Genomic DNA, 69,342 nt, shown 5'->3' on the forward strand with positions numbered 1-69,342 from the left:
GTAGGTGGTTTCAGGTGGTTGTAGATGGTTTCAGGTGGTTTCAGTTGGTTGTAGGTGGTTTCAGGTGATTCTGGATGGTTTAAGGTGGTTTTAGGTGGTTTCAGGTGGTTGTAGATGGTTTCAGATGGTTGTAGATGGCTTAGGGTGGTTGTAGGTGGTTTAAGGTGGTTGTAGGTGGTTGTAGATGTTTTAAGGTTTAGATGGTTTCAGATGGTTTTAGATGGCTTAAGGTGGTTGTAGGTGGTTTAAGGTGGTTGTAGGTGGTTGTAGATGTTTTAAGGTGGTTGTAGGTGGTTGTAGGTGGTTGTAGGCGGTTGTAGATGGTTTAAGGTGGTTGTAGATGGATTCAGGTTGTTGTAGGTGGTTTCAGGTGGTTGTAGGTGGTTTCAGGTGGTTGTAGGTTGTTTCAGGTGGTTATAGATGGTTTCAGGTGGTTGTAGGTGGTTTCAGGTAATTGTCGATGGTTTAAGGTGGTTTTAGGTGGTTTCAGGTGGTTGTAGATGGTTTCAGATGGTTGTAGATGGCTTAAGGTGGTTGTAGATGGTTTAAGGTTGTGGTAGGTTGTTTCAGGTGGTTGTAGGTGGTTTCAGGTGGTTGTAGATGGTTTCAGGTGGTTTCAGGTGGTTGTAGGTGGTTTCAGGTGATTGTGGATGGTTTAAGGTGGTTTTAGGTGGTTTCAGGTGGTTGTAGATGGTTTCAGGTGATTGTGGATGGTTTAAGCTGGTTCCAGGTGGCTGTAGATGGTTTAGGTGGTTGCAGATGGCTGTAGATGGTTTAGGTGGTTGCAGATGGATTCAGGTGGTTGAAGATGGTTTAAGGTGGTTGTAGGTGGTTTCAGGTGGTTGTAGATGGTTTCAGGTGGTTTCAGGTGGTTGTAGGTGAATTCAGGTAGTTGTAGATGGTTTTAGGTGATTGTAGGTGGTTTCAGGTGATTGTAGGTTGATTCAGGTGGTTGTATATGGTTTAAGGTGGTTGTAGGTGGTTTCAGGTGGTTGCAGGTGGTTGTAGATGGTTTCAGGTGGTTTTAGATGTTTTAAGGTGGTTATAGGTGGCTGTACATGGTTTAAGGTGGTTGTAGGTGGTTGTAGATGGTTTAAGGTAGTTGCAGGTGAATTCAGGTGGTTGTAGGTGGATTCAGTTGGTTCTAGATGGTTTAAGGTGGTTGTAGGTGGCTGCAGGTGGTTGTACATGGTTTCAGGTGGTTGTAGGTGGTTTAAGGTGGTTGTAGGAGAATTCAGGTAGTTGTAGATGGTTTAAGGTGGTTGTATATGGTTTAAGGTGGTTATAGATGTTTGTAGATAGTTTCAGGAGGTTTAAGGTGGTTGTAGGTGGATTCAGGAGGTTTTAGATGGTTTAAGGTTGTGGTAGGTGGTTTCAGGTGGTTGTAGGTGAATTCAGGTAGTTGTAGATGGTTTCAGGTGGTTGTAGGTGGTTTCATGTGATTGTAGGTTGATTCAGGTGGTTGTATATGGTTTAAGGTGGTTGTAGGTGGTTTCAGGTGGTTGCAGGTGGTTGTAGATGGTTTCAGGTGGTTGTAGATGTTTTAAGGTGGTTATAGGTGGCTGTAGATGGTTTAAGGTGGTTGTAGGTGGTTGTAGATGGTTTAAGGTAGTTGCAGGTGAATTCAGGTGGTTGTAGGTGGATTCAGTTGGTTCTAGATGGTTTAAGGTGGTTGTAGGTGGTTTCAGGTGGTTGTAGTTGGTTTCAGGTGGTTGTAGATGGTTTAAGTTGGTTGTAGATGGCTTTAGGTGGTTGTAGGTGGTTTCGGGTGGTTGCAGGTGGTTGTACATGGTTTCAGGTGGTTGTAGGTGGTTCAAGGTGGTTGTAGGTGGATTCAGGTATTTGTAGATGGTTTAAGGTGGTTGTAGATGTTTTAAGGTGGTTGTAGATGGTTTCAGGTAATTGTAGGTTGACTCAGGTGGTTGTATATGGTTTAAGGTGGTTGTAGGTGGTTTTAGGTGGTTGCAGGTGGTTGTAGATGGTTTCAGGTGGTTGTAGATGTTTTAAGGTGGTTATAGGTGGATTCAGTTGGTTCTAGATGGTTTAAGGTGGTTGTAGGTGGTTGCAGGTGGTTGTACATGGTTTCAGGTGGTTGTAGGTGGTTTAAGGTGGTTGTAGGTGGATTCAGGCAGTTGTAGATGGTTTAAGGTGGTTGTAGATGTTTTAAGGTGGTTGTTGATGGTTTCATGTAATTGTAGGTTGATTCAGGTGGTTGTATATGGTTTAAGGTGGTTGTAGATGGCTTTAGGTGGTTGTAGGTGGTTTCCGGTGGTTGCAGGTGGTTGTACATGGTTTCAGGTGGTTGTAGGTGGTTTAAGGTGGTTGTAGGTGGATTCAGGTAGTTGTGGATGGTTTAAGGTGGTTGTAGATGTTTTAAGGTGGTTGTAGATGGTTTCATGTAATTGTAGGTTGATTCAGGTGGTTGTATATGGTTTAAGGTGGTTGTAGGTGGTTTCAGGTGGTTGCAGGTGGTTGTAGATGGTTTCAGGTGGTTGTAGATGTTTTAAGGTGGTTATAGGTGGTTGTAGATGGTTTAAGGTGGTTGTAGGTGGTTTAAGGTAGTTGCAGGTGAATTCAGGTGGTTGTAGGTGGATTCAGTTGGTTCTAGATTGTTTAAGGTGGTTGTAGGTGGTTTCAGGTGGTTGTAGTTGGTTTCAGGTGGTTGTAGATCGTTTGAGTTGGTTGTAGATGGCTTTAGGTGGTTTCAGGTGGTTGTAGTTGGTTTCAGGTGGTTGTAGATGGTTTAAGTTGGTTGTAGATGGCTTTAGGTGGTTGTAGGTGGTTTTGGGTGGTTGCAGGTGGTTGTACATGTTTTCAGGTCGTTGTAGGTGGTTTAAGGTGGTTGTAGGTGGATTCAGGTAGTTGTAGATGGTTTAAGGTGGTTGTAGATGTTTTAAGGTGGTTGTAGATGGTTTCATGTAATTGTAGGTTGATTCAGGTGGTTGTATATGGTTTAAGGTGGTTGTAGGTGGTTTCAGGTGGTTGCAGGTGGTTGTAGATGGTTTCAGATGGTTCTAGATGTTTTAAGGTGGTTATAGGTGGTTGTAGATGGTTTAAGGTGGTTGTAGGTGGTTTAAGGTAGTTGCAGGTGAATTCAGGTGGTTGTAGGTGGATTCAGTTGGTTCTAGATGGTTTAAGGTGGTTGTAGGTGGTTTCAGGTGGTTGTAGTTGGTTTCAGGTGGTTGTAGATCGTTTGAGTTGGTTGTAGATGGCTTTAGGTGGTTTCAGGTGGTTGTAGGTGGTTTCATGTGGTTGTAGTTGGTTTCAGGTGGTTGTAGATCGTTTGAGTTGGTTGTAGATGGCTTTAGGTGGTTTCAGGTGGTTCTAGGTGGTTTCAGGTGGTTGTAGTGGTTTTCAGGTGGTTGTAGATCGTTTGAGTTGGTTGTAGATGGCTTTAGGTGGTTTCAGGTGGTTGTAGGTGGTTTCAGGTGGTTGAAGGTGGTTTCAGGTGATTGTGGATGGTTTAAGGTGGTTTTAGGTGGTTTCAGGTGGTTGTAGATGTTTTCAGATGGTTGTAGATGGCTTAAGGTGGTTGTAGGTGGTTTCATGTGGTTGTAGATGGTTTAAGGTGGTTGTAGATGTTTTAAGGTGGTTATAGATGGTTTCACGTGATTGTAGGTGGATTCAGGTGGTTGTATATGGTTTAAGGTGGTTGTAGATGGTTTCAGGTGGTTGCAGGTGGTTTAAGGTGGTTGTAGATGTTCTAAGGTGGTTGTAGATGGTTTCATGTAATTGTAGGTTGATTCAGGTGGTTGTATATGGCTTAAGGTGGTTGTAGGTGGTTTCAGGTGGTTGCAGGTGGTTGTAGATGGTTTCAGGTGGTTGTAGATGTTTTAAGGTGGTTATAGGTGGTTGTAGATGGTTTAAGGTGGTTGTAGGTGGTTGTTGATGGTATCAGGTGGTTGTAAATATTTAAGGTGGTTGTAGATGGTTTAAGGTAGTTGCAGGTGAATTCAGGTGGTTGTAGGTGGAGTCAGTTGGTTCTAGATGGTTTAAGGTGGTTGTAGGTGGTTTCAGGTGGTTGTAGTTGGTTTCAGGTGGTTGTAGATGGTTTAAGTTGGTTGTAGATGGCTTTAGGTGGTTGTAGGTGGTTTCGGGTGGTTGCAGAAGGTTGTACATGTTTTCAGGTCGTTGTAGGTGGTTTAAGGTGGTTGTAGGTGGATTCAGGTAGTTGTAGATGGTTTAAGGTGGTTGTAGATGTTTTAAGGTGGTTGTAGATGGTTTCATGTAATTGTAGGTTGATTCAGGTGGTTGTATATGGTTTAAGGTGGTTGTAGGTGGTTTCAGGTGGTTGCAGGTGGTTGTAGATGGTTTCAGATGGTTCTAGATGTTTTAAGGTGGTTATAGGTGGTTGTAGATGGTTTAAGGTGGTTGTAGGTGGTTTAAGGTAGTTGCAGGTGAATTCAGGTGGTTGTAGGTGGATTCAGTTGGTTCTAGATGGTTTAAGGTGGTTGTAGGTGGTTTCAGGTGGTTGTAGTTGGTTTCAGGTGGTTGTAGATCGTTTGAGTTGGTTGTAGATGGCTGTAGGTGGTTTCAGGTGGTTGTAGGTGGTTTCAGGTGGTTGTAGTTGGTTTCAGGTGGTTGTAGATCGTTTGAGTTGGTTGTAGATGGCTTTAGGTGGTTTCAGGTGGTTCTAGGTGGTTTCAGGTGGTTGTAGTAGTTTTCAGGTGGTTGTAGATCGTTTGAGTTGGTTGTAGATGGCTTTAGGTGGTTTCAGGTGGTTGTAGGTGGTTTCAGGTGGTTCAAGGTGGTTTCAGGTGATTGTGGATGGTTTAAGGTGGTTTTAGGTGGTTTCAGGTGGTTGTAGATGTTTTCAGATGGTTGTAGATGGCTTAAGGTGGTTCTAGGTGGTTTCATGTGGTTGTAGATGGTTTAAGGTGGTTGTAGATGTTTTAAGGTGGTTATAGATGGTTTCAGGTGATTGTAGGTGGATTCAGGTGGTTGTATATGGTTTAAGGTGGTTGTAGATGGTTTCAGGTGGTTGCAGGTGGTTGTAGATGATTGTAGGTGGTTTCCGGTTGTTCGTAGATGGTTTAAGGTGGTTTTAAATGGTTTAAGGTGGTTGTAGGTGGTTTCAGGTGGTTGTAGGTGGTTTCAGGTGGTTGTAGGTGGTTTGAGGTGGTTGTAGATGGTTTCAGGTGGTTATAGATGTTTTATGGTGGTTATAGGTGGTTTTAAGGTGGTTGTAGGTGGTTTTAAGTGGTTGCAGGTGAATTCAGGAGGTTGTAGGTGGATTCAGGTGGTTGTAGTTGGTTTCAGGTGGTTGTAGATGGTTTAAGTTGGTTGTAGATGGCTTTAGGTGGTTGTAGGTGGTTTCAGGTGGTTGCAGGTGGTTGTACATGGTTTCAGGTGGTTGTAGATGGTTTCAGGTGGTTGTAGTTGGTTTCAGGTGGTTGTAGATGGTTTAAGTTGGTTGTAGATGGCTTTAGGTGGTTGTAGGTGGTTTCAGGTGGTTGCAGGTGGTTGTACATGGTTTCAGGTGGTTGTAGATGGTTTCAGGTGGTTGTAGGTGGTTGTTGATGGTATCAGGTGGTTGTAAATGTTTTAAGGTGGTTGTAGATGGTTTCAGGTGATTGTGGATGGTTTAAGGTGGTTTTAGGTGGTTTCAGGTGGTTCTAGATGGTTTCAGATGGTTGTAGATGGCTTAAGGTGGTTGTAGATGGTTTCAGGTGGTTGTAGATGGTTTAAGGTAGTTGAAGATGTTTTAAGGTGGTTATAGGTGGTTGTAGATGGTTTCAGGTGGTTTAAGGTGGTTGTAGGTAGATTCAGGTGGTTGTAGATGGTTTGAGGTTGTGGTAGGTGGATTCAGGTGGTTGTAGATGGTTTAAGGTGGTTCCAGGTGGCTGTAGATGGTTTAAGGTGGTTGCAGATGGCTGTAGATGGTTTAAGGTGGTTGTAGATGGCTTTTGGTGGTTGTAGGTGGTTTCAGGTGGTTGCAGGTGGTTTAAGGTGGTTGTAGGTGGATTCAGGTAGTTGTAGATGGTTTAAGGTGGTTGTATATGGTTTAAGGTGGTTATAGATGGTTGTAGATGGTTTCAGGTGGTTTAAGGTGGTTGTAGGTTGATTCAGGTGGTTTTAGCTGGTTTTAGGTTGTGGTAGGTGGTTTCAGGTGGTTGTAGGTGAATTCAGGTAGTTGTAGATGGTTTCAGGTGATTGTAGGTGGTTTCAGGTGATTGTAGGTTGATTCAGGTGGTTGTATATGGTTTAAGGTGGTTGTAGGTGGTTTCAGGTGGTTGCAGGTGGTTGTAGATGGTTTCAGGTGGTTTTAGATGTTTTAAGGTGGTTATAGGTGGCTGTACATGGTTTAAGGTGGTTGTAGGTGGTTGTAGATTGTTTAAGGTAGTTGCAGGTGAATTCAGGTGGTTGTAGGTGGATTCAGTTGGTTCTAGATGGTTTAAGGTGGTTGTAGGTGGTTGCAGGTGGTTGTAGGTGAATTCAGGTAGTTGTAGATGGTTTAAGGTGGTTGTAGATGTTTTAAGGTGGTTGTAGATGGTTTCAGGTGATTATAGGTGGATTCAGGTAGTTGTATATGGTTTAAGGTGGTTGTAGATGGTTTCAGGTGGTTGCAGGTGGTTGTAGATGGTTTCAGGTGGTTTAAGGTGGTTGTAGGTGGATTCAGGTGGTTGTAGATGGTTTAAGGTTGTGGTAGGTGGTTTCAGGTGGTTGTAGGTAGTTTCAGGTGGTTGTAGATTGTTTCAGGTGGTTTCAGGTGGTTGAAGGTGGTTTCAGGTGGTTGTAGATGGTTTAAGGTGGTTGAAGATGTTTTAAGGTGCTTATAGGTGGTTGTAGGTGGATGAAGATGGTTTAAGGTGGTTGTAGGTTGATTCAGGTGGTTGTAGATGGTTTGAGGTGGTTGTAGGTGGTTTCAGGTGGTTGTAGGTGGTTGTAGGTGGTTTCAGGTGGTTGTAGATGGTTTCAGGTGGTTGTAGGTGGTTTCAGGTGATTGTGGATGGTTTAAGGTGGTTTTAGGTGGTTTCAGGTGGTTGCAGATAGTTTCAGATGGTTGTAGATGGCTTAAGGTGGTTGTAGGTGGTTTCAGGTGGTTGTAGATGGTTTAAGGTGGTTGAAGATGTTTTAAGGTTGTTATAGGTGGTTTCAGGTGGTTTTAGATGTTTTAAGGTGATTATAGGTGGCTGTACATGGTTTAAGGTGGTTGTAGGTGGTTGTAGATTGTTTAAGGTAGTTGCAGGTGAATTCAGGTGGTTGTAGGTGGATTCAGTTGGTTCTAGATGGTTTAAGGTGGTTGTAGGTGGTTGCAGGTGGTTGTACATGGTTTCAGGTGGTTGTAGGTGGTTTAAAGTGGTTGTAGGTGGATTCAGGTAGTTGTAGATGGTTTAAGGTGGTTGTATATGGTTTAAGGTGGTTATAGATGTTTGTAGATGGTTTCAGGTGGTTTAAGGTGGTTGTAGGTTAATTCAGGTGGTTGTATATGGTTTAAGGTGGTTGCAAGTGGTTTTAGATGGTTTCAGGTGGTTGTAGATGTTTTAAGGTGGTTATAGGTGGCTGTAGATGGTTTAAGGTGGTTGTAGGTGGTTGTAGATGGTTTAAGGTAGTTGCAGATGAATTCAGGTGGTTGTAGGTGGATTCAGTTGGTTCTAGATGGTTTAAGGTGGTTGTAGGTGTTTGTAGATGTTTTAAGGTGGTTGAGGTGGTTGTAGGTGGTTGTAGATGGTTTCAGGTGGTTGTAGATGGTTTAAGGTGGTTGAAGATGTTTTAAGGAGGTTCTAGATGGTTTCAGGTGGTTGTAGATGGTTTAAGGTGGTTGTAGGTGGATTCAGGTGGTTGTAGATGGTTTAAGGTGGTTCCAGGTGGCTGTAGATGGTTTAAGGTGGCTGCAGATGGCTGTAGATGGTTTAAGGTGGTTGTAGATGGCTTTTGGTGGTTGTAGGTGGTTTCAGGTGGTTGCAGGTGGTTTAAGGTGGTTGTAGGTGGATTCAGGTAGTTGTAGATGGTTTAAGGTGGTTGTATATGGTTTAAGGTGGTTATAGATGGTGGTAGATGGTTTCAGGTGGTTTAAGGTGGTTGTAGGTTGTGGTAGGTGGTTTCAGGTGGTTGTAGGTGAATTCAGGTAGTTGTAGATGGTTTCAGGTGATTGTAGGTGGTTTCAGGTGATTGTAGGTTGATTCAGGTGGTTGTATATGGTTTAAGGTGGTTGTAGGTGGTTTCAGGTGGTTGTAGGTGGTTGTAGATGGTTTCAGGTGGTTGTAGATGTTTTAAGGTGGTTATAGGTGGCTGGACATGGTTTCAGGTGGTTGTAGGTGGTTGTAGATGGTTTAAGGTAGTTGCAGGTGAATTCAGGTGGTTGTAGGTGGATTCAGTTGGTTCTAGATGGTTTAAGGTGGTTGTAGGTGGTTGCAGGTGGTTGTACATGGTTTCAGGTGGTTGTAGGTGGTTTAAGGTGGTTGTAGGTGGATTCAGGTAGTTGTAGATGGTTTAAGGTGGTTGTATATGGTTTAAGGTGGTTATAGATGTTTGTAGATGGTTTCAGGTGGTTTAAGGTGGTTGTAGGTGGATTCAGGTGCTTTTAGATGGTTTAAGGTTGTGGTAGGTGGTTTCAGGTGGTTGTAGGTGAATTCAGGTATTTGTAGATGGTTTCAGGTGATTGTAGGTGGTTTCAGGTGATTGTAGGTTGATTCAGGTGGTTGTATATGGTTTAAGGTGGTTGTAGGTGGTTTCAGGTGGTTGCAGGTGGTTGTAGATGGTTTCAGGTGGTTTTACATGTTTTAAGGTGGTTATAGGTGGCTGGACATGGTTTAAGGTGGTTGTAGGTGGTTGTAGATGGTTTAAGGTAGTTGCAGGTGAATTCAGGTGGTTGTAGGTGGATTCAGTTGGTTCTAGATGGTTTAAGGTGGTTGTAGGTGGTTGCAGGTGGTTGTACATGGTTTCAGGTGGTTGTAGGTGGTTTAAGGTGGTTGTAGGTGGATTCAGGTAGTTGTAGATGGTTTAAGGTGGTTGTATATGGTTTAAGGTGGTTATAGATGTTTGTAGATGGTTTCAGGTGGTTTAAGGTGGTTGTAGGTGGATTCAGGTGCTTTTAGATGGTTTAAGGTTGTGGTAGGTGGTTTCAGGTGGTTGTAGGTGAATTCAGGTAGTTGTAGATGGTTTCAGGTGGTTGTAGATGGCTTAAGGTGGTTGTAGGTGGTTTAAGGTGGTTGTAGGTGGTTGTAGATGTTTTAAGGTGGTTGAGGTGGTTGTAGGTGGTTGTAGATGGTTTATGGTGGTTGTAGGTGGATTCAGGCGGTTGAAGATGGTTTAAGGTGGTTGTAGGTGGTTTCAGGTGGTTGTAGGTGGTTTCAGGTGGTTGTAGGTTGTTTCAGGTGGTTATAGATGGTTTCAGGTGGTTGTAGGTGGTTTCAGGTGATTGTGGATGGTTTAAGGTGGTTTTAGGTGGTTTCAGGTGGTTGTAGATGGTTTCAGATGGTTGTAGATGGCTTAAGGTGGTTGTAGATGGTTTCAGGTGGTTGTAGATGGTTTAAGGTAGTTGAAGATGTTTTAAGGTGGTTGTAGGTAGATTCAGGTGGTTGTAGATGGTTTAAGGTTGTGGTAGGTGGTTTCAGGTGGTTGTAGGTGGTTTCAGGTGGTTGTAGATGGTTTCAGGTGGTTTCAGGTGGTTGTAGGTGGTTTCAGGTGATTGTGGATGGTTTAAGGTGGTTTTAGGTGGTTTCAGGTGGTTGTAGATGGTTTCAGGTGATTGTGGATGGTTTGAGGTGGTTATAGATGGTTGTAGATGGTTTCAGGTGGTTTAAGGTGGTTGTATATGGTTTGAGGTGGTTATAGATGGTTGTAGATGGTTTCAGGTGGTTTAAGGTGGTTGTAGGTGGATTCAGGTGGTTTTAGATGGTTTTAGGTTGTGGTAGGTGGTTTCAGGTGGTTGTAGGTGAATTCGGGTAGTTGTAGATGGTTTCAGGTGATTGTAGGTGGTTTCAGGTGATTGTAGGTTGATTCAGGTGGTTGTATATGGTTTAAGGTGGTTGTAGGTGGTTTCAGGTGGTTGCAGGTGGTTGTAGATGGTTTCAGGTGGTTTTAGATGTTTTAAGGTGGTTATAGGTGGCTGTACATGGTTTAAGGTGGTTGTAGGTGGTTGTAGATGGTTTAAGGTAGTTGCAGGTGAATGCAGGTGGTTGTAGGTGGATTCAGTTGGTTCTAGATGGTTTAAGGTGGTTGTAGGTGGTTGCAGGTGGTTGTACATGGTTTCAGGTGGTTGTAGGTGGTTTAAGGTGGTTGTAGGTGGATTCAGGTAGTTGTAGATGGTTTAAGGTGGTTGTATATGGTTTAAGGTGGTTATAGATGTTTGTAGATGGTTTCAGGTGGTTTTACATGTTTTAAGGTGGTTATAGGTGGCTGGACATGGTTTAAGGTGGTTGTAGGTGGTTGTAGATGGTTTAAGGTAGTTGCAGGTGAATTCAGGTGGTTGTAGGTGGATTCAGTTGGTTCTAGATGGTTTAAGGTGGTTGTAGGTGGTTGCAGGTGGTTGTACATGGTTTCAGGTGGTTGTAGGTGGTTTAAGGTGGTTGTAGGTGGATTCAGGTAGTTGTAGATGGTTTAAGGTGGTTGTATATGGTTTAAGGTGGTTATAGATGTTTGTAGATGGTTTCAGGTGGTTTAAGGTGGTTGTAGGTGGATTCAGGTGCTTTTAGATGGTTTAAGGTTGTGGTAGGTGGTTTCAGGTGGTTGTAGGTGAATTCAGGTAGTTGTAGATGGTTTCAGGTGATTGTAGGTGGATTCAGGTGGTTGTATGTGCTTTAAGGTGGTTGTAGATGGTTTAAGGTGGATATAGGTGGTTGTAGATGGTTTCATGTGGTTTAAGGTGGTTGTAGGTGAATTCAGGTGGTTGTAGGTGGATTCAGTTGGTTCTAGATGGTTTAAGGTGGTTGTAGGTGGTTGCAGGTGGTTGTACATGGTTTCAGGTGGTTGTAGGTGGTTTAAGGTGGTTGTAGGTGGATTCAGGTAGTTGTAGATGGTTTAAGGTGGTTGTATATGGTTTAAGGTGGTTATAGATGTTTGTAGATGGTTTCAGGAGGTTTAAGGTGGTTGTAGGTGGTTGTAGATGGTTTAAGGTAGTTGCAGGTGAATTCAGGTGGTTGTAGGTGGATTCAGTTGGTTCTAGATGGTTTAAGGTGGTTGTAGGTGGTTGCAGGTGGTTGTACATGGTTTCAGGTGGTTGTAGGTGGTTTAAGGTGGTTGTAGGTGGATTCAGGTAGTTGTAGATGGTTTAAGGTGGTTGTATATGGTTTAAGGTGGTTATAGATGTTTGTAGATGGTTTCAGGTGGTTTAAGGTGGTTGTAGGTGGATTCAGGTGCTTTTAGATGGTTTAAGGTTGTGGTAGGTGGTTTCAGGTGGTTGTAGGTGAATTCAGGTAGTTGTAGATGGTTTCAGGTGATTGTAGGTGGATTCAGGTGGTTGTATGTGCTTTAAGGTGGTTGTAGATGGTTTAAGGTGGATATAGGTGGTTGTAGATGGTTTCATGTGGTTTAAGGTGGTTGTAGGTGAATTCAGGTGGTTGTTGGTGGATTCAGTTGGTTCTAGATGGTTTAAGGTGGTTGTAGGTGGTTGCAGGTGGTTGTACATGGTTTCAGGTGGTTGTAGGTGGTTTAAGGTGGTTGTAGGTGGATTCAGGTAGTTGTAGATGGTTTAAGGTGGTTGTATATGGTTTAAGGTGGTTATAGATGTTTGTAGATGGTTTCAGGAGGTTTAAGGTGGTTGTAGGTGGATTCAGGTGGTTTTAGATGGTTTAAGGTTGTGGTAGGTGGCTTCAGGTGGTTGTAGGTGAATGCAGGTAGTTGTAGATGGTTTCAGGTGGTTGTAGGTGGTTTCAGGTGATTGTAGGTTGATTCAGGTGGTTGTATATGGTTTAAGGTGGTTGTAGGTAGTTTCAGGTGGTTGCAGGTGGTTGTAGATGGTTTCAGGTGGTTGTAGATGTTTTAAGGTGGTTATAGGTGGCTGTAGATGGTTTAAGGTGGTTGTAGGTGGTTGTAGATGGTTTAAGGTAGTTGCAGGTGAATTCAGGTGGTTGTAGGTGGATTCAGTTGGTTCTAGATGGTTTAAGGTGGTTATAGGTGGTTTCAGGTGGTTGTAGTTGGTTTCAGGTGGTTGTAGATGGTTTAAGTTGGTTGTAGATGGCTTTAGGTGGTTGTAGGTGGTTTCGGGTGGTTGCAGGTGGTTGTACATGGTTTCAGGTGGTTGTAGGTGGTTTAAGGTGGTTGTAGGTGGTTTCAGGTGGTTGTTAATGGTTTCAGCTGGTTGTAGGTGGTTTCAGGTGGTTGTAGATGGTTTCAGGTGGTTTCAGTTGGTTGTAGGTGGTTTCAGGTGATTCTGGATGGTTTAAGGTGGTTTTAGGTGGTTTCAGGTGGTTGTAGATGGTTTCAGATGGTTGTAGATGGCTTAGAGTGGTTGTAGGTGGTTTCAGGTGGTTGTAGATGGTTTAAGGTGGTTGTAGATGTTTTAAGGTTTAGATGGTTTCAGATGGTTTTAGATGGCTTAAGGTGGTTGTAGGTGGTTTAAGGTGGTTGTAGGTGGTTGTAGATGCTTTAAGGTGGTTGTATGTGGTTGTAGGTGGTTGTAGGTGGTTGTAGATGGTTTAAGGTGGTTGTAGATGGATTCAGGTGGTTGTAGATGGTTTAAGGTGGTTGTAGGTGGTTTCACGTATTTGTAGGTGGTTTCAGGTGGTTGTAGGTGGTTTCAGGTGGTTGTAGATGGTTTCAGGTGGTTGTAGGTGGTTTCAGGTGACTGTGGATGGTTTAAGGTGGTTATAGATGGTTGTAGATGGTTTCAGGTGGTTTAAGGTGGTTGTAGGTGGATTCAGGTGCTTTTAGATGGTTTAAGGTTGTGGTAGGTGGTTTCAGGTGGTTGTAGCTGAATTCAGGTAGTTGTAGATGGTTTCAGGTGGTTGTAGGTGGTTTCAGGTGGTTGTATGTGCTTTAAGGTGGTTGTAGATGGTTTAAGGTGGATATAGGTGGTTGTAGATGGTTTCATGTGGTTTAAGGTGGTTGTAGGTGAATTCAGGTGGTTGTAGGTGGATTCAGTTGGTTCTAGATGGTTTAAGGTGGTTGTAGGTGGTTGCAGGTGGTTGTACATGGTTTCAGGTGGTTGTAGGTGGTTTAAGGTGGTTGTAGGTGGATTCAGGTAGTTGTAGATGGTTTAAGGTGGTTGTATATGGTTTAAGGTGGTTATAGATGTTTGTAGATGGTTTCAGGAGGTTTAAGGTGGTTGTAGGTGGTTGTAGATGGTTTAAGGTAGTTGCAGGTGAATTCAGGTGGTTGTAGGTGGATTCAGTTGGTTCTAGATGGTTTAAGGTGGTTGTAGGTGGTTGCAGGTGGTTGTACATGGTTTCAGGTGGTTGTAGGTGGTTTAAGGTGGTTGTAGGTGGATTCAGGTAGTTGTAGATGGTTTAAGGTGGTTGTATATGGTTTAAGGTGGTTATAGATGTTTGTAGATGGTTTCAGGTGGTTTAAGGTGGTTGTAGGTGGATTCAGGTGCTTTTAGATGGTTTAAGGTTGTGGTAGGTGGTTTCAGGTGGTTGTAGGTGAATTCAGGTAGTTGTAGATGGTTTCAGGTGATTGTAGGTGGATTCAGGTGGTTGTATGTGCTTTAAGGTGGTTGTAGATGGTTTAAGGTGGATATAGGTGGTTGTAGATGGTTTCATGTGGTTTAAGGTGGTTGTAGGTGAATTCAGGTGGTTGTAGGTGGATTCAGTTGGTTCTAGATGGTTTAAGGTGGTTGTAGGTGGTTGCAGGTGGTTGTACATGGTTTCAGGTGGTTGTAGGTGGTTTAAGGTGGTTGTAGGTGGATTCAGGTAGTTGTAGATGGTTTAAGGTGGTTGTATATGGTTTAAGGTGGTTATAGATGTTTGTAGATGGTTTCAGGAGGTTTAAGGTGGTTGTAGGTGGATTCAGGTGGTTTTAGATGGTTTAAGGTTGTGGTAGGTGGCTTCAGGTGGTTGTAGGTGAATGCAGGTAGTTGTAGATGGTTTCAGGTGGTTGTAGGTGGTTTCAGGTGATTGTAGGTTGATTCAGGTGGTTGTATATGGTTTAAGGTGGTTGTAGGTAGTTTCAGGTGGTTGCAGGTGGTTGTAGATGGTTTCAGGTGGTTGTAGATGTTTTAAGGTGGTTATAGGTGGCTGTAGATGGTTTAAGGTGGTTGTAGGTGGTTGTAGATGGTTTCAGGTGGTTTTAGATGGTTTAAGTTGGTTGTAGATGGCTTTAGGTGGTTGTAGGTGGTTTCGGGTGGTTGCAGGTGGTTGTACATGGTTTCAGGTGGTTGTAGGTGGTTTAAGGTGGTTGTAGGTGGTTTCAGGTGGTTGTTAATGGTTTCAGCTGGTTGTAGGTGGTTTCAGGTGGTTGTAGATGGTTTCAGGTGGTTTCAGTTGGTTGTAGGTGGTTTCAGGTGATTCTGGATGGTTTAAGGTGGTTTTAGGTGGTTTCAGGTGGTTGTAGATGGTTTCAGATGGTTGTAGATGGCTTAGAGTGGTTGTAGGTGGTTTCAGGTGGTTGTAGATGGTTTAAGGTGGTTGTAGATGTTTTAAGGTTTAGATGGTTTCAGATGGTTTTAGATGGCTTAAGGTGGTTGTAGGTGGTTTAAGGTGGTTTCAGGTGGTTGTAGGTGAATTCAGGTAGTTGTAGATGGTTTCAGGTGATTGTAGGTGGATTCAGGTGGTTGTATGTGCTTTAAGGTGGTTGTAGATGGTTTAAGGTGGATATAGGTGGTTGTAGATGGTTTCATGTGGTTTAAGGTGGTTGTAGGTGAATTCAGGTGGTTGTAGGTGGATTCAGTTGGTTCTAGATGGTTTAAGGTGGTTGTAGGTGGTTGCAGGTGGTTGTACATGGTTTCAGGTGGTTGTAGGTGGTTTAAGGTGGTTGTAGGTGGATTCAGGTAGTTGTAGATGGTTTAAGGTGGTTGTATATGGTTTAAGGTGGTTATAGATGTTTGTAGATGGTTTCAGGAGGTTTAAGGTGGTTGTAGGTGGATTCAGGTGGTTTTAGATGGTTTAAGGTTGTGGTAGGTGGCTTCAGGTGGTTGTAGGTGAATGCAGGTAGTTGTAGATGGTTTCAGGTGGTTGTAGGTGGTTTCAGGTGATTGTAGGTTGATTCAGGTGGTTGTATATGGTTTAAGGTGGTTGTAGGTAGTTTCAGGTGGTTGCAGGTGGTTGTAGATGGTTTCAGGTGGTTGTAGATGTTTTAAGGTGGTTATAGGTGGCTGTAGATGGTTTAAGGTGGTTGTAGGTGGTTGTAGATGGTTTAAGGTAGTTGCAGGTGAATTCAGGTGGTTGTAGGTGGATTCAGTTGGTTCTAGATGGTTTAAGGTGGTTATAGGTGGTTTCAGGTGGTTGTAGTTGGTTTCAGGTGGTTGTAGATGGTTTAAGTTGGTTGTAGATGGCTTTAGGTGGTTGTAGGTGGTTTCGGGTGGTTGCAGGTGGTTGTACATGGTTTCAGGTGGTTGTAGGTGGTTTAAGGTGGTTGTAGGTGGTTTCAGGTGGTTGTTAATGGTTTCAGCTGGTTGTAGGTGGTTTCAGGTGGTTGTAGATGGTTTCAGGTGGTTTCAGTTGGTTGTAGGTGGTTTCAGGTGATTCTGGATGGTTTAAGGTGGTTTTAGGTGGTTTCAGGTGGTTGTAGATGGTTTCAGATGGTTGTAGATGGCTTAGAGTGGTTGTAGGTGGTTTCAGGTGGTTGTAGATGGTTTAAGGTGGTTGTAGATGTTTTAAGGTTTAGATGGTTTCAGATGGTTTTAGATGGCTTAAGGTGGTTGTAGGTGGTTTAAGGTGGTTGTAGGTGGTTGTAGATGCTTTAAGGTGGTTGTAGGTGGTTGTAGGTGGTTGTAGGTGGTTGTAGATGGTTTAAGGTGGTTGTAGATGGATTCAGGTGGTTGTAGATGGTTTAAGGTGGTTGTAGGTGGTTTCACGTATTTGTAGGTGGTTTCAGGTGGTTGTAGGTGGTTTCAGGTGGTTGTAGATGGTTTCAGGTGGTTGTAGGTGGTTTCAGGTGACTGTGGATGGTTTAAGGTGGTTATAGATGGTTGTAGATGGTTTCAGGTGGTTTAAGGTGGTTGTAGGTGGATTCAGGTGCTTTTAGATGGTTTAAGGTTGTGGTAGGTGGTTTCAGGTGGTTGTAGCTGAATTCAGGTAGTTGTAGATGGTTTCAGGTGGTTGTAGGTGGTTTCAGGTGATTGTAGGTTGATTCAGGTGGTTGTATATGGTTTAAGGTGGTTGCAGGTGGTTGTAGATGGTTTCAGGTGGTTGTAGATGTTTTAAGGTGGTTATAGGTGGCTGTAGATGGTTTAAGGTGGTTGTAGGTGGTTGTAGATTGTTTAAGGTAGTTGCAGGTGAATTCAGGTGGTTGTAGGTGGATTCAGTTGGTTCTAGATGGTTTAAGGTGGTTGTAGGTGGTTTTAGGTGGTTGTAGTTGGTTTAAGGTGGTTGCAGGTGGCTGTAGATGGTTTTAGGTGGTTTCAGGTGGTTGTAGATGGTTTCAGATGGTTGTAGACGTTTTAAGGTTTCGATGGTTTCAGATAGTTGTAGATGGCTTAAGGTGATTGTAGGTGGTTGTAGATGTTTTAAGGTGGTTTAGGTGGTTGTAGGTGGTTGTAGATGGTTTATGGTGGTTGTAGGTGGATTCAGGTGGTTGAAGATGGTTTAAGGTGGTTGTAGGTGGTTTCAGGTGGTTGTAGGTGGTTTCAGGTGGTTGTAGGTGGTTTCAGGTGGTTATAGATGGTTTCAGGTGGTTGTAGGTGGTTTCAGGTGATTGTGGATGGTTTAAGGTGGTTTTAGGTGGTTTCAGGTGGTTGTAGATGGTTTCAGATGGTTGTAGATGGCTTAAGGTGGTTGTAGATGGTTTCAGGTGGTTGTAGATGGTTTAAGGTAGTTGAAGATGTTTTAAGGTGGTTATAGGTGGTTGTAGATGGTTTCAGGTGGTTTAAGGCGGTTGTAGGTAGATTCAGGTGGTTGTAGATGGTTTAAGGTTGTGGTAGGTGGTTTCAGGTGCTTGTAGGTGGTTTCAGGTGGTTGTAGATGGTTTCAGGTGGTTTCAGGTGGTTGTAGGTGGTTTCAGGTGATTGTGGATGGTTTAAGGTGGTTTTAGGTGGTTTCAGGTGGTTGTAGATGGTTTCAGGTGATTGTGGATGGTTTAAGCTGGTTTTAGGTGGTTTCAGGTGGTTGTAGATGGTTTCAGATGGTTGTAGATGGCTTAAGGTGGTTGTAGGTGGTTCCAGGTGGTTGGAGATGGTTTAAGGTGGTTGAAGATGTTTTAAGGAGGTTCTAGATGGTTTCAGGTGGTTGTAGATGGTTTAAGGTGGTTGTAGGTGGATTCAGGTGGTTGTAGATGGTTTAGGGTGGTTCCAGGTGGCTGTAGATGGTTTAGGTGGTTGCAGATGGCTGTAGATGGTTTAAGGTGGTTGTAGATGGCTTTTGGTGGTTGTAGGTGGTTTCAGGTGGTTGCAGGTGGTTTAAGGTGGTTGTAGGTGGATTCAGGTAGTTGTAGATGGTTTAAGGTGGTTGTATATGGTTTAAGGTGGTTATAGATGGTTGTAGATGGTTTCAGGTGGTTTAAGGTGGTTGTAGGTGGATTCAGGTGGTTTTAGATGGTTTTAGGTTGTGGTAGGTGGTTTCAGGTGGTTGTAGGTGAATTCAGGTAGTTGTAGATGGTTTCAGGTGATTGTAGGTGGTTTCAGGTGATTGTAGGTTGATTCAGGTGGTTGTATATGGTTTAAGGTGGTTGTAGGTGGTTTCAGGTGGTTGTAGATGGTTTCAGGTGGTTTTAGATGTTTTAAGGTGGTTATAGGTGGCTGTTCATGGTTTAAGGTGGTTGTAGGTGGTTGTAGATGGTTTAAGGTAGTTGCAGGTGAATTCAGGTGGTTCTAGGTGGATTCAGTTGGTTCTAGATGGTTTAAGGTGGTTGTAGGTGGTTGCAGGTGGTTGTACATGGTTTCAGGTGGTTGGAGATGGTTTAAGGTGGTTGAAGATGTTTTAAGGAGGTTCTAGATGGTTTCAGGTGGTTGTAGATGGTTTAAGGTGGTTGTAGGTGGATTCAGGTGGTTGTAGATGGTTTAGGGTGGTTCCAGGTGGCTGTAGATGGTTTAGGTGGTTGCAGATGGCTGTAGATGGTTTAAGGTGGTTGTAGATGGCTTTTGGTGGTTGTAGGTGGTTTCAGGTGGTTGCAGGTGGTTTAAGGTGGTTGTAGGTGGATTCAGGTAGTTGTAGATGGTTTAAGGTGGTTGTATATGGTTTAAGGTGGTTATAGATGGTTGTAGATGGTTTCAGGTGGTTTAAGGTGGTTGTAGGTGGATTCAGGTGGTTTTAGATGGTTTTAGGTTGTGGTAGGTGGTTTCAGGTGGTTGTAGGTGAATTCAGGTAGTTGTAGATGGTTTCAGGTGATTGTAGGTGGTTTCAGGTGATTGTAGGTGGTTTCAGGTGGTTGTAGATGGTTTCAGGTGGTTTTAGATGTTTTAAGGTGGTTATAGGTGGCTGTTCATGGTTTAAGGTGGTTGTAGGTGGTTGTAGATGGTTTAAGGTAGTTGCAGGTGAATTCAGGTGGTTCTAGGTGGATTCAGTTGGTTCTAGATGGTTTAAGGTGGTTGTAGGTGGTTGCAGGTGGTTGTACATGGTTTCAGGTGGTTGTAGGTGGTTTAAGGTGGTTGTAGGTGGAATCAGGTAGTTGTAGATGGTTTAAGGTGAATGTATATGGTTTAAGGTGGTTATAGATGTTTGTAGATGGTTTCAGGAGGTTTAAGGTGGTTGTAGGTGGATTCAGGTGGTTTTAGATGGTTTAAGGTTGTGGTAGGTGGTTTCAGGTGGTTGTAGGTGAATTCAGGTAGTTGTAGATGGTTTCAGGTGGTTGTAGGTGGTTTCAGGTGATTGCAGGTTGATTCAGGTGGTTGTATATGGTTTAAGGTGGTTGTAGGTGGTTTCAGGTGGTTGCAGGTGGTTGTAGACGGTTTCAGGTGGTTGTAGATGTTTTAAGGTGGTTATAGGTAGCTGTAGATGGTTTAAGGTGGTTGTAGGTGGTTGTAGATGGTTTCAGGTGGTTTAAGGCGGTTGTAGGTAGATTCAGGTGGTTGTAGAAGGTTTAAGGTTGTGGTAGGTGGTTTCAGGTGGTTGTAGGTGGTTTCAGGTGGTTGTAGATGGTTTCAGGTGGTTGTAGGTGGTTTCAGGTGGTTGCAGGTGGTTGTAGACGGTTTCAGGTGGTTGTAGATGTTTTAAGGTGGTTATAGGTGGCTGTAGATGGTTTAAGGTGGTTGTAGGTGGTTGTAGATGGTTTCAGGTGGTTTAAGGCGGTTGTAGGTGGTTTCAGGTGGTTGTAGATGGTTTCAGATGGTTGTAGATGGCTTAAGGTGGTTGTAGGTGGTTTCAGGTGGTTGGAGATGGTTTAAGGTGGTTGAAGATGTTTTAAGGAGGTTTTAGATGGTTTCAGGTGGTTGTAGATGGTTTAAGGTGGTTGTAGGTGGATTCAGGTGGTTGTAGATGGTTTAAGGTGGTTCCAGGTGGCTGTAGCTGGTTTAGGTGGTTGCAGATGGCTGTAGATGGTTTAAGGTGGTTGTAGATGGCTTTTGGTGGTTGTAGGTGGTTTCAGGTGGTTGCAGGTGAATTCAGGTGGTTCTAGGTGGATTCAGTTGGTTCTAGATGGTTTAAGGTGGTTGTAGGTGGTTGCAGGTGGTTGTACATGGTTTCAGGTGGTTGTAGGTGGTTTAAGGTGGTTGTAGGTGGAATCAGGTAGTTGTATATGGTTTAAGGTGAATGTATATGGTTTAAGGTGGTTATAGATGTTTGTAGATGGTTTCAGGAGGTTTAAGGTGGTTGTAGGTGGATTCAGGTGGTTGTAGATGGTTTAAGGTTGTGGTAGGTGGTTTCAGGTGGTTGTAGGTGGTTTCAGGTGGTTGTAGATGGTTTCAGGTGGTTTCAGGTGGTTGTAGGTGGTTTCAGGTGATTGTGGATGGTTTAAGGTGGTTTTAGGTGGTTTCAGGTGGTTGTAGATGGTTTCAGGTGATTGTGGATGGTTTAAGCTGGTTTTAGGTGGTTTCAGGTGGTTGTAGATGGTTTCAGATGGTTGTAGATGGCTTAAGGTGGTTGTAGGTGGTTTCAGGTGGTTGGAGATGGTTTAAGGTGGTTGAAGATGTTTTAAGGAGGTTTTAGATGGTTTCAGGTGGTTGTAGATGGTTTAAGGTGGTTGTAGGTGGATTCAGGTGGTTGTAGATGGTTTAAGGTGGTTCCAGGTGGCTGTAGCTGGTTTAGGTGGTTGCAGATGGCTGTAGATGGTTTAAGGTGGTTGTAGATGGCTTTTGGTGGTTGTAGGTGGTTTCAGGTGGTTGCAGGTGGTTTAAGGTGGTTATAGGTGGATTCAGGTAGTTGTAGATGGTTTAAGGTGGTTGTATATGGTTTAAGGTGGTTATAGATGGTTGTAGATGGTTTCAGGTGGTTTAAGGTGGTTGTAGGTGGACTCAGGTGGTTTTAGATGGTTTTAGGTTGTGGTAGGTGGTTTCAGGTGGTTGTAGGTGAATTCAGGTAGTTGTAGATGGTTTCAGGTGATTGTAGGTGGTTTCAGGTGATTGTAGGTTGATTCAGGTGGTTGTATATGGTTTAAGGTGGTTGTAGGTGGTTTCAGGTGGTTGCAGGTGGTTGTAGATGGTTTCAGGTGGTTGTAGATGTTTTAAGGTGGTTTTAGGTGGTTGTAGATGGTTTAAGGTGGTTGTAGGTGGTTTAAGGTAGTTGCAGGTGAATTCTGGTGGTTGTAGGTGGATTCAGTTGGTTCTAGATGGTTTAAGGTGGTTGTAGGTGGTTTCAGGTGGTTGTAGTTGGTTTCAGGTGGTTGTAGATCGTTTGAGTTGGTTCTAGATGGCTTTAGGTGGTTTCAGGTGGTTGTAGGTGGTTTCAGGTGGTTGTAGTTGGTTTCAGGTGGTTGTAGATCGTTTGAGTTGGTTGTAGATGGCTTTAGGTGGTTTCAGGTGGTTCTAGATGGTTTCAGGTGGTTGTAGTTGGTTTCAGGTGGTTGTAGATCGTTTGAGTTGGTTGTAGATTGCTTTAGGTGGTTGTAGGTGGTTGAAGGTGGTTTCAGGTGATTGTGGATGGTTTAAGGTGGTTTTAGGTGGTTTCAGGTGGTTGTAGATGTTTTCAGATGGTTGTAGATGGCTTAAGGTGGTTGTAGGTGGTTTCATGTGGTTGTAGATGGTTTCAGGTGGTTGTAGATGGTTTAAGTTGGTTGTAGATGGCTTTAGGTGGTTGTAGGTGGTTTCAGGTGGTTGCAGGTGGTTGTACATAGTTTCAGGTGGTTGTAGATGGTTTCAGGTGGTTGTAGGTGGTTGTTGATGGTATCAGGTGGTTGTAAATGTTTTAAGGTGGTTGTAGATGGTTTCAGGTGATTGTGGATGGTTTAAGGTGGTTTTAGGTGGTTGTAGATGGTTTAAGGTGGTTGTAGGTGGTTTAAGGTAGTTGCAGGTGAATTCAGGTGGTTGTAGGTGGATTCAGTTGGTTCTAGATGGTTTAAGGTGGTTGTAGGTGGTTTCAGGTGGTTGTAGTTGGTTTCAGGTGGTTGTAGATCGTTTGAGTTGGTTGTAGATGGCTTTAGGTGGTTTCAGGTGGTTGTAGGTGGTTTCAGGTGGTTGTAGTTGGTTTCAGGTGGTTGTAGATCGTTTGAGTTGGTTGTAGATGGCTTTAGGTGGTTTCAGGTGGCTCTAGGTGGTTTCAGGTGGTTGTAGTTGGTTTCAGGTGGTTGTAGATTGTTTGAGTTGGTTGTAGATGGCTTTAGGTGGTTGTAGGTGGTTTCAGGTGGTTGAAGGTGGTTTCAGGTGATTGTGGATGGTTTAAGGTGGTTTTAGGTGGTTTCAGGTGGTTGTAGATGTTTTCAGATGGTTGTAGATGGCTTAAGGTGGTTGTAGGTGGTTTCATGTGGTTGTAGATGGTTTCAGGTGGTTGTAGATGGTTTAAGTTGGTTGTAGATGGCTTTAGGTGGTTGAAGGTGGTTGTTGTTGGTATCAGGTGGTTGTAAATGTTTTAAGGTGGTTGTAGATGGTTTCAGGTGATTGTGGATGGTTTAAGGTGGTTTTAGGTGATTTCAGGTGGTTGTAGATGGTTTCAGGTGGTTGTAGATGGTTTAAGGTGGTTGAAGATGTTTTAAGGAGGTTCTAGATGGTTTCAGGTGGTTGTAGATGGTTTAAGGTGGTTGTAGGTGGATTCAGGTGGTTGTAGATGGTTTAAGGTGGTTCCAGGTGGCTGTAGATGGTTTAAGGTGGTTGCAGATGGCTGTAGATGGTTTAAGGTGGTTGTAGATGGCTTTTGGTGGTTGTAGGTGGTTTCAGGTGGTTGCAGGTGGTTTAAGGTGGTTGTAGGTGGATTCAGGTAGTTGTAGATGTTTTAAGGTGGTTATAGGTGGCTGTAGATGGTTTAAGGTGGTTGTAGGTGGTTGTAGATGGTTTAAGGTAGTTGCAGGTGAATTCAGGTGGTTGTAGGTGGATTCAGTTGGTTCTAGATGGTTTAAGGTGGTTGTAGGTGGTTTCAGGTGGTTGTAGTTGGTTTAAGGTGGTTGCAGGTGGCTGTAGATGGTTTTAGGTGGTCTCAGGTGGTTGTAGATGGTTTCAGATGGTTGTAGATGTTTTAAGGTTTAGATGGTTTCAGATAGTTGTAGATGGCTAAAGGTGGTTGTAGGTGGTTTAAGGTGGTTGTAGGTGGTTGTAGATGTTTTAAGGTGGTTGAGGTGGTTGTAGGTGGTTGTAGATGGTTTAAGGTGGTTGTAGATGGCTTTTGGTGGTTGTAGGTGGTTTCAGGTGGTTGCAGGTGGTTTAAGGTGGTTGTAGGTGGATTCAGGTAGTTGTAGATGGTTTAAGGTGGTTGTATATGGTTTAAGGTGGTTATAGATGGTTGTAGATGGTTTCAGGTGGTTTAAGGTGGTTGTAGGTGGATTCAGGTGGTTTTAGATGGTTTTAGGTTGTGGTAGGTGGCTTCAGGTGGTTGTAGGTGAATTCAGGTAGTTGTAGATGGTTTCAGGTTATTGTAGGTGGTTTCAGGTGATTGTAGGTTGATTCAGGTGGTTGTATATGGTTTTAGGTGGTTGTAGGTGGTTTCAGGTGGTTGCAGGTGGTTGTAGATGGTTTCAGGTGGTTTTAGATGTTTTAAGGTGGTTATAGGTGGCTGTACATGGTTTAAGGTGGTTGTAGGTGGTTTTAGATGGTTTAAGGTAGTTGCAGGTGAATTCAGGTGGTTGTAGGTGGATTCAGTTGGTTCTAGATGGTTTAAGCTGGTTGTAGGTGGTTGCAGGTGGTTGTACATGGTTTCAGGTGGTTGTAGGTGGTTTAAGGTGGTTGTAGGTGGATTCAGGTAGTTGTAGATGGTTTAAGGTGGTTGTATAGGGTTTAAGGTGGTTATAGATGTTTGTAGATGGTTTCAGGTGGTTGTAGGTGAATTCAGGTAGTTGTAGATGGTTTCAGGTGGTTGTAGGTGGTTTCAGGTGATTGTAGGTTGATTCAGGTGGTTGTATATGGTTTAAGGTGGTTGCAAGTGGTTGTAGATGGTTTCAGGTGGTTGTAGATGTTTTAAGGTGGTTATAGGTGGCTGTAGGTGGTTTCAGGTGGTTGCAGGTGGTTTTAGATGGTTTCAGGTGGTTGTAGATGTTTTAAGGTGGTTATAGGTGGATTCAGGTAGTTGTAGATGGTTTAAGGTGGTTGTATATGGTTTAAGGTGGTTATAGTTGTTTGTAGATGGTTTCAGGTGGTTTAAGGTGGTTGTAGGTGGATTCAGGTGGTTTTAGATGGTTTAAGGTTGTGGTTGGTGGTTTCAGGTGGTTGTAGGTGAATTCAGGTAGTTGTAGATGGTTTAAGGTGGTTGTATATGGTTTAAGGTGGTTATAGATGTTTGTAGATGGTTTCAGGTGGTTTAAGCTGGTTGTAGGTGGATTCAGGTGGTTTTAGATGGTTTAAGGTTGTGGTAGGTGGTTTCAGGTGGTTGTAGGTGAATGCAGGTAGTTGTAGATGGTTTCAGGTGGTTGTAGGTGGTTTCAGGTGATTGTAGGTTGATTCAGGTGGTTGTATATGGTTTAAGGTGGTTGTAGGTGGTTTCAGGTGATTGCAGGTGGTTGTAGATGGTTTCAGGTGGTTGTAGATGTTTTAAGGTGGTTATAGGTGGCTGTAGATGGTTTAAGGTGGTTGTAGGTGGTTGTAGATGGTTTAAGGTAGTTGCAGGTGAGTTCAGGTGGTTGTAGGTGGATTCAGTTGGTTCTAGATGGTTTAAGGTGGTTGTAGGTGGTTTCAGGTGGTTGTAGTTGGTTTCAGGTGGTTGTAGATGGTTTAAGTTGGTTGTAGATGGCTTTAGGTGGTTGTAGGTGGTTTCGGGTGGTTGCAGGTGGTTGTACATGGTTTCAGGTGGTTGTAGGTGGTTTAAGGTGGTTGTAGGTGGATTCAGGTAGTTGTAGATGGTTTAAGGTGGTTGTAGATGTTTTAAGGTGGTTGTAGATGGTTTCAGGTAATTGTAGGTTGATTCAGGTGGTTGTATATGGTTTAAGGTGGTTGTAGGTGGTTTTAGGTGGTTGCAGGTGGTTGTAGATGGTTTCAGGTGATTGTAGATGTTTTAAGGTGGTTATAGGTGGATTCAGTTGGTTCTAGATGGTTTAAGGTGGTTGTAGGTGGTTGCAGGTGGTTGTACATGGTTTCAGGTGGTTGTAGGTGGTTTAAGGTGGTTGTAGGTGGATTCAGGTAGTTGTAGATGGTTTAAGGTGGTTGTATATGGTTTAAGGTGGTTGTAGGTGGTTTTAGGTGGTTGCAGGTGGTTGTAGATGGTTTCAGGTGATTGTAGATGTTTTAAGGTGGTTATAGGTGGATTCAGTTGGTTCTAGATGGTTTAAGGTGGTTGTAGGTGGTTGCAGGTGGTTGTACATGGTTTCAGGTGGTTGTAGGTGGTTTAAGGTGGTTGTAGGTGGATTCAGGTAGTTGTAGATGGTTTAAGGTGGTTGTAGATGTTTTAAGGTGGTTATAGATGGTTTCAGGTGATTGTAGGTGGATTCAGGTGGTTGTATATGGTTTAAGGTGGTTGTAGATGGTTTCAGGTGGTTGCAGGTGGTTGTAGATGATTGTAGGTGGTTTCCGGTTGTTCGTAGATGGTTTAAGGTGGTTGTAGATGTTTTAAGGTGGTTATAGGTGGTTTCAGGTGGTTGTAGGTGGTTTCAGGTGGTTGTAGGTGAATTCAGGTGGTTTGAAATGGTTTAAGGTGGTTGTAAGTGGTTTCAGGTGGTTGTAGGTGGTTTCAGGTGGTTGTAAGTGGTTTAAGGTGGTTGTAGATGGTTTAAGGTGGTTTCAGGTGGTTGTAGATGGTTTCAGATGGTTGTAGATGGCTTAAGGTGTTTGTAGGTGGTTTAAGGTGGTTGTAGATGTTTTAAGGTGGTTGTAGGTGGTTTCAGGTGGCTGTAGATGGTTTAAGGTGGTTGTAGGTGGATTCAGGTGGTTGTAGATGGTTTAAGGTGGTTGCAACTGGCTGTAGATGGTTTAAGGTGGTTGCAGGTGGCTGTAGATGGTTTAAGGTGGTTGTAGGTGGTTTCAGGTGGTTGTAGATGTTTTAAGGTCGTTATAGATGGTTTCAGGTGATTGTAGGTGGATTCAGGTGGTTGTATATGGTTTAAGGTGGTTGTAGATGGTTTCAGGTGGTTGCAGGTGGTTGTAGATGATTGTAGGTGGTTTCCGGTTGTTCGTAGATGGTTTAAGGTGGTTGTAGATGTTTTAAGGTGGTTATAGGCGGTTTCAGGTGGTTGTAGGTGGTTTCAGGTGGTTGTAGGTGAATTCAGGTGGTTTGAAATGGTTTAAGGTGGTTGTAGGTGGTTTCAGGTGGTTGTAGGTGGTTTCAGGTGGTTGTAGGTGGTTTAAGGTGGTTGTAGATGTTTTAAGGTGGTTGTAGGTGGTTTCAGGTGGCTGTAGATGGTTTAAGGTGGTTGTAGGTGGATTCAGGTGGTTGTAGATGGTTTCAGGTGGTTGTAGGTGGTTTCAGGTGGTTGTAGATGTTTTAAGGTGGTTATAGATGGTTTCAGGTGATTGTAGGTGGATTCAGGTGGTTGTAGGTGGTTGTAGATGATTGTAGGTGGTTTCCGGTTGTTCGTAGATGGTTTAAGGTGGTTGTAGATGTTTTAAGGTGGTTATAGGCGGTTTCAGGTGGTTGTAGGTGGTTTCAGGTGGTTGTAGGTGAATTCAGGTGGTTTGAAATGGTTTAAGGTGGTTGTAGGTGGTTTCAGGTGGTTGTAGGTGGTTTCAGGTGGTTGTAGATGGTTTCAGGTGGTTGTAGGTGGTTTCAGGTGATTGTGGATGGTTTAAGGTGGTTTTAGGTGGTTTCAGGTGGTTGTAGATGGTTTCAGATGGTTGTAGATGGCTTAAGGTGTTTGTAGGTGGTTTAAGGTGGTTGTAGATGTTTTAAGGTGGTTGTAGGTGGTTTCAGGTGGCTGTAGATGGTTTAAGGTGGTTGTAGATGGTTTCAGGTGGTTGCAGGTGGTTGTAGATGATTGTAGGTGGTTTCCGGTTGTTCGTAGATGGTTTAAGGTGGTTGTAGATGTTTTAAGGTGGTTATAGGCGGTTTCAGGTGGTTGTAGGTGGTTTCAGGTGGTTGTAGGTGAATTCAGGTGGTTTGAAATGGTTTAAGGTGGTTGTAGGTGGTTTCAGGTGGTTGTAGGTGGTTTCAGGTGGTTGTAGATGGTTTCAGGTGGTTGTAGGTGGTTTCAGGTGATTGTGGATGGTTTAAGGTGGTTTTAGGTGGTTTCAGGTGGTTGTAGATGGTTTCAGATGGTTGTAGATGGCTTAAGGTGTTTGTAGGTGGTTTAAGGTGGTTGTAGATGTTTTAAGGTGGTTGTAGGTGGTTTCAGGTGGCTGTAGATGGTTTAAGGTGGTTGTAGATGGTTTCAGGTGGTTGCAGGTGGTTGTAGATGATTGTAGGTGGTTTCCGGTTGTTCGTAGATGGTTTAAGGTGGTTGTAGATGTTTTAAGGTGGTTATAGGCGGTTTCAGGTGGTTGTAGGTGGTTTCAGGTGGTTGTAGGTGAATTCAGGTGGTTTGAAATGGTTTAAGGTGGTTGTAGGTGGTTTCAGGTGGTTGTAGGTGGTTTCAGGTGGTTGTAGATGGTTTCAGGTGGTTGTAGGTGGTTTCAGGTGATTGTGGATGGTTTAAGGTGGTTTTAGGTGGTTTCAGGTGGTTGTAGATGGTTTCAGATGGTTGTAGATGGCTTAAGGTGTTTGTAGGTGGTTTAAGGTTGTTGTAGATGTTTTAAGGTGGTTGTAGGTGGTTTCAGGTGGCTGTAGATGGTTTAAGGTGGTTGTAGGTGGATTCAGGTGGTTGTAGATGGTTTAAGGTGGTTGCAAGTGGCTGTAGATGGTTTAAGGTGGTTGCAGGTGGCTGTAGATGGTTTAAGGTGGTTGTAGGTGGTTTCAGATGGTTGTAGATGGTTTCAGGTGGTTGTAGATGTTTTAAGGTGGTTATAGGTGGTTGTAGATGGTTTAAGGTAGTTGTAGGTGGTTGTTGATGGTTTCAGGTGGTTGTAGATGTTTTAATGTGGTTATAGGTGGTTTTAAGGTGGTTGTAGGTGGTTTTAAGTGGTTGCAGGTGAATTCAGGTGCTTGTAGGTGGATTCAGGTGGTTCTAGATTGTTTAAGGTGGTTGTAGGTGGTTTCAGGTGGTTGTAGTTGGTTTCAGGTGGTTGTAGATGGTTTAAGTTGGTTGTAGATGGCTTTAGGTGGTTGTAGGTGGTTTCAGGTGGTTGCAGGTGGTTGTACATGGTTTCAGGTGGTTGTAGATGGTTTCAGGTGATTGTAGGTGGATTCAGGTGGTTGTTTATGGTTTAAGGTGGTTGTAGATGGTTTCAGGTGGTTGTATATGGTTTAAGGTGGTTGTAGATGGTTTCAGGTGGTTGTAGGTGGATTCAGGTGGTTTCAGGTGGTTCCATGTTTTAGAAGATACAGCAAATCTATCCATTTTGGACACCATCAGCAACTCAAAAGTTGCAAAAGGTCCAAAATCAGCATCTTTGAATTAGGGAAATGAAGATGAAAAAAATGCCCTGAAAAAATATGAAGCACAGCTCTGCCAGAATGAAGGTTTGCAAGTTGTTTGCTATGGCTTGATTGTTTATCCTATGTGGCCTTGCCTCGGCACTAGTCCTGATGGCATTTTGCTGGAAAATGGCCATGTAGTTGGAGGTGTGGAGATAAAATGGCCATTTGCATGTAGAGAAATGACAATTGCCGATGCATGCCAGAGAAAAGATTTTCATTTGAAGGCAACTCCTACTGGACCAAAGTTATAAGAAAATCACCAATACTTTTCCCAGTGCCAGGGTATTATGAACATTGTTGGCTTGCCATACATTGATTTTGTAGTATTCACTCTGAAAGACCTTCATGTTCAGAAAATCAGATGTGACAGAGAATTGTGGAGAAACAACGTGGTTCCAAAACTGACAATTTTCTTTGAAAAGTTTATGTTATTAAAACACGATTTTTAAAGTTAACTGTTACATTCATTTATTTAGTCTAGAGAGAGGGGAAAAGTGATGAATATTTACTTGGTTACAATATAGATTTATAATTCTAGGGTGTCTTTTATTTCAAGTTCTTCTTGCACTTGAAGTTGTGTAAGTCATGGGGGTAGTTAGGATTCTGACATTAGTTTTTGTTCCACTAGCTAGAAACGCTTTAGGTTGGGGATCCTCTAGGAGATTTTTTTGAGAGGGGGGGGAAGCTCCCTGATACTTTATATGTCAGTATAATTGTTGGTACAAAATTTAAAAGTCAGATGAAGATAACTCATTAAGGATAAGAATAACTTCCTCATCCTCCCCTTATCATTTTTGGATAGCTGTGCTTTAAAGTATGAATTTTTATTCTATTTTGATGCCAAGCCTATGATTTAGCTAAAATTGATAGCATAAGCATTCTTCAGCTTTAGGTTGACAAGTTCTGCTTCGTAAAAATTCACAATTTCTGTTCCATCTCAACTATTAAAATTTTTTAGGGCACATTTTTTACAAACTGCTAAACTGATTAAAAATACTGTTATGAAAGAATCTTACACGTAATTGTAACTAGATAATTAATAATCGAGTTTATTTCTTTTGAGTGAAAGTTATTAGAAATAAATTTACAGTGTTGTTTCTTCTGTAATCAGAGGAGGTAATAATTTCGCAGATATGCACAAGCAATTCAAATTTTGTTTAAGTCAGCTGCCATACTTATTGGAAAAACAGTTTTCAAAATTCTAAACGTCTTTGTGCACGTTCCACATGTACCCTGGCTAAGGCAAAACGCCTTGTTTCTGTTTCCTTCTAGATTTTTAAGCTTGCCTTCTCTCTCAAAAATGGTGGGATGTTTAGATGTGTGGAAGGTGGCAGATCATCTGAAATTGTGAAGCCTTTATCTGCCGTTACAGAGTCCCCAGGCTACAGTAAATCATAAATTCCACAATCTTTGGTGATCACTTTGTCACTACAGCGTCCTGCATATAAATCAGAAACAAATGTAACTGAACCACATAGAGCATTCCCAACCAATCCCTTTGCTGTATTGTGGTGCTTATAATTTGAATATGGTTCACTTTGTGTCCGAAATGAACTTGGCATCTCAATAAAAATCTGAGCTGCATCAATTATAACCCTAGTGCTTGGATATGTTTCCTTGGAACATTTGGCATTGTTTCAGCTATAGTTTCCCTTGTTGGCTCTGAATGGGAAGAGCTCTTAGTCTTGAGTGCAAGAAGTCTACCCAAGTTATAAAGATTCTGGACAGATGACAGCATGAAATTCCAGCTCTATGAGCTATATCCACCTCCAATAAACCACAGCGAAGACGTGCCAGCACTAGAAAAGGTTCCTGCCCAGATGACAATGACCTTTTAGGACCACGCTTCTGACTTTCTTCTGACATTCTACCAACATTTGTATTGGAATCATTGTAAATAAGTGTCTCTGTTAGCTTTCCAAAGAAATCATGCAGTATTTTAAAAGTCTTGTAATCAGGCAATCCTGTGTAAAAATGAAATTTCTCATCGTTGTTCTTAATAATGTCCACATGAAAAGATGCTTTTGAAAGTGTTTCTTTCTCTATTGTCAACAATGAAAATTTTGATTGCAGAGCTTCAAGCTCAAGCATGTGCCTCTTCTGTAATGCTTGCAGTTCATCTTGCAGGGCACTAAACTCTTCTTCTGGTGTTTGGTTGATGGCTTCACCCTCATTGTCATCATGCCTGCTCATATCAACATTTTCATTGGCATTTGAAACCACTAGCACATCTCTGTTTCTGGCCTCGAATGTTGTCCTTAGTTTGATAAGCCTCAATGTTTTGAGTACATTCGAGGGCAAATTTTTAAAATATGTCTTTGACCTTCTGTTGGTGTTAAGTCATTTCTGCTTATCAACGAAATCCACTCCATCCCTAATTTGACTCTATCTAGCCTATGCCGTAGACCCTCCCTTCCAAATGAAGGAAAGCAAAGCCTGCTACAGGCCATTATTAATTTATGCGCAAATATTCTTAATAATTGATTATTCCCAGACCACATTGGGGCTTTCTTTGTCAAGTTCAATGAGGTTTTGAATGAACCATAGTCAATTGAAAGGCCTCCTCCTTTCTATTGATTATGAATAAATTAATGACGGTGAATGCAGATGTTGATCAATGTATCTTGTGTTTTGAAACGTAACTTGTAAAGATATAAACGCAATTCCCAATGTCTCCACGAATATCGTTTCATAAAACTCCGGCACACCTGATCGTACCGTCATAATGATTTGTTTTGCATGTCCTTAATTATGCAAGTATTCATGCTCTTGCATACATTAAGTTCCAGAATTTGAGAACGGCCTGTAGCAAGCTTTCCCTAATTAATTCGTAGCCCCTATCTTCGTTTGAAAGGGGGGGGGTCTACGAAGTAGGCTAACTTTTTCAGTTTAGAACCACTTAGAAATTGATGGAAACTTAAACGCCAGTCTCTTTTAGAATTGTTGAAGCAATGAGGAACGCAACAAGTGTAGCCATCAATTGAATACATTTTCTGTTTCTGTAGTGTTTTTCCCTCGGCTCCATTTTGATTTTTAAGTCATGTCAAATCTCCTTTTGCATCCCCGTATTTCTTTTCGACTAAGTTCCCTTGTTGTCCTTCCCTCGAAAGCATTCCCTGACCTGTACGAGAGCTTTGAAGAAAATGGGGTCAGATTCGGCAGTCAAAAGAGATGACAATTTATCAAAGACTGCACTAGAATCCATTTTGGTACCTGATTGATGATCAAAACTGTATACGATTGCGATAGAAACGCGAATGTAAACAAGGCCCCGATAACCACAGGATCCACAATGCATTGCGCGTCAGGCGAATAAGGGGAACAAAGAATTGAGAACGACAGAGTGTTCATTTACGAAAAGCATTTCCTTCCACATGAGATTGAAGTTTGTGAATATTAGGCTTTAGCTACTTCTGTATTCCCTGTTAGTTTTAGAGTATTAAAAAGTCTTTATTCTTACTACTGTCCAGAAATATATTTATCTGCGATATTTTATTTTCGACCGGTTGGTAAGTCTGTTTTTTAGCTTCGCTAATATTTCAGGTCCAACCTAATGATTTTTTAGAAAGATTAGCTGAGAATAAACTCTATTGCACTTTAATCTGTAAATAGTGTATAAATTTTATAAAAACTCTCTTGAGGTTTTCAGCAACTTGGTTTGTAAATTTTGCTAATTTATTGTGATGTGATGTGGTGAGGGCTATGCTGTCTTCTTTAATTGCACATTTCTTTATTTCGGAATTTAATCCCCTAGGGGAAATCATGACAAATGAACTGTAAAATAAAATTTTCCATTGCAGTTGACTCTAAAAAGAAACGTTTGAAAGATGTAGCTCTTCCTACTCAAAATATGCCGAAAAAAGGCATGAAAAAGAAAGAAAGGAGAGGAGGAATCTGAACATTGTGAATGATCAAACAGCAGAGCCCTCACAATTGTTTTGTTATCAGAATATCATGAAACTGTGTCAAAGAGTCCAGTGCTTGAAACTTGAGAGTTGGTCTTTTGGCTCACAAATGAACATACATTAAACATTAAGAAATAAAAAATCCCTTTCCTTATTGCTAAGTATGATAACATAGATTCCAGTCTTGGCTTCACCTTAGTAATATATGGTTTTCTTCTTCCTGGAGATCATGACATTTATAAAATGAATAAAAGATCAATGCATCACATTACTGTTTCAAATTCGATTAAAGTAACAGAATCTTATAAAATTTGTTCTGGCTTGCAACTGAATAAAGACAATGAAAATGTGATCAATCATGTGGTACCAAAAACATTTGACCCATTGTTGATGGAAGATGGTGCTACCTTTCCTTGTTTGGAATATAAAAGATTCATCAACTGTTTCGTTCTCTGTTCTGAACAACAATGTATTTATTGTAAGAAGCAAGGTCAAGAGATAAAGAAAAACTGTGTTTCAAAAAGCAAGGGGATGGCTGAGCCAGCAAAACTGGAAGCTCCTATTTCTGCAACATCAAGTCAAAGAATTTTGATCACTCTTGGTGAACATCGACTGAAAAACACTCAAATAGAAAAGAAAATAGAAGGGATGAGAGTAGAGCTTGAGAAACCTTCTTTTACAGTTGATGAAGAATTGCAAGCAGACTTTTTGGATATCCTTGATAATGCCCATGAAAAGATGACCCCATTTATAAAGGTATTTTGGAGTGAGCAGAAAAAAATTGTAAGCAAATCTGACAGACAGACAGACAGACAGACAGACAGACAGACAGACAGACAGACAGACAGACAGACAGACAGACAGACAGACAGACAGACAGACAGACAGACAGACAGACAGACAGACAGACAGACAGACAGACAGACAGACAGACAGACAGACAGACAGACAGACAGACAGACAGACAGACAGACAGACAGACAGACAGACAGACAGACAGACAGACAGACAGACAGACAGACAGACAGACAGACAGACAGACAGACAGACAGACAGACAGACAGACAGACAGACAGACAGACAGACAGACAGACAGACAGACAGACAGACAGACAGACAGACAGACAGACAGACAGACAGACAGACAGACAGACAGACAGACAGACAGACAGACAGACAGACAGACAGACAGACAGACAGACAGACAGACAGACAGACAGACAGACAGACAGACAGACAGACAGACAGACAGACAGACAGACAGACAGACAGACAGACAGACAGACAGACAGACAGACAGACAGACAGACAGACAGACAGACAGACAGACAGACAGACAGACAGACAGACAGACAGACAGACAGACAGACAGACAGACAGACAGACAGACAGACAGACAGACAGACAGACAGACAGACAGACAGACAGACAGACAGACAGACAGACAGACAGACAGTTTCGAAAAAGAAACACTTTCGTAAATACAGCAGTTTCAAACTCAATATTTTGCTTCAAACCCTTTAACCTCGACCAAACAGGGAATTTGGTCGAAGTTAAAGGGCAAATAACATGTGTTTTGTTTTTAAAAAATCAACTTATAGTTTGAGGAGTTGCGATTCTAGTATAAATGTTAGTTAATGTCAAATTGGCATTAATAATGAATAAATGTTGCAATTGTGTAAAAATCCCGAAAATTACCACATCGAAGTGAAAGACTGGTAACGAGCATCTCTTACCTCACAACAGGAATCAGCAAACAGAAAATCTGTTGCTAAGGGTTGAAAACCAAACTGTTAACTGTTCGTACAGGGCGTTTTCCACAGATTTGGCTCTTTTTTCTAACATTTGCTCGAGAAAATGATTGATAGGTGCGTTGTTTATGGTTGCAACAACGCCAAGGATCATGAACATGGGATATCGATCCACAAGATACCCTATTTTGGCAATGTTAGGCCTGAAGCCAAGAAGAGGAGGAAGAGATGGACAGATTTTGTTAAACAAAAACGAGCAAAATGGTCTGACTCTAAATTTTCTGTCATTTGCTGTGAACATTTTGTGCCGGCAGATTTCAATACTCATCTTAGAAGTTTGGTAGCAGATCAGCTCGGAACTACCACTTTTCCTACAATCTTTGAGCCCAAAGTGAGATCGAAACCTACAGAAAGAAGCCGGAGACAGGTAAGTTTTCTTTTGATATACTGTTGGTGGGGAGAGGGGGAGGGGGTCATAATTGTTTTGGGTAACCTGGCTGAATATTTTCAAAATATTTTGAAAATTAGTTCGCTATGATGCCAGTAGATAATTCTAAATTGTTAAATATTTATTTACCAGTACATTTGATATCCCTTTCCTTGATTTCTGAAAGAGGTACTTGCAGATAAGGCAGGCCCACCTGGTTGTGCATCTGGTATTATATGGTGAATAAAAATTTGGGAGAGGTCCACAGCATGTGTATCCAAGATGGAAACTTGTAAATTTCACACAATCATGGTATAAGTTGGGTAGACCTGAAAAGCTTGTGGGTTAGTAGTTGAGATGCCAAAGGAGCCTTGTATTCTTGCAGGTTTTCCTAGAAGTATTCTTCAAACAAATCAGAAAAGATGTGCAATGATGCAGTTTACAGAAGTAGGAGATTTGCTGGAACTTCCGAAGGCAACCAGGACAGACCAGCCTCCACATGTAACTTTAAGCAGCCACTAGGCATAAGCACCGAGTTTGACAGCTGTCACGAAAACCAGCCTTATGGCCTAGTATTCTGCGAACAGTTATTTCAGCTATATCGTTGTTTCGCAACTGCTGAGGTAACTATGTTTATTTGTTTAAGTGTTTGTAGCAACACAACCCTTGGTTGTTTATAATGTGCACGTAATGAGTACTCAGATTAATTCATTTTACACCCTAACACGTTTATTGCATCCAATTTTCATAATCTACTAATACGTATATTGTTAATACATTTTAATTGGGGAGTTTATTTTATCTGTTGATCGTAATTGGGGAATTTTTTTTAATCTGCGGATTCTGAGACGAATCATGGAAGAGAAAAGTTGAATTTAGGAAGAGAAAATGTGTTTGCTACCAATATGTCGTATTTATTGGAGGTCCTCTCTTCAATTTATAAAAAAAGTGGTCTAAGGAAGATATACAGTCTGAAATTCACAAAATCTGACCCATCGAGCTGAATGAGTTTATGAGATGGATGAACTTTCAACATAGAAGTTTTCAACAGAGAAACATAGAAGCGTTCTTTGAGGTACAACAACGTGATTTGTTAATAAAATTAGAGAAGCCGGTGATGACACCAACAGGAGAAAATTGCAGAGATTTCGCTAGCAGCTAAATAAAATAGGAAATGAGCTCGTAGGAAATGAGCTTTAAGGTAAACAGATTTTGTTGAGTTAGTTGGAATTGAGACAGTATGATGTTGCGACGTAAAAGAATTTAAGATAAGTGAAAAGTATTGCAAAATGGCCTCTCTTGAATGTTTTGTTTCTGCACAGTATTCAATTTGAACCGGCGAAGATTTGTGACATTTTGGACAACCGAACTGTCAGTAAGAAAGGGAGATGAGCGAAATTAAACGGAAAATAATTCAATGCAGGACTTTTTGGTGCGTGGCAGGAAAATTGAAAGATGAGTTTATTCAGAAAGATTTTGATGAAAGTAGATTGAAGGTATTGAAGGAACAGTTAGGAGGCCTGTTAGAGAGAGTGAAGAAATTGGACAATGAAATTCTTGATCTATTGAGCACAGATGACGATCAAGAGCTGTGTTTGAAAGGAGCTAGAAACGCTAGCAAGTTTCAGCACAAAATGAAAGAACTTTTGATGAAGATGGAAAAGATGACCGACACATTCAAACAACGACACATTCTCAAGAAAGAAGAGATTAAGTAAAATCTGGAGATTCGATGGTAACAATAAATACACATAGAGTTCAAGTGCAGCTTCCGAAGCTTGAGATGAAGAAGTTTAACGGGAAGTCTTACGAGTGGCAAGAGTTTTGGGACTGTTTTAAAAGTTCTGTGGATGACAACAAAGAACTAGCCGCTGTTGACAAACTTGCATATTTGCATCACTTGTTGGAAGAGCCTGCAAAGTCAGTTGTGGCTGGATTTAAACTGACGGAGTCGAATTATGAATCCGCAAAGACACTTCTCCAAAAACGTTTTGCCAAAACAGCTGTTATCAAGAGGGCGCATATTCATCAATTGATGAGCTTGAAGCCTATTTACAGTCAGCGTGACTTGCCTCGATTTCAAAGTCTTTATGATGCAATCGAGACTCACTTCAGCGGCCTTGAAGTGCTTGGAGTGGACTCTTGCTCTCATTCCTGTACTGTGGTATCTTTGCTTCTCGACAAATTGCCTGAAAGTTTAAGAATGAGTATGGTTAGAGAGGCAAAGAATGATCCAGGATGGGAAATGGAGGACTTTTTGATAAATCTTAAGCGAGAGGTGGAGACATTTATACAAGGAAGTATGCTGGACATGGACATAATTTTGCAGCAGTGAGAGAATCAACTAGGCCATCGATGAGCACCAGAAACAATCGACTGCAAACTGCTTCAGCACTTCACAGCAATTTGGTGAACAAGAAGTGTTCGTTTTGCTTAGCAAATCACGAGGAAGATTCTTGTGGAGCCATGAAGGACATTTTCGAGCGCAGAAGTATCGTTAAAAGGTTTGGCAGATGTTTTTTATGTTTAAAAAAGGGCCACAGAGCCTTTTAATGCTGGTGTAAGATTTCTTGTAAGCATTGTAGAGGTAAACATCACATTTCACTTTGTGATAAGGTCAAGGAGCATGTAACAGAGCACCAACCTGTTAAGACTAAGGAAGTGATGTTGCCTAGTCCTAGTGATCCTGTGGTAAGTGTCAACTCTTGCGCAGGGAGTGAGGCATTAGGGGGGGAAGGTAACCCTATAGACTGCTCAAGCTTATGTAGGGTACAAGGAGGGTTCGGGGATTTATATTGATGCCTATGTTCTAGATTGCATTTCAGAAATCAAGGACGAGCACCTTGAGCTTGTAAAACAGAATTATGACCACCTAAAGTATATTTGGTTCTCAGATGTTGCTGTGGACCAAGACCAACTTAAAATTCAGGTGCTTGTGGGGTCAGACTTCATCTGGCAGTCAAGTGGGTCATCTGGCCTTCACAGAAAAAAGGGTAAAGCCCATAATTCTGCGAAATTAGCAGAGAAGCTTAAAATTCAGTGGGAAAATCCAAGTTCAAAAACAGTTCAAAAAAACATGAGCACATTTTAAGGATGCTGTTGCAGTAATGGAGAAATATTTTACAAAATACAGCATGCCATTGTAAAATCGAGTCACATTATGGCATCTATTGCAGATTATTTAATTTCTGCAGAGAAATTTGATCAGGCAGTTGAGACAAAAAACGTTTTTCTTAAGGTCTTTGACTCATTGAGTGTATTGGCCAAGCCAATGTTAATATTTCAAATATGTGAAAAGATAACATCAAGTACATTTTGAACAAGGGTGTAAGAGGTTTATGTGAATCATCCCATGAGGTTTCAACACACCTGTTTGGTGGTGAATTAGAAATATGATTGAAAGTGAGAAAGGATCAAACTGTGTATTTTGGCTTGTCGAAGCATTGGCGAGCATGTTAAAGAATGGTCCCAGTCAGAACTGATTCCCTTCGAATTGATGCGGGTTATAGGGTGCACTTTGGTGATTTGATCAGGCAGTTGAGACAAAAAACGTTTTTCTTAAGGTCTTTGACTCATTGAGTGTATTGGCCAAGCCAATGTTAATATTTCAAATATGTGAAAAGATAACATCAAGTACATTTTGAACAAGGGTGTAAGAGGTTTATGTGAATCATCCCATGAGGTTTCAACACACCTGTTTGGTGGTGAATTAGAAATATGATTGAAGGGAGAAAAGGAGGCAAAACGACTTGCAGTAACTTCAAGATCTTATTTTGAGTCATCTCGTGAAAGAAATTTTTATCAGCACCAAGGCTCTTCACAAAGACCAAATCAAACCTGTGCCCAGAATTCTTTTTTAAAGAAGGGTTACAAATCGTTCTAGTTTTAGCAGAAACAAAGACCTTACCGGAGATAAACATAAATAACTTCATTTCTTTGATTCCTAGAATGAACAATTATTTTATTGGAAGAATTACAATTTTTAGACTAGGTGCCCTTGCTCAGCACTGCAAACATTGAAGTACTATCACCGGTTATTTAGAAACACTAGAGACAGTAGCAGGTCATGAAATTGATTTTGTTTCCTCACCAAAAAAAGCTGATGCCCCTTCCCGAATATCATTTGATAATCATGAAAAGGACATTATAAAAGATGAAATTAAGACATTACAAACTAAAGATGTTATTCAGTCTTGTAGGCACGGTAAGGGCGGGTTTACATCCCCTATTTTCAATTGAATCACCAGCCTATTTTTCAAAATATGGTGTTCCGTCTGACCATAGGTATCCCTTGCCATCAACGACTGCAATTCAAAACAAAGGCAGTTAATGCTCCTGGAAAATTAACGATACTTTCTGGTTTTATCTCAAACGCTTAATTATCTGCAAGAAAATTTACAATACTTTTCAAACCAGCCCTTCCACTTTTAAGAAAGAAGGGCTTCATTGTTTCTGCCTATATTGATGATATCATTATCATGGTTAATTCATTTGATGCATGCATTAGAGTCACAATTGAGACCATTAAGTTACTTGATTCTAAAGGTTTTGTTATTCATATTTCGCGATTATTTATATTATGGCACTTATTTTACTATTTATACTGATAATAATCCTTTGACTTATGTACTTTCATCTGCAAAATTGAATGCTAGTGGATTACAATGGATCAATAAATTGGCTGACGTGCATTTAGAACGTAGTAAAGGTGGTTACGAGTACATCTTAGTTATCATGGATCACTTCACAAGATTTCCTGAATCGTATGCTACAAAGAACAAATCAGCTAAAACAGCTGCTAAAAAACTGTATGACGATCATTTTTTGCGATATGGTTTTCCAGATAAGATTCACCATTATCAAAATCATATCAATATAAAACATTCTTGTACCACACCTTACCACCCACAAGGCAATGGACACCTTTAGCCCTTTAATAGAATTTTATTATCAATGTTTCTCACCTTTCCAGAATCGTGTAAAAGTGGTTGGCATGAGCATCTTAACAAAGTCACCAGCGCCTATAATTCTACTCGTAACAACTCGACAGGCTATTCTCCTTTCTTCTTGTTATTCGCTCCCCATCCTTGATTGCCCATTGATATGATTTTCGACACTGGTCAACAGTCAATTGCAAGAAAACTGTTGTTGTTGAATTATCCATAAAAATATTTAAGTTTTCAAAAATGCAGTTGATTTTTCTTCGACATTTGCTAGTCTCTTTGAAAACTCCTATAAATACCTAAAGAGATTGCGTTCTAGTTTTGGCAAATATTTTAAAAATTAAACAAATCTTTGGTGCAGTTTGGTATAGATTATTTTCCATACTTTGAACCAAACAATGTGGGATTTATACGCCCACCCTCCTTTGTATTAAATCAGGTCGAGCGCCACACGTTGCTCTTCTAAATCCCACGTTGTTTGACTGCACCAAAGGTTTATTCAATTTTTAAATTTATGCAAAAATCTCAGAAAAAATTTTAGGGCTGGTGTGGCCCTTTAAGCTAAATAAAAAACAAACATTTTTTAGTTAACAATATGTGTTTTTTTATTGTCTACAAAGCATCAGAAGATGATAGCGAAAGTGAGAAAGGATCAAACTGTGTATTTTGGCTTGTCGAAGCATTGGCGAGCATGTTAAAGAATGGTCCCAGTCGGAACTGATTCCCTTCGAATTGATGCGGGTTATAGGGTGCACTTTGGTGATTTGAACAGTTGGCTCATTTCTGCTGTTTAAAGTCGTAGAACACCTCCATCACTTTCTTTTTCAGATATGACCAATCTTCAGGGTTATATTGCTGGAGTGAATCTGCAACAACCTTTCCAAATAAATTTGTACGCTCGTATAACCCACTCTTTGCTGTATTTTGTTTTGGTGCTGCTTGTGGCTTCAGAGAAGCAGCCAATGACTTTCACAACTCTGTTTTGGCAACTTCTTTGGCCTCTTCTGTGGTTTTTGGTTGCTTCTTGGTCCTTTTTGGTGGCTAAGAATACCCTTCAAGAGATATGTTAGACGTATCCATATCACCTGTGATCTCAAGGAACTCTATTCGACTAAAGAGTTCCTATGTAGACACATACACATCACATAAACCCGAACCTAAATGTCTTGAGCCTTCTTCTCTTACTTTTTCTCTTTTAAAAACTGTTTGCAAGTTATGCCATTTTTTTTCTTTCAAAAACTTTCCAAAAAGTAGCTCGATCACGAATAGCTCGACCTGCCACCTTTGATATCATTTAAAGGCATTTGAAATGCATAAGTACAGCAAATCAAAAAATAACTTAGGCCACATTGATCAGAGCGCGTGCACATGAATGGAATTGGAAATTGCTCACATAAAACCACTGTGCGCTGCTCTATCTGTGCGAAAGTTGATTGGCCAACCGCTCATTATTATATGGCTGTAAGCCACTTTTATCTGTGTCAAATGTCTTGAAAAGTCAAAAGGTCAAAATCTTGAAGTTATACTAGTCAGGGCTAAACTTAATAGTGAGGGGGTAGGGGTTTCAAAAAACAAGGATTGTACTCCATGTGGCAAGTCTCTATGTCACATAACTGATATGGAATTTAAGGTAAATTTTTCGTTTAACTGTGATTCGTCCAATGCTGTGTATCTTATGGAATGTAAAGTCTGTGGGGTACAAGTGTACAGTGTGTACACTTGCACGCGGTCTAGGCTTACATTTAATAACTACAAGGCGTGCAATCTTAAGTCTAGCAGGGGCTTTTTGGGTAAACCTCAGGCTGATTTTTTCTAGCATTTTGCAGGGAAGGATCATCATGGGTTTCTCAAAGATATTAAAGTAACGATTATAGATAGACTTTATAGGAATGGTAGAATACGTGAAATTTTCTGGCAGTGTAAGTTAGAAATTTTCGCACCAAGGGGCCTTAATATTAGTTGACGCAGATTTATTTTTATTTCAAACCTTTTTGTTTATTTTCTCCTTGCTACTTCTGTTTAATAATTCCACGTTTCCTATCTATTTTTTTTCTATTTTTTGCATTCTATATTTATTGTATTTATTTAACCAGTTTCTAATTTTTTTGGGACAGACAGACTTTTTCTTGGGCCATTCTGGATGCTATATCTGCTAACACACTTGTTTTATTGTTTATTTATGTACTGTATTTATCCATCTTTTCTCACCTCCGGCTGGGCTTAGAAATTCTAATTATGTTGTTAAATTAGCCATTATTGTTCTTGCTTGTAAAATGTACTACCTTTTGTTCTTTTGTTTCGTATTCCTTATTTTACGATCAAAATGTATGTGCTAGTTATTCTGAAGAAGCTTACAGCGAATATATATTTATATATATTATATTACTAATAAACACAAAATTCAAAACTTTTAAAGTTTTATTTTTGTGCTTCTTTATTAATGTGATAATTAAAAGTTGGCTACTTCAGTTGCAGTCAGCAGCTGCTGCTCAACTGCAAATTATTAGTATCATTACTACAACTTATTCTGACCCTTTGTTTAATCCATCCAATTTTGCATATCTTCCTCAAGACCTTTCTTTTGATACATTTAGTTAATGAAATCTGCATTCTGTATTTAAATTTAGCAAGGCTCCAAATCGTGCTACATAAACCTGTATATCTAAGTCTCTTTCAGGTTTGAAAAGAGCTTTTCATATAATGTATAATATATATGTATAGTTCCTGAAATATCTATTTATCAAACTTTGTGTTGAATCTTTCTGCAGCTCATATATGAGGCATTCTATCATCCACAATCAGCAAGTGATAAATGCACATTATATTGTGAAAGAAACCTAATTGATCGAAGAAATGTGTCAACAAATGTTAAACATGGGGTAAACCAATCAAAGAAGTTCCTTAATTTAGTAGCCAAGGCACGTGTGATTGCTGGAGCATTGAAACTGTTGGTTTTAAAATTTATTGATGATTTGCCCCGGCAGCATATGATTGAACCCAATGAAAGATCAACTAAAGTAGAACAAAGGAATTATCTTCACTCTTTGGCGTCAGAAATGGTTGACAAGTTTATTCTGAGAACTGAAAAGGTGGAACAAGTCTTGATTAAAGTTGAGGCTGAAAATGAACATGAGAAGCAGAAAGCAAAGCATTTCCAGTGTCGTATCTCTGGATGTGGCAAAGCCTTCAAACATGATGGCAAGGCAAGAAGGGAGCACAAAGCTACTCATGGAATGACACATTCTGTGCAACCCTCTAAATGCTCAGGGGCAATATATGAGAACAGAGATGATATGCTCAACTATCAGCTGGTTTTGTTGGAGTTTGGGATGCTCGTCCAAAATTTCTTTGATGCTATTATTGAAGGTGACGGAGAAAGAATTGTTAGATGCTGGGAATTCTTTCTACCATATTTACGTTGTGATGGGCAAGGAAGCACTCATTATGCACTTGAGGCGTTTTATTTGCTATGTCGGGTGAATGCACTTCTGACTCCAAAGGCTGCACATGAGCTTAAATGGAACAGATTTTTTAAAAACAAGAATGGACCAGGTGGAAAGATACCCTTGAACCTTTCACTTGAACATCACAACAAGCTGATAGAAACACTCATGCAAAGCCTAGGCCCAAGTGGAACCAATCAGCATTGTCTGAATAGATACATAAAGGCAATAAGGGTTAACAAAGATGTGCTTGATAGATTTGACCAGCAAATATTTTTCAAAAAGGGATCAAGAGAACATAAGGACCGCTGTGAAAAAGCAGATTTGTACAAAAATGTTAACGAGCTTGTTGAAAATTATGCATTGACACATATGAATGGCCGAAAATATATGGACCTTTGTAATGTTAATGACAGTATCTTAGATGGAGTTGACATGCATGCCATGTTCACAAGGATTAAAGAACACAAAAAGAAATTTTTGCAAAAAAGTGTCCAAGATAATCATATTATATTTATAAAACAAAAAAACATGTTGTGTAATTCGTATCTGTTTTGGTTTACTTAATAAATTTGTTTTCATTTGGGGTTGATCTTACTAATTACCAGGTGTCATGATTCTGTAGGGCTAGGGAGGACCAGCCTCATAAATTTTTTTTGCAGATCTTAATTTTTTTTCCTATTTTCCATTAGCCAACCACCACATGTCAAGAGTAGAAAGTATTGAAAAATAATACAAATAACACAACCATAAATTGCCAACTTTTGCCTAACAATGAAGACCCAGCCTACATGCAAACTCTATTAAACAAAATAGTAACGCTTTACCTTTTTCTCATGTCTCATAGTGTTTTCTTATGAAAACATTAATTGAAACATGGCACAGAGGGACATTTTGGTATATTAAAAGCACATGGTAACAGATTTTATCCCAGGAGCTGTGCCCTAAGACCCACTTTGCCACTGCTCTACTAGTTCCATTCCTGCGTAAGCCTGTCCCCTCAAATTCAAAATATGCTCCACTGTGCCTGATTGTTTGTGGCTCATTTAATTCTTAATTGCTTAAAAAGTATGTTGGCTTGGAGGAGGTGGTACCTCAAATACGTGCAAAATGAAACAGGGTGTCCAAAATTGAGGTATTTAGGGCATACATATTTTTTAGACACCCCTTTAGTGCACCAGTAATGTTTATAAGTAATTTAAGCATTTTTAAGTTGTTTTACATAACAAATAAAAGGCATGTTTTACCAAGCAAATCACATCAAGTTTTGGAAAAATTCTTATTATTTATCAAGCCAGAAGATGATATAATGTTACATTCACATCATTTTGTTTGCTTCATATTAAAGTTCAGTTCTCCATTTCAATGTCCTCTTCTTCATGTATTTTGTCGAAGGCTTATGACAAAAAGCCTGATATACTGCAGCTGCCACCATTGTCACTTGTTAACCCTGCATTATCACTTTCATCTGAAGCAAGTAGACTGGATGTTGTGGTATTAAAAGGGTTGGCATGTTGCAAAATTTCCCAATCCTCATGAATTATTTCCACTTGCTCAGATGATTCCTCATCACTACAATTGATATCTTGTAGAATCATTTCAAAATCTTGAATTTTCAAGATTTTGAAATGAATCCACAAGATATCATTTCTACAAGACTTTTAAGTCTCATACAAAAGGTGTAGGACCTGTACCACATGTTTACCTCGCCAGATTTCTACAGACAGAAATATGTCTCAGAAATCGAGAACAAGATAAAATTGCTGTCACCTTTAAGACATTGATCACTGCAGTTGCAATCCATAGCACAGTTATGGCAACACAATAAATGTTTTGGGATCTCCAATGTAGAAAATGCATTGAAATGCTTTCCAATTTCTTTTCTTCTGCACGTTTCATGCTGTAGAAGATTGTTAATTTTGGTATCACAACATGTACTTAGGGCACCATTGTATAGCACATAAGATGTTGCAGAACTTCCCCTCTTCCAAGCCGGCCTGTCTCCATGCTTCCATTGACTCTGGATGACCCAGATGAATACTTTTATACAAACCTCTATGCAACTGTGCAATGAGCATTCTCTGATTTGGCCATCTGATTTATAACATGTGATTATACACTTTCTGGGGTTTCTGCATGAAACATGTCCACTAACCGCTTACTTGGCAATAATCTACTACTGGCAAGCAAATTTTTCCCCAGTGAAATTGAAAATGCTCTAAATAAAATAGAGCACTGTTATCTAGTTTGGCAAAATATAACTGCCCTTTTCATATGTGACTTACAGAGTAAAACCTCATAAAGGAAAATCTCATCTAAGCTTTTATTTTTATTGACATATTCAAATATGCAAATTATATTTGATCGAATTGAACTTTTTTACCAAAAAGGTTTTTGCAGCATGCAGTTGAAGCATCTCTTACTGGTGCTTTTTCAAGTAAAAGTGATTTTAACTCCGCAAGTTTTCCATACCAATGTCGAAATGGTGGATTTTGTGAATCTAATGATGTTTCCCTGAAATAGAATAATATTTATGTTCCATAGATGTGATTGGATTTTTGAAAATGTAAGTGTAGATGTTGGGAAAATTTTCTATTTGTATATTTTGATATAATAAAAATATTTTCATTTGAAGTTAATATATTGGGTTTTTGTTATTGCCAGATTTCAAAGCAACATGTTTAAAAGAGCAGCTCATATCGAGCCCACCATCATGGCTCTTTCCCTAGTCCCATATATTATATGTGACGGAAAAAGGCCCACTTACCAGTGAAAAAGACAGTGTGCTTCGTCAATAATCAAGCCAACACAGTTTTTTCTAAATGCAGACGATGATGCTATGGTTCTCCAATGTTTAATTAAAAGCAAAGTTTCAGGTGATGCATAAATCAATGAGATACAAACTTCAGTAACATGTTCAAATAATTCATCCCTTTCCATCTCATTTGTGTCTGCCAATGCGATGGCCGTAATTCCTGTCTCCTTATTTAAAAAGGAAACTTAGTCGATCATTAGCGATTTTAATGGTGATATTACAATAACTGGGCTTGTTGCTGGGAGCTGATCTAAAATGATGTCAGTAATTATCGGTAAAATCTGAAAAATCAATGATTTCTCAAAGCCCATGGGAGAACTGAAAAATAGATAATTTCCTCCAAGTTGTTTTCGCAATGCCTTTCTCTGCTCTTGATGTAAATTTTCATGCCAGTTTTCGATTGACATGTACCTTCTACATGCCAGTTCCAAAGCCTCCTCAAATTTCTTGTCAGTAAAGGAGGCTGACATTTTGAAAATTGTGGGTCAGAGATGCCTTGAATCCTTGTCATTCATAAATTAAAACTTGTTATTATTTCAATGGTTTTAATGCAAAAATTACTTCCACAGATTCGTTGGATAGGTTGGAAATGAGGATAAGTTGTATCAAACTGTAAGAATTTGTTATCCAAGCTTTCAAAATAGCTGTTGTTACAAAGTTTAAGTCGTGTTTTTGAATACTAGCAGTTTGCCCCTAATAAGTTCAAACAGTAATTTGTGATAGGGAATATATAGAGCATTTAAATTTGTTTAGAAAATGTGCAATTAGTGTTAAGTTAAAATATAACCATATTTCTTAAGACTTGTTTTCAATGCATCTTGGCAAAAACTCTCTAATATAAAATTCTGTTAGCTTGGGTATGTTTGTTTCTGCCCAGCCATTGTCCCTGCTGACATAAATTTTTTTAAGCTCTTTGGTTGTTCAAATTACAAAATGTGCCCATGAAACATTGGCAGCTACCATTTCCCCCTATACTTGATGCCTGTAATTATGTGTCTACTTTAATTTTCCTTTCTTTGTTACAAAGAAGGAAGCAGCAGTCTCTTGGCCTTTAAGCTCATATTGGCCTTTCAGCCAATAATGGAATCCTTTGCTTGGTCATAAAAAATATTGCTTTTGAGGGAGACTTCATCCATCAAATGAGCACAAATTTTTCTTCTAGCTGGCAAAGTATCCACCCTCTGCTTCAAAACAAAAAGGGACCTTTCAGAAAAACCAGCCTCAGATTCAAATGTTGAGACTATTCTGCTAAGTGTGCGTTTGGAAGGCAAATCAAATAGCTGAGCTAAGAATCTGTATGCCTTACAACTTATTATCAAAACGCTTGCCTTTTTCTGAGTCTTCAGAAATTCTAGAATAGCAGCACTTATATTGCCTTCTAGAAGCTCAAAGACCTTTTTCATCTTTTCAGCCTGACTTTGCTTGACATTATTTTGAACCAGCTTCAATTTATTTTGAAGAGAGTTGCACCTTTTTTTGTTATTTTTGTTAGCAGCCTCCTTTAATTTGTTTTATGGGGAGTGTGAGCACTTGATTCATTTCGGGTCTGACATGCATGGTCAGTGTTGTCTGCTGAACAAGCACTTGCATCGATTTCATTACCTGAAGCATGGAAAGTTTTATTTGACAAATATTAACTATATTTCTTTTAGTTGGTGAAAAGTAAACAGTTAATGGATTGAAAATTATAAGTCAAGTTTAAAAAAGGAAAATGAAGTTTTGAAGAAAAAAATTTTAACAAATTGACAACATATAAAGCTTTGATAGGATGACAACTCAGGGGCAAATAGCAATAAATGTCAACTTGTAGTAAAATTAGAAGTAAATGTATTTTTTGGTAATAAAATATCTACTAATTTACCAAATTGGGTTGATTGTATGTAATATATTCGAAATGAAATCCCAATTTTTTCAAATAGATTTAAGCACACTTGATTTTTCTTCTTGCACTAAATCTTGTCCAACAGGAGGATCATCAATTTTTATTCCAAAAATATGATAAAAGAAATAAAAATGTAAAATATGAGATGCGTTTTTAATTGCCCAATGACAAAAGCATTTCTAGTATGTGTATCTAAGGGGTAGCAACAAAATATGGCCATTACTAGTGAAAGCTTCATCTGTATAATCCTCTTCCCTGCAATATATATAAAGAAAATGTTTCAATTTTTGAACATAGTAAATGCAACCCTATCACAATTAAATATTTCATGCCAAAACTCTAGGAAAATATTGACCATGATAGAACAAAATTTCACTTTTCTAATTTACTTTTTAATAAACTTTTCAGATTCCTGAAAAGTATAATTTTAAAATTCTCTTCACAAGGATTTTTAAACTTTTGAAACGTCACAAGGAGAGTTACTTTTTACCATATAAATCTTCTTACCATATAAGTCACCAGATTCTTCTGGGCCAAAAGGGGGTGGAGAAATAACTTTGCATCAGCAAATAGCCTTCTCCTCTGGTTCCCAACTCCACGAAATGCCTCTTGTCTCAAATGTTCAGCACAAAGAAAGTGATATTTGTTCAGGAAGGCTGGCTTTTTTGACATCAGCTTTTCCTGCCCCACAGCCTGTAACCATTCATTGCACCTTTAAAAGGAACAGAGTACTTTAGCAGGTGTTTTCTAGTAATTTATCATGCAAAATATCTATAAATTAAAAATTATCATGAAATATTATAAAATAACGTATTGCTTTTACTTTTTATTCAACTGTTATATTTTGAGAGGAAAGATTTTAAAGGTGCTTATGGTGATTTCTTCTGTTGTTCTAAATCATATTGGCAATCTCTTTAAATAAGGTGTGGTACTTAAAAATACCCATTTAGAGGATAAAAAAATAAAAACTTTCATGTAATATGATTAATGGAGAATCAAAATTTCTTACCCCTATGAATTATCCTATCTATCCAACTGGGCAATGAAGTCATCTGCTTTCTATTCTAAACTTTTGTATTTTCTGCTCCCAGCTGCCACTTGTATGCACTTACTTGTATGTTTAAAAAATAGTTCATAGAAGCTAAATACTTTTTATAAAAAATACATAGTACTGCTGTGTCAGGACAAACTTTGACCTTTATTTTAAGGTTAGCAAACAGTTGGCCTTTTTTCTGTAAAAATTCTTTGCTTCCTGATAGCATCAATTTTTAAAAATTAATAAAGTACTGAACTTTTCTAATTCTGAAAACAGGGTGGGCGTTGCCGGGGCTGCTAGCACTGGCACCGGTCTGCCAAACAACTGTTATTTTTCTATTGTAAATGGGAAAGAATTTAACGATTACAGTTGTTCCCTATTCTCAAAATATAAATTTCTTTCTGATGACACTGATTTCCCCCTTTCCTTGAAAAAATAAGTACTGAAATGGTTACTTACCGTAGCGGATCTAGAGTAAATCAATGAAACGAAAGGTCAGGACAATTTGCCTTATTGTTCTTGCATGACGTAGCAGAGCAGATGGAGCCAGTTCTTGGTTTCTTCTTCCTTTTTTCCATTTCCTTTCGGAGTATATGCAAATAAGATAAAAATTTATATTCGAAAATAGGGATCGTGACTGTTCGCACCAAAGAAATTCGCTTTTCCTTCTAAACTTTACACACCATCCTCGTTTTGGTGGCGCATGCGCGAAAAAACTCACACTGAAGCGTTTGGACAGGAGTGACCCTTCTGGTCATTTCTATTCTGTGCTAAGGAGGAGTAAGAGGCAATCGTCACTTGTGATTTTGTCTGCTTAGTTGTGGCTGAAATAAGCTAAAAACTGAATTGTAAGTTATCTATTCAAGGCCCACACCACAAATTTGAAAGTGGGGGGGGGGGGGAGCAAGGCTAGCAAAAGTAGGGGTTCAAGACTTCTTTCCCCTTTTACTGAAGCTATAAAACTACTTAATTTGCAAAAAAGAAGGGGGGGCATGGCAACCACCGCCTTTTTGTGTCATGAGCCCTGTTATAGGATGTTGTTCAGAACATTTTTATTATCCCCTGTCTTCATTTGGGCCCCCAACCCTCTTGAATAAACCCTCATCCAAAAATGTTTTGAATTAATAAACCCCCAGATAATGTGATGACTTACAGCAGGGGTCGGCAACCCGCAGGCCACATGCGGCTCGCAGGGCATTTTTGTGCGGCCCGATGCAAGAGTGTCTTCTTTTCAACACAGCTTTTCAAAAGCAAGGTACATCCTGTAGGCTTTCTCTATTTGGGGCCATTGAGTATTGAGTTGCAGTGTGATTGCTGCAGTTTTATGTGATATCGGCATCTGTTGTCGACAACTTGCTATTGATGGAAACTGTTTTGTTAATCAGTAAAATGTTGAGCTCATGTGATCAGTTCCAGGTCAACCAATAGTATTGCAGCACGAATATCATGACGTTTGAGTATACCCTCTCCTTTTATTGTGACTCAGTGCCTTTAATTTAAGCTAAGTCAAGACAGACGCTGTTCATTGTACAGCTGTTTTTACCTGTTCATCCCATTCAGCTTTTTGTTATGATGCGCGCTTAAAGAAGACGAATTGAAGATGAGCATCGCTGTTTCAACCAACGATGGACGGAGAATTATTTCTTTGTTAGTCAGCTGCGTGCTGGAAGACCAGTTTGCCTGTGTCTGATCTGTAATGACACAGTTGCTGTTTTGAAAGAATTCAATGTCAAACGGCACTTTGAAACGAAACACGAGGCTTACTCAAAAGTCAAAGGACAGCTTCGTAAAGATAAAATTAATGAACTTCAAAAGAACCTAGAAAAGAGCCAATCAGCATTCACAAAATGGGCAGGGGAAAAGGAAAGCAACACCCGGGATAGTTTTGCTGTGAGTGCACTTATTGGTAAATGCATGAAGCCTTTCAGTGATGGAGAGTTTGTGAAAGATTGCTTGATGGCTGTTGTTGACAGTGTGTGCCCGGAAAAGAAACAACTGTTTTCTGACATTTCTCTTTCTGCAAGAACAGTAACACGGAGGATAGAAGCTATGTCTTCAGATGTGAAAAATTCTCTGAAAAATTTTTGAATATTATTCTAGAATATTATTCCATTGCTTTGGATGAGAGCACAGATGTGAAAGATACTGCACAACTGGCCATATTTATTCGAGGTATGAATTCGGAATTTGAAATTGTGGAGGATTTTGCTCGCTTGTTTCCAATGAAGGACACCACTACTGGCGAAGATATTTTTCAAGCAGTGAAGCTATGTTGCAAAGACATGGACTTGCAATTTGATAAATTAGTGAGTGTTACAACTGACGATGCACCTTCAATGGTGGGAAAAAAGAAAGGCGTGGTTGCTCTAATTGAAAAGCATATGAAGGAACATGGCATCCAAACTGAACTTGTGAAGTTTCATTGTATAATTCACCAGCAAGCATTATGCGCGAAGTCTGCATCACTGAGAGAGGTAAAGTTTCAATTAAAAATTTAGCAGATTTGCAGTTTTCAGTTCAGTTTATTACGGTCCGGTGATAACTTGAAGAAAATGCCTACCAAGTCATACATTTTTTGTACTAATTAAATTCATATTTTTTAGGTTATGCAAGTTGTAGTGAAGACAGTGAACTTCATACTATCAAGAGGCCTCAATCTTCGTCAGTTTCAGGAATTACTGCAGGAAGTTGAATCTGATTATGGCGACTTGTTGTACTTTTCTGAGGTAAGATGGCTAAGTCGAGGAGCAATGCTTCAACGAGTCTACCAGCTTCGGAAAGAGATTTGTGATTTCATGATGGCCAAGAATATGATAGCACCAGAATCCAGTGATCCGAGCTTCTTGTCTAGATTAGCGTTCCTCGTTGACATTACTGATCACTTGAACAAGCTAAACAAGAAGCTTCAAGGCCGTGGTCAATTTGTTAATGTTATGTATGAGCATGTGGCGACGTTCCAACGTATGCTAGGCCTTTGGAATACTCAGTTGGATCAAGGAAACTTGGCTCATTTTCCCACTTTGCAGGAACAGCAACCTGTCAATGTGTTGATGTATGCATCTTTCATTGGTGACCTTCTCATGCAGTTTAACGGCCGATTCAAAGATATGCAGTGTCAAGGCGAAAACTTCAAGCTGTTTGCTTCGCCATTTGAAGTCGAAGTTGAAGCTGCCCCTGAAAATCTTCAAATGGAGTTGATCGAGCTGCTGGGTACCAGTCAATTGAAACGAAAATTCAAAGAAACTGATATCATCCAGTTTTATCAACAGTATGTCAAGGATGATGGTTCATATCCAGATCTGGTGCAACATGCCAAGAAGATGTGTTGTATGTTTGGCAGTACTTATCTTTGCGAAAGTCTTTTCTCAAAGATGAAATATGCGAAGAGTCGACTGCGATCTCTTATCACTGATCAGCACCTTGAAGGCAACATGCGTCTTTCAACATCAACGATTCTGCCAAATATTGAGAAGTTGGCCAAGGACATGCAGCACCAAGTTGCGCATTAGCTTCATACCGAAAAGTGAACATGTATTTTGTATCTATGTTTTTTATTACGCACACTCTATTTTAAAAGAACAGTTTTGTGAGAACACGAGCCATAAGTCAAAATTTTAGAACAAATTAAGAACAACCTGAAGCTGAGCTACTGCAAAATGCAATTTCGAACAACGTTTTATCTCAAAAACGAGAATTTTAGCGATGTGTTGGTGCTTTCTCTCTGAACAATCAACCATGGTGGCAAATAAAGGTTTTCTCACGCACTCTGTTGGCAAATGAGGCCTTAACACTTAAGCTGGCAATCGCACTGCTTATACTCCATAGGTTTAAGAACAAAATGAGAACAATCCAGCCTCAGTTTTCCAAAACATTTAACAACAATAAGCCTGAACATAAATTTACTGATCATTAAAAAAAGAGTGTACTGCTTCAAAGTAAAAGCATAGCTTTTTGCTTCAAAGTAAAAGCTTCAAAGTAAAAGCTTCAAAGTAAAAGCATATGTTTCAAACATAGATTACATCAAGGTTTCAACTCCTTTTATTAATTTTGAAATGGATGTATATTTCCCCTTCAGCGACAGATTCCTGACAAGCGACCAGTGTTCTTCTTTCACCTCGCCATTGTCAAGCAACTTCCTATGCAAATGTTTGCTGGGAACTGATCCTGTGCGAAGTACTTTGCACGTAGGAAATTTGTCAACATCGCTTGAATTAAAATGTGTTTCACACAAAGTGTTTCAGCATTTTGCATCGGTCAACAATTTCGTGACTTGGTTAGGCCAGATATACTTCCCGCTTTGTCGTCTTGTGACATAGGTTATTGTGAACAATAACGTCGCTGTTGACAAAAAGCTGTCCTAACCATTCCTTTTCCATTGACAATGTTTAAAGACAAAAGTAAAACACAAAACGCCATTTCTATCCTTAACTCTGATCAACATGCACTCAAAGCAATGACTGAAATAGTTTTTTATGTATGTCCGCAACATAATAGATATGGTTAAGATTTCTTACTATACAGGGAATCTGGTCGTTGCCCTTAACTGAAAGTAATTGAGAAATGGGACTGTTTCAATTAACTATTCCCTGTGCTTCATGGTGTTTAAGACATTCTAAAGTTTGAAGTACCATTGACATTCTTGAATCTAAGAATTTTACAAGGCTAAAGCAAAATGCCTTTCCTTCCTTGTAATATCAACTTTACCTGTTTCCTTTTGTTCTCAAAAAATGGAAACATATCCCCAGGCTTTCACCACAAGCTGTTAACTCTGTTCGCCAAAGTTTCATACTATTTGATACCAGTTTCTTTACGTTATCAGCAATTCCAAATAAAACGTGGCTTTTACGGAGTGCAAAAACAATTCAAAGAACAAGAGGCTTCCAGAAACGATAGCGCTACAGTTGATGACGACAAAGATGTGGTACTATCACAAGAACCAGGCCCATGTTCCTCCTCCACGATTCCAAAAATTTTCAAGAGTCCATCTGGGAAATTGATCAACAAATCATTAGAAAAATTGAAGAGGAATTGTCCTTTATTTGCCGAAGAACAGTCTGAGTACATAAATGAAAGTAGGGAATGTCTGGATTTGTACAGTAAAGACTCACTTGGCCTAGCTAATGGAAGAAAACTTGCACATGGCTTCAAGGTGATGAACACTAACAATCTGCTAACCAGTTTGATTAAAGCAGCCATCTGCCGTCTCTGTAAGGACCCAAAAGGAACCTTGCAGCTATGGCAAGATAATTCTAAAAGAAGGGGTCTTCATGAGGTTTTATTCTGGAAATGTAGCAATTGTAACAAAGAAACAGATTCTTTCAGCACCAGCCCTTTCCTAAACAATGATAAAAAGGATGTTTCAGAAATAAACATACGTCTTACGCAGGGAGGTGTGGAAAGTGGAAATGGATTGGCAGGTTTGTCAAAAATGTGTTGTGCATTAGATGTCCCTCCACCAGTTACAACAAATGCTTTCAGTGCAATCCTAAAAAAATCACCACATCATATCTTAAGGAAGCCCAAGAGTCACTTTGTAAAGCAGCAAAAAATTTTAAAGATCTTATGCAAATAAGCACAGACATTAACGATGAAGTTGTTTCTTCAAATGTCCCTGTTTGTGTGTCAGTAGATGGTACATGGCAAAAACGTTATGGCTATAGTTATTTGCTTGGTGTTGTGTTTGCTTGGTATCAGTTGAGACTGGTGAAGTATTGGATTATGAAGTACAGTCCAAGATTTGTTTTGAGTGTAAGACAAAAGAGAAGTGGAAAAAAGAGTCAGAAAGGTTCAAGAATTGGTATTCTAATTATGAAGAGCATTGTGAAGTTAACCACAAAGGCTCCTCAGAGGCAATGGAAAAAGAGGCTGCTGTAAAAATGTTTCTAAGATCAGTGGAGAAACATCAACTTGTATATAAAACTTATGTTGCTGATGATGATTCATCGTCATTTGCTGAAGTTGCAGATGCCTGTTTCAAAAAATTTGGAGATGGATACTTGGTTTTGAAAGAGGATTGTATTGGGCATATCCAAAAGCGAATGGGTTCTAATTTGCGCAATTTTAAAAATAAAAACAAAGGTAGAAAGTTAGCAGATGGTGGAATGGTTGGAGGATGTGGTAGACTGACTGATGTAATAATAGACTCACTGCAAAAATATTATGGTTATGCCATACGAAATCACAAAAAATAATATTGAGGGGATGAAAAAAGCAATTTGGGCAATATTTTATCATTGCATTCAAGGTGACAATGGGCCAGATGAGGTTCAACATCAGTTTTGTCCTGAAGGAGAGAATTCATGGTGTAGGTTCCAGAGAGACAGAGCTTCCCAGACAACAACCTATGATCAAAGAGAGTGCTTGTCGTTAGTTTTCAGGAGGGAGTTAAAACATATATTCGAAAGACTATGTGGTGATGAACTCCTGAGCAGCTGTCAAAAAGGTCTCACACAGAATCAAAATGAAGCCCTCAACAATGTCCTTTGGTCAAAATGCCCCAAATGAGTCTTCTGTGGTAAGCAGCGCTTGGAATGTTAGGCAGTGCTGGGATTGTGCTGAAAAGACTAGGTGTTTTGTCTTTGGGATCAAACACTATCAAAGATTACAAATCTGCAAATGAGAAAAGGGTAAAGAAACGGAGGCCAAATGCAAAACAGATAACAGAGAAGAAGGCAAATTTTGAGGAAGATCAGGAAACAAAATACAAAAGCAGGAGCAGCTTATGTCTCTGGAGGTTTTTCTATCCATAAAGTGCCAGACAAAGACCTATGCAAAGTTAATGACAAGGATAAAATGGCTGTAGTTTTTATCGATGAAAAGAGCCTTGAAATGGTTTATGTTGAGAAATCAGCAAAAAGAAGAAAAATTCAATAACTAAAAAGACAATTCATATAACCTTATGTACAGGTACCTTTTAGAATACTTAATTTCCTAATTATATAAGGGAATAATCTAAGACCAATTGGTCATGGACCATAAAGACCCAAATTTGACCTTTTTTGGTTAATTATTTTGAAGCATTGATGTTGAGTTTGTAAATATGCGCAACCAGAATTTTAAAGCTCGTTTTCTCAAATGAGCATTTTAATACTTTAAGAATAGATAAAGAAAGAAGCATGCAATATTTTTCAATCAAATTTGGTAAGAGGAATTGTTCTTATGAGTTGACAAAATTTTAATCTGTCTACTCTGTTGATAGTTATCCAAGAAAAATGGTTTTTCCAGTTTCCATAGCAACGGTTGCTATGACAATAATTTTGTCAACTCATTTCAATGCTTTCTTTATGTTTAGTAATTTGAAATAGATATAATCTAAATGTAAGCTTACACTTCTCCAAAATTGTTTCTCAAGCATTTTTTATGGTCCAGGTTTCCTGGTCTGTAAAATACACCATAACCACGTGATCATCTTATTTTTATGAAAAAATCTGCAGTAATTGCTATTGTTGTTTGTGTGAAAATTGGGTGTGATTTGAGTGTTCAAAGATATTCAAAGATTTTCAAAAACATAGCGAAAATCATCTTCAGGGTCGAGGACTGCAGTGATGGATCAGGTCATAAACAAAGCTCACACCAAGCAAGGTTCACTAGTTGCCAATCTTCTCGATCTTGAAAATGCATTTGGAGAAGTACACCATAATTTGAAACCCACTGCACTGTCTCATCATCAGATCCCTGACAAAATACAACTACTTATCTCTTGCCACTCTAATACTCTTGCTATTCCAGTCCGTTGTACTGTGCTTCAAGATGACTTCCTCAGTCCCTTACTATTTAATTTATGCTGCAACACATTCATACAGTGCATAAAAGCTTAAAAGTACAAACAGTTAGGTTTCTCCCCACATGGTCAGAACAACAGTATGTTTCAACCAGTCTATTTTTCAACCAGTCTATTTGTTTATATTCACAAACGATGCTGTTGTTATCACCAGTAATGAGAAAGGAAACCAAATTATATTGCATTGTTTCACTCGCTGGTACCAAAGGGCTAACATGATCATATGTATTGATAAAGCATCACTTTTTGAATAAAGAAATTTTCGTGACATTCTCTTCAGTATCGCCCTCAGCTTTCCATAAACAACAAATCCATCCCATCTGTCTCTCTTTTAAGTATCTTCGTCATTATTTTGACTTTGAAATAACAAACCAAGAACATAAATCTGACTATTTATCATCACTGTCCAACATGCTTAAACAAATCTATTCCCAGCCTCTTCGTACAGAAAATAAACTGCATCTTTATCACAGCTTTCTTCTTTTTAAAATCTTTTGGAAACTTGCTGTACCAGATCTTTCAAAGATGTGGGTTGCCAAGAATTTTTACAACCTCGTATTCAAATACATTCATCAATGGCTCGACCTCATAATAAGTGCTACCTTGAGTAGCATTATTCTTTCTAAATAATGCTTGCCTTGAGTAGCATTATTCTTTCTAAAGACTAGTTTGGACTCCCTCTGCCAAATTACTTCAGTGTAAATCTGTTTTTAAAATACCAGCAATAGCACAAATATACAAGATGATATATATAGGAAAAATACCAGCAATAGCACAAATATACAAGATGATATATATAGGAACAAGAAAGAAGCATTAAAAGCTGTCCAGCAAGAGCATAAAGATTTTCTGCAAAAATCCTTACTTCCCAATAATCTTTTTTATTACATATTTTTTTCCAGGATCTTCCCCAATAAAAAACTTTGGTCCAAGGTACAAACTAGCATGGCTCAGAATATTTTTCAATTGCACAATAAGGTACCTAAACACTATCCTTGCTACACAGAAAAACCTGAAAAAGTGGAACTTGAGCCAGAGCTCTGACTGTTCTTTCTGTTTCTGCAAGAAACCCTCCTAGACGTTATTCCTGGCTGCAAAAAATATCTGGAACAAGGCTGATATACCTGGTGACATAACTCTATCTTCAACCTAAAAAGCTAATCTTTAAAAGTTGTTACTGAATCTATCATCTACGCTTAAAGTGGTTATGACATCTCATCGTCATTTCTTAGTCTTCTACCAAAATTGAAACTTTTGTTCATTTGAAATCAAAGGCAAAAAACAGAATTCAAAAATATTAATCCGTTTTGATTTTACGCCATTTCAAAGTTCAGAGTTTTATTGAATGACACGCGAACTTTTTCAATTAAGCACGTGGTCTGATGACGCAATAAGTAGGACACAAAAATCAGCTGTTAGTCTTTTCGTAATGGCGACCAAAGGAACATACACCAAACGTGACACCGGTAAACGATGTGTAGCGGGTGGCCCAGGAGGAGTTAGTTGTGGAAACAGCCAGTACACACTCGGTCAATCCATACACCATTTCCCCGATAAAAATAAATACCCAGAGAGGTTCAGTAAATGGGTACGCTTCGTTCGCCAGCATCGGCCTAATTGGACTCCTGAGTCAAATCAAGCCATTTTGTGTGGAGTTCATTTCGAAGATTCTTGCTTCACTACACGAAGGGATGTGGCGATATCTTTGGGAATGAAGATAAAATTAAAGCCGGATGCTATTCCAACTGTGGATGCTGCAAATGAAAGCAAAAAAGACGAGAAACTGCCAGACCGCGCGAAAAGACAGGTAAGATGGCCTATTGTTTACATTTCGTACATTAAATAAAATATTTCAAACGTAACTTTCTTAGTCGTTTAAGATAAAAAAGTAAATACAAAATTTCATTTTTCCTCTTATTTTAGATAATTCGAAACATTAATAACGAAGATAGCAGTAAAAACGAAGAGAAAGAGGTCCGTGAGTTTTTGTCAGACTCGTATCAGCCGGATTGCGACTCAGATGATGAACCAGTACCAGTATACAACGCAGAAAATCGTGAACAGGCTTGCATGAAAGATTGCGATAAATGTCATATCAGGCAGAGGAAAATTGTCAAACTTCAAAAACAATTATACTACGCAAAAAAACGAAAAAACGATCTCCAAGAACTGTTGGATTTAAGGAGTGGTGTACGTACAACTTCATCTATAATTTAGAAGTTTAGAAATTGCACATGCACAAATTACAGTGCAAAAATAAGTTTTAAAAATATGTATTTTTATAATTTTCTACTTTTACTTCTATTAGCTTAAACCGGAAGGAAACTAATTGGGAGGGAGGGGGAGGCAGCAGGGGGATATTTCGGAAAACGCTACCATTTGTGGAGGTAAACGGTATACTGACACTGTATATTTTGGTTTTTTAAATGTGGTCGAGGAAAAAACGTATTTGCAAAACTAGATAATGATCCTCTGGGGAATTAATTTTTAAAAGAGTACCTCCCAGGGAATGCAAGGTCCCCCAAATTACCATTTTTTAGAAATCTCTTCTAGTTTCTACATGATTCTTAATGTATCCACTATTTTTGGGATTATCTTTTTCTGTAAATTTATTCAATTTGATTTAAAATAGGGCTTGCCCAAAGACCAAAGTCTGGAGCAACAGAGCAGTGATGAGAATGAAGACACAACGTTGGCAAGAAAGAGAACATTCTCAGAATTGTCTGTTGGTTGTGATGATGACAATGAGGATGATGATAATGAAGAAGATGAATTTAATGAGAATGACACAGACTGGACAAGTCTGGAGGAGGACGAATTTTCATCAGATGAAGAAACAGATATGTCAAAAGAAAACTCTCAAAATACTGTAAGGTAAGTAAATTGAATTTTAGGCATCAATTTTGGGTGCTGAAGGTCTGCGAAAGAAAATAATTCCTTATTAACCATTAATATAAAATGAGTCCCTCGTATTTGCAAATCTAGATTAGTTTTTGCAAATCCAGACTACTTTTTCTTGGCGTGGCAAGTAAAAACTATGTTGTATTTCTCTATTATCAATTTAAAATACATTAGCGACTTTAAACTAAAAAACTTGATTTGCCTTACAGATGTGAACTTGGCACTAAGGATGTTGACCAACCAAAATTTATTGTGTTTTTTGGAATGCTGATGCAGATCTTCCAACAATTCTGTTTCAATTGCAAAGAAGATAGTCCGGAAGTTACAATCAAACAAACCGGGTCAATGGCTACTGTTATACAGACATGTAAGAAATGTAAAAATGAATTTAAGTGGAGAAGTCAGCCACTTGTGCTTGGAAGTATCCCTGCTGGTAATTTAATGATGAGTTTTGGGATTTTAACTTCAGGCGTTAACATCAGCCAAGTGTTCTTGATGTTCAAGCACATGGGGTTGGCAGCAATAACAATCCGCACTTTCTTCAGGCATCAAAGGCAGTTTCTTATTCCATCTGTTTTACTGCAATGGGAAAGAAATCGAGATTCATTGATTGAAAAAATAAAGAGCATTAAGGATGCACAGTGGTCGGGAGACGGACGATTTGACTCCATGGGTCACAGTGCCAAATATGGGTCATACACCATGTTCTGCAATTCAATGTCAAAACTAATTCACTTTGAAGTAGTACAGGTAGTATTTAATAAAATATACAAATATATTTAAAACTGTAGCTCACATTCAAGGCAACAATAGTATTTAGTTTTTAAACAACTAATGTGAAATAGAGCCTACCAATATGAAATACCAATATGAAACTCAGTTTTGTTGAAAATATTTGACATTGTTTTTTATACTTCAAGAAACTGAGCCCATATATTTAGTCCCAAGGACTTTCCAGATTCAGAGGCCTTAGTGTACACATTTTAAACTCCAAACCATTTTCAAAATGTCATAGTGGACATTGATAAGATTGCTATATCCAGTAAGGGAAGGCTGTATAATCTTATTCATACATGTTGCAACTTAACCATTGGAAAAAATTATCTTCAATTTACAAAAATTGATATTTTGTACAGTGGCATAATGTCTTTGGGTATTCAAATCCTTGGCAAAGTAAATATAATAAAAAACTTCTAATTATCAGGCAAATGAGGCTGGTGGCAGCAGTAAAATGGAACTATTGGGTGGACAAAAATGTTTCCATTTCATACAAAATACGGGCCTTACCATAAAAAACTTCATCAGTGATCGTCACACAGGCATTGCAAAGTGGATCAGAACATCACAGCCTGAAACAAATCATTATCACGACCTGTGGCATGTATCAAAAAGTATCACCAAACAGCTTCTGAAGGCCAGCAAGGAGAAGGGCAATGAACCTATCACAGCATGGATAAAAGGGATCAAAAAGCATCTCTACTGGTGTGCCACATCGACAAAACAAGGATTTGGTGAGCTAATTCTGGCAAAATGGAAGTCATTTGCACGTCACGTCACAGACAAGCACTCAGATCATCCAGATCTGCTTTTCAAAGAATGTGCACATGCTGAAATTGAACCCCGTGATTGGATATACAAAGGTAAAAAGTGGTCTTCAATGGCATCAACTTTGTAGGTTAAGACTTAGCTATCAAGTTGTTGATCTGTTAGTGATTTTCAAGTAAAGGGTGACTGTCTGGAGACTCAGTAGCAATATTAAGGAATTGATGCTTTTGCAGCTGATGCTTGTATTCTAAAAATCTGTTTATGCCTTGTAAATCAAAGTTCTTGTAATTCAGGACACAAATTCATTCTTCCATTCTTTTCCAAAGGTACAGCAGTTTATGATCGATTAAATCTGATACTGATGAACAGGAGAATCTTGGGTGACATAAAGAAGTTGTCATCAGATGCCCAGACAAGCTGTCTCGAGGGGTTCCATTCCCTACTGAATCACTGGCATCCAAAAATGACACACTTCTCATGGCTTGGCACAAAATGCAGGTAACCATCTACCAAACACAAAACTATGACTGCAACTTCTCTGTTAAGTGATGGAGGGGAAAAGTTTAATTTTCATGACTTAGCATGACATTATTTCTTTTATTATAGACATGCACTGGCCATCCTGCACTTCAACGAAAATGTAAATAGAGCAAAACGTAGAAATGAAACTGGAGATGTATACTATAATGTAATATATCCGAAATAAAAACTTGGTGATGAGGTAGTTCGCGAAGTAGCAATTCCTCCAACGTATGGTAAGTTATTCAAATTTGAAGCCGCAAGGTTCATTTTCTTCTCCTTTGTTGAATAGCTTCTTTAATGACCATTGTTCATTGTCTCACAACTTTCACTCAATCTTGTATATTTTCTTTTACCCCTGCATTCTTGATCTGTGTAAGCATATTATATAATTAATCATAAGCCAAGCAGACAGGAAGATATATCTGTTCATATGAAGGAAAGTCAGACATATCAAACTTGCATGTTTTTTTTAGATTATGTAAATAGTATCAAGGAAGTTATGATTGGAACCCAAAAACATGAACTGGCTGCAACATTTGCAAAATATAAACAAGACGCCCCAGAGTCACTGACAAGCCAGTTTGAAAATAGACGAAGCAGAGAAGAGGCAATTAGTCACCAAATGCAAAGGAAATCAACTGTCACTCAACTTTTCCCAAGTGGTATGTCTATTATAAGGAATAATCAGTTACAACATCTCTATCTAGAAGAACCAGATATTGTTGATTAAACATTTAGACAGATATAGATATAAATACTTATTCCAATAGTCATAATACTTGTTTGGCTCAGTGGAATAATGATTGGCCTTTTGTTTCATAAACTGAAGCCTAATCTGATCAAGAGCAATATTTACATTCCCTCTGACAGCCTATGACATATTGTTTTATCATCAACAGAGACGGAACAACATCAACTCATAGAGTCTTTGGACACAAATGAAAGTGCCAACCCAAAGCAAACAAGGGCAAAACCAAAGTGCAAGAAATGCAAACGATTGAAAGAAGGGCATCCTCGTGATCATTGTCCTGATGAGCAGTAATTCAATGGATGTTGCCGTCATTATGAACATAAAGATTTTTGATGAAAATGTTCAACTCATACAAATTATAACCCCGTGACAGTCTGTATAGGATCAAAAAGTAATAAAATTTTTTTAATGCTTTGTTAAACAAAATTGTAACTTTATATACTGGTATCATATAGACATAGTTTTTCAAGAACAGAAACAGCATAAAATTTGGGAAAAAGCATCTTGAAATGGCAAAAGAAGATACCAACCTTTCCATCTCATTGTTGCCCCAGTGCTTGGGCAAACCCTGTATTTTGGTGCGATGGAAATTTAGAGCGAATATGCTCATAAACACAAGCAGGAAGGGCTCTTCGGTTGTCCCATCCAATGTAACCAAATAGCCACCTGGCAATCCAGCGGTATGCAACTGCCCTTAGATACCTGAAATAATAATAAAAACTGTCTATTTATGATCATTTTGGCCCCTTGCAAAATATTCCTGAAAGAATCAGGCTAGATAAGTATTACTCAGTTTCGAATTTTTGTCTTTATTGGCAAAATTTCAACAAAGGGCAATTATTATTCAGAGGTGGATCATTTTCCCATACTTGAAGTAATTAGAAGTTTGAAATGCATTCCTTTAACATGCTTTTGATTGTTATAACTGAATAATGTTCGATGGATCTTACTCATTCTTGCTTTGCCCTGTGCGTTGTTTATAAGAACGGCCACTGCTATCCTTCAGCAATGGTCCAACTTGAGTCAGCACAAGAGCATTTGTCATTGCAACAAAGTCTTCGTGTCGAGTGAAACAGCTGATGTCCTCTCGACCCTCAAACACCAACTTTCCACCTGCTTCATTCACTTCTTGGCAGCAACGAAATTCTAGAGCCCCAACCAAGTGCTCAGTTTTGCAACCGTTACAATTACACCTGAATAAAAAATACGCTAGGGTGAATGGCCTAAAAAGTTATGATATGACATGCATTTTATAAAATAATTTACACAAATCAACTAAAGTTTGGAAATGTTGAATAATTTAAGCTAAACATACCAGTCTGCAACCGCGATTCTATTCTCAGACCTGGCTTCCAAAACATCGCGTGGGATTCCGTCTCTGTCTTCTTCGAAGTTAAAAGTTTGGCCAGGAATGGCGAGAGGTTCGTCTTGATAAGGAAGATTTGCCCCCATGTTCACAATTCCGTAATCGCCTCCGCTTGAACATTCACTACTGATATCGCCATCAGATACCGTTCTGATACTGTCGTTTGAATCACTTGAAGCCATTGCAGTATTGCTTATTAAAACTATCTTCTCGCGACACGAATGAAATCACACGCTGCACTAGGGCCTATGTCTGTTCAAAATGTTAACATCCCGAAAGTGTCCTACTTATGACGTCATGCGCCGCCCATGTTTAATTTTGAAAACGTCCCACACACAGTACTTTTTTAAAAAAAAATTAAATATAGTTTGGAACGTTATATCTTGGAAAATTTGGCATCAAACTAACCAGAAAAGCTTAAATTTTTTGGGAAAGGAAGAAACCCAATATCTTGAAAAACATGTCATAACCACTTTAAATACAAGGCTATCTTTCACCCTCAATCATAGCTCGATAAAACCTCCCTGATCTTCTTATGGAAACTAACAAAAATTACCTCTACATCTTAGCGATAATTGTTGGTTTAAAATCTAATCTTGACACAAGTGCAACAAAAAACACAGCAAGTATGCTCTTCTCTTATCTGATTTACAATGTCAGTTCTGTGTGGAAATGTCCCCCAACCTCGTTTTGTTTCCTTTGTTTATTTTTTGATGTGTGCTTTGTTTCTGCTGGGTTTTTTGTTTTGTTGTTGGAACATGGAAATAGGTGTCAATACCTAGGAAAAAAAAAACTCTCAACCTCGAACTCGATTCTCAAAGAACTATCGCTCTTGAAACTCAACGAAATTGCCCTTAAACTCTAAGAAATCGCTCTTGATACTAAGAGAACACTAAGAACATAGCCAGGTGAAATCTTTCCATTTATTGATTGAAGCCTAATATTGTCAAAGAAATTCTGAAGAAAAGAACTCTTACATTCTTGGCCTCTTACACTCTAATTATTCGTTGCCTATTTCCTTTTTTAGTCTTTGTTAGATTATAAGATTATCATATTTCTAATATATATACAGTCCTCTTAGTCCTGGAGATGCATCTTTAGCCACTCTAGAAGGCTCGATTTCAAACTTTTCCTTTTGTGTTGGACCCAACCATGGTGGGTCTTCCTAGTCACTAAACTTGATTCTTAGCCCCCCTCAGGTTCAATTTCGTGGCGCCGTCTCTGATAATATGAAGAGTAGGCTATAAATGTAGGCTGAATGATAAGGCATAGTACTGAAAGACAAAGGTAAATATTTGGAGTTGACATTTTTCTCTGATCTGGCCCACCTGAGAACAGAAAGTCTTGGTTTGGCCCCAGAGCCAAAGTGAGTTTGACATGCATGATTTAGATGAAATGGCGACAGCACTAGAAACCACTGTCAAGAAATTTGAATCAACATTATTAAATCTGGGGTCACAGTTTGGGCGAGAAAATTACAAGGGTGAAAAAGAAAAAATCTGGACAAGTGACTAATAAGCTGAACAAGCGAAACTGGACTTATTGGCAACATCTAAAGTTTCTGCAACCTGCTATGCAACCTTTAAGAGGCAGGGATAATTTGCAGTGGCCAGCTGATTCACCAGAATCATCACCTGTACTTGATCATTTGCCTCTTGAAGAATAATATTTGAAAGATGAGCAACATGATTCAAATCTGTGCATCCCAAAAAAGCAAATAACAAAAGCTGTAGAGTTGAAGAGGGATGAGATAATTAGTCTAAAGGTATTGAAAGAACCAGAAAAAAGAAAAACAGAGAACAATTTTTTTGCGGTACAGAATTTGAAAATGGCTTTGAAAAAAGCAAACATTTTACGACATACTAAAAGCTTTTTCGTCTGACACTCCTCCGAAAGAACACGATGGAAAATATATACCCAGTTGTGGATCAAATAGGCCAATCAGAAAAACGCAAGCACAAGACCGGTATAGTTGACCAATCAGTGCCGTGAGCCTAAAGAAAAATTACGAATGAAAAATTGAATCTAAACTGCACGCTAAACTGGAAAAACTCAAAACGGTCTTCTTGAACAACGGCTATCCTGAAGACGTCATTTTATCTTATACTGAGGAGAAGATCGCAAGTTTTTTCGGCTGTTCAAAAGTTTGGTCCGCAAAAGTGCCCAGTTTATTTGAAACTACCATGGATTGGTAACACTTCCTTGCGATTCGAGAGTCAGATTAGGCAAGCCATTACCAAATTGTCCTTTGCTGTCAATCCTCGGATTGTTTACAGCACTAGGAGAGCCCTTCCATCCATTCAAAAGGATTGCGTTCCTACCAAACAAAAAAGTTCCGTCATTTATGAATTTACGTGCCAGTGTGACTCTGGCTACGTAGGACGCACAACCCAAAGATTGGGGGATAGGATAAAACAGCATGCTCCTTCCAACATACGAAACAAAACTGCCCCTCAAAGAGAACAGCCTCCTCAATCTTGTAGGTCTAGAAACACTGTTAAAACAAGTGATTCTGTCATTGGTCAACATCTTTTAGACAACCCAGATTGTGCAAAACTCTATAATGACGACATGTTTCGGATAATTGGCAGAGCCCGGTCGTCCTTCCATCTAGCAGTTTTGGAGTCAATCTACATAAAAACGAAAAAGCCGCCATTGTGTAGACAAAAGGAGTTCTTTTTCTCTCTTTGACTCCATTGGTAATTTTTCTTTAGGCTCGCGGCACTGATTGGTCAACTATACCGGTCTTGTGCTTGCGTTTTTCTGATTGGCCTATTTCGATCCACAACTGGGTATATATTTTCCATTGTGTTCTTTCGGAACCTTATTCTGACGTTTTTGCTCTGAGGAGTGTCAGACGAAAAAGCTTTTAGTATGTCGTAAAATGTTTGCTTTTTTCAAAGCCATTTTCAAAAACAGAGAAGCTCATTTGCATCATATGTTGCTTAAAAGCTTGAAACGTTTCGCCCAAGGAACAGAGCTGTTGCAGAAAAAAAATGTCAGATGTTCTTTTGCTGTTGGAATGGGTATGCTTGAGCAAATGGCCCCAATTAATGTTTCAGAGCATACAGCACCTAAACATGCATATATCCCAGGTCAAAATAGCTAAAGGCCCTATTACACTATCACATTCAGGTACAATTTGCTTCACATCTTTTCTGTGATCGCGGAAAATGAGAGAATGTGATAATGTAAGTCTCCGCTTCAAGTTGCTTGTATTTGCTTGTTGAGTGGAAATTTAATCCATTTAATTCCATATTGAGGAATTTTAATCCATCTTGAGGAAAAAACTTTTGATCACTGTTCAAAAAGATTTCCATCATCTTCAAGTTTTTCAAAGGAGCCGAAATTTTGAGGCCTGTCAAGTGTCCTGCGTCTTGGGGATTTGCACGCATGTGTTTTTCAAACCAGCATTTCTGCACGCTTGCTCTAAAGTAGGCTAATTGTCCTGCATTTTTCATTCATAGTTTTTTGGGTGCTTTTCTATTACGTTTTCTTTTTTATTCAGCTAATTTTGAAATGAAGTTTTGAAACAAAAGGCAGAAGAAATTGACAAAGAAGCAACAAATGCACTTGTCATAATGGCATGTGGCCTTCAAAAGCAATGGTTTGGCCCAATTGAATATTTTTTGACCAACTCACGAAATGGTGAGGTTTTAAAGCAATTGATCTTTGAGGCCATAAATAAATTGACTGAAATAGGGGCTGAGGTACATGCTGTGGTTTTTTTTGGTGCTCCAAAAAACCTTAGTATGGCAGCTAAATTTTGATGCAACATAAAAAACTTAGATGGAGCCTTTTATCACTCATTTATAATAGGAAGAAAAATATATGCAATCTTAGATTTTTGTCACAAGCTAAAACTTGCAAGGAATGCCTTAGCAGACATGAAAACATTTTTTAACCGCAAGCAGGGAAAAAATTTCTTAGGAGTTTATACCAGCTCTGTACAGAGTCCAACAGAAAGATATCCTCCATTTGGGGAACAAGGTAAAAACAAAACACATTCAGTGGAAAAATCATAAAATGAAAGTAAGTGTTGCAGCACAAACTTTGAGTCACTCTGTGTATGCACCATTAACATTCTTAAGAAATCTGAATTTGGATTTTAGATCTCAGCCTCATCTATATTGAACATAAGCAAAAAAGTACTGCAAAGATCTGAATTCCAATTTGAATACTTTCTGGTGTATTATTTTTCACAGGACCAATTGGAAATGTACTTTGCCAAAATTTGAAGTCGCTTTGGATAGAATAATAATCCAACTGCACTTCAGTTTGAATATGCCATACCGCAATTACTCTTGAAAAACATGGTTGAATCTCCCTCAACTACCAACTGTATCAATGTATCAAATAATGATGCAAATAAAATATGTAAAGTTGACCCAAGAGTATCACATCTTTTGCTTTCAACCACCATTTGGCGCTCTGGTGCTTTATATTACATATCTGGATACATTGTCAAAAAGATGCTTGAGTTTATTGAATGCCCAGAGTGTGTTACAGCTTTGCATGGCCACTCTGAGAGCATGTGTGTTTTTAATAATGTCCATCTTTCAGGTCTGTTTACAGAGTTGTAGACTATGTTGATCGGAAGGTGCGTCTTGCCTTATGCAGGTAGGCAACCTTATCACAAGAAACTAATGCACACATCTTGTCAGATGTTTTATCTGAAACAAGGAACAACACTTTTCAATCCATAAATGAACACAGCAAACAGTGTCATATTTTAGACCAGAACCTGAGAGATGATCATATCTCCATAATAATTATAACACTATTTGGTTATATTCTATCATCAATTTGGACTTGTTTTCACTGAAAAAAATGTTAAAAAGAATGGATCATCAAGAAGACATAAACTCAAAAAGCTAGTAGTTTTATTCCAGAATGTATGAGCATTTACTTATCATTTTGAGGTAACGCTGGTGGGGGTGAAGTACCCTGGTGGGGGTAAAGTACAGGTTCATCAGGTTTACAGTGACTCTGCTTTTGTTTTGGTTGGAATTTGTCTCAATGACATCATGACATTTTTGCAGTTCCTAATATGGTGAGTGTAACCTTTACATCTTGATGTAGCTTCAAAGGCATTTCAAACTGTGTACTCTTGTAATCAGTTTTTAGATCTTTTACCATTAATTTATTAAGTATCAGGACCCTAATGATAACAGTACATATTGTACTGATAGGTTATCCTGTTAAAACATTCGATTATTATTATTATTATTATTATTATATATTATTAACATACCTCGAAGAAGGCCGTTACACATGGCGCCATAACTCTGCATTGAACTTCCTAGCACAATCTTTAAAAGCTATACCTAATTGCTCTCTTTACGCAGACCTTTCAGGTTATCTCTCACCCTCTATCATAACAGGAGACTCTTTCCGTCCTGATCTACTTCTAGTCACTTCTGACCATCGACTATTCATACTCGAGCTTACAGTAGGATACGAAACTAACTTGGATGTTAATGCTAACCGCAAAAAAGAGAAATACTCGAATCTCATTCACAGCCTAAGCTCAGCCTATTCTTCTATCATGTTTGTTAATCTTTCTATCAGTTCCCTAGGTATCTTTGGTCTCTCTTGCTCCTCTTTCATTGACATGTGCAACGCTCTAGATATCAGCGAGAATCATCTCCGCTTCATGATCTCCAAACTATCCAACTTAACTATCCGTACTACCTATGACATTTTCTGCCGCAGAAATAAATCTTGGAATAATCCTGAACTTCTTCAATTCTAACGATCTCTGCTACTGACAACTTCTAAAATAAACAATGACGAACACACTTTTTCCTTCTTTTTTTTGTTAATTTCTTTTGTTTGTGCTTGTAATAGTCTTTTTCTTTGTAAACCCAGGCTAGCCAATTGCAAATTACCTTTGTAATAGTGAAATTTGTAATTGTAGTTTTAATTGAATTGAAAATGAAAAGTTTCCATTATTATTACCCTTTACTTTCTAGTCAGGGTGGGTTGCAGATACCTAGAGTTTGTCAAGTATGCTGTGGCATCAGCCCCAGAATTAACACGAAGATACCAAAGTCACATTAGGACTCAATGCAAAATGATAATGTATTTCAAAAAGCTCACCACGAAACTAAGTGATGTTTCAAACCAGCATATAATACTATTAGACTATAATAGTGAATTGTTGTTTGACGTTATTGGTCATCAGAAGATTCAAATAATATCTGATGAATCAAATGAATTTCTCTTCTTTCTTTATTGTTCTATTTTGTAACTATTCACACTCAATAGAGATAGAGAGACTAGTAAC

General features: G+C 39.4%; 5 protein-coding genes across 5 annotated transcripts; 3 read left to right on the plus strand and 2 right to left on the minus strand.

The window, feature by feature from the left end:
* Nucleotides 1–27,824: 27,824 nt before the first annotated feature.
* Nucleotides 27,825–32,679, minus strand: LOC148959511 (uncharacterized). Its single transcript, XM_089110118.1, has 2 exons — nt 30,843–32,679; nt 27,825–30,312 (listed from the first exon to the last, which is right to left on the minus strand). Exons 1-2 carry the CDS (start codon nt 30,974–30,976, stop codon nt 29,628–29,630), a joined length of 819 nt encoding a protein of 272 aa, XP_088966244.1. The 5' UTR covers nt 30,977–32,679; the 3' UTR covers nt 27,825–29,627.
* An 8,222-nt stretch (nt 32,680–40,901) lies between these two features.
* LOC135688833 (uncharacterized) lies at nt 40,902–43,022 on the plus strand. The gene is made up of 2 exons (XM_089110119.1): nt 40,902–40,931; nt 41,781–43,022. The coding sequence occupies exons 1-2, from the start codon at nt 40,902–40,904 to the stop codon at nt 43,020–43,022; spliced, it is 1,272 nt and encodes a 423-aa protein (XP_088966245.1).
* A 7,340-nt stretch (nt 43,023–50,362) lies between these two features.
* On the plus strand, nt 50,363–51,697 carry LOC148959512 (general transcription factor II-I repeat domain-containing protein 2A-like). The gene is made up of 2 exons (XM_089110046.1): nt 50,363–50,662; nt 50,792–51,697. The coding sequence occupies exons 1-2, from the start codon at nt 50,363–50,365 to the stop codon at nt 51,695–51,697; spliced, it is 1,206 nt and encodes a 401-aa protein (XP_088966172.1).
* A 5,616-nt stretch (nt 51,698–57,313) lies between these two features.
* LOC148959513 (uncharacterized) lies at nt 57,314–61,153 on the plus strand. The gene is made up of 7 exons (XM_089110045.1): nt 57,314–57,775; nt 57,892–58,158; nt 58,601–58,842; nt 59,079–59,619; nt 60,074–60,509; nt 60,741–60,912; nt 61,021–61,153. Exons 1-7 carry the CDS (start codon nt 57,314–57,316, stop codon nt 61,118–61,120), a joined length of 2,220 nt encoding a protein of 739 aa, XP_088966171.1. The 3' UTR covers nt 61,121–61,153.
* A 1,073-nt stretch (nt 61,154–62,226) lies between these two features.
* Nucleotides 62,227–63,235, minus strand: LOC148959514 (uncharacterized). The gene is made up of 3 exons (XM_089110048.1): nt 63,003–63,235; nt 62,638–62,880; nt 62,227–62,389 (listed from the first exon to the last, which is right to left on the minus strand). The coding sequence occupies exons 1-3, from the start codon at nt 63,233–63,235 to the stop codon at nt 62,227–62,229; spliced, it is 639 nt and encodes a 212-aa protein (XP_088966174.1).
* Nucleotides 63,236–69,342: the final 6,107 nt, after the last annotated feature.

Source organism: Rhopilema esculentum, chromosome 9, assembly GCF_057945365.1.
Source record: "Rhopilema esculentum isolate cy_ngs chromosome 9, ASM5794536v1, whole genome shotgun sequence".
NCBI lineage: Eukaryota > Metazoa > Cnidaria > Scyphozoa > Rhizostomeae > Rhizostomatidae > Rhopilema > Rhopilema esculentum.

Excerpts from the sequence above, each read along its gene's own strand:
- LOC148959513 (XM_089110045.1), top strand. The coding sequence starts at position 57,314 with ATGACACGCGAACTTTTTCAATTAAGCACGTGGTCTGATGACGCAATA. Across the intron at positions 58,159-58,600 it reads TGTTGGATTTAAGGAGTGGT|GGCTTGCCCAAAGACCAAAG; the intron begins GTACGTACAACT and ends GATTTAAAATAG. Across the intron at positions 60,913-61,020 it reads TGGCTTGGCACAAAATGCAG|ACATGCACTGGCCATCCTGC; the intron begins GTAACCATCTAC and ends CTTTTATTATAG.
- LOC135688833 (XM_089110119.1), top strand. The coding sequence starts at position 40,902 with ATGGTAGAATACGTGAAATTTTCTGGCAGT. Across the intron at positions 40,932-41,780 it reads ACGTGAAATTTTCTGGCAGT|CTCATATATGAGGCATTCTA; the intron begins GTAAGTTAGAAA and ends ATCTTTCTGCAG.
- LOC148959512 (XM_089110046.1), top strand. The coding sequence starts at position 50,363 with ATGAATTCGGAATTTGAAATTGTGGAGGATTTTGCTCGCTTGTTTCCA. Across the intron at positions 50,663-50,791 it reads AGTCTGCATCACTGAGAGAG|GTTATGCAAGTTGTAGTGAA; the intron begins GTAAAGTTTCAA and ends CATATTTTTTAG.
- LOC148959511 (XM_089110118.1), bottom strand. The coding sequence starts at position 30,976 with ATGTATTCAATTGATGGCTACACTTGTTGCGTTCCTCATTGCTTCAAC. Across the intron at positions 30,313-30,842 it reads GCCTACTTCGTAGACCCCCC|AAGGTCAAAGACATATTTTA; the intron begins CCCTTTCAAACG and ends TAACACCAACAG.
- LOC148959514 (XM_089110048.1), bottom strand. The coding sequence starts at position 63,235 with ATGGCTTCAAGTGATTCAAACGACAGTATCAGAACGGTATCTGATGGC. Across the intron at positions 62,881-63,002 it reads AGAATCGCGGTTGCAGACTG|GTGTAATTGTAACGGTTGCA; the intron begins GTATGTTTAGCT and ends TTTTTTATTCAG. Across the intron at positions 62,390-62,637 it reads ACAGGGCAAAGCAAGAATGA|GTATCTAAGGGCAGTTGCAT; the intron begins GTAAGATCCATC and ends TTATTATTTCAG.